At 44.6% G+C, this 65,417-nt stretch overlaps 1 protein-coding gene across 1 annotated transcript; it reads right to left on the reverse strand.

Annotated features, from left to right (window-relative positions):
• Positions 1-706: 706 nt before the first annotated feature.
• Positions 707-35,862, reverse strand: FBXO32 (F-box protein 32). The gene is made up of 9 exons (XM_079144249.1): positions 34,612-35,862; positions 28,592-28,704; positions 27,767-27,816; positions 26,555-26,647; positions 13,834-13,927; positions 12,839-13,023; positions 6,011-6,193; positions 4,883-5,026; positions 707-4,494 (listed from the first exon to the last, which is right to left on the reverse strand). The coding sequence occupies exons 1-9, from the start codon at positions 34,725-34,727 to the stop codon at positions 4,405-4,407; spliced, it is 1,068 nt and encodes a 355-aa protein (XP_079000375.1). The 5' UTR covers positions 34,728-35,862; the 3' UTR covers positions 707-4,404.
• Between the last annotated feature and the right edge of the window lie 29,555 nt (positions 35,863-65,417).

The raw sequence follows: 65,417 nt of genomic DNA on the forward strand, positions 1-65,417 counted from the left end.
TGTGGCTCAGCCTTACGTTTTTATAAGGGTTATCTTTATAATAAAAATGTAAGTACCCAAGGGAAAAATAAATTTGTCAAAACATGCCACACACTTTATAGCAAGTAGGGTGTACTCACTAGAATTCTGTACTCATATGGGAGTTAGAAGTCTGCATAAGTATTAAGTGGCTCCTTAACTTTTCCAATAAGAATCAGAAACTTAAAAAGTTTGGAAGACTTAATGTCCAGTTGCCCATCACGCAGCGGTCTCCAGGACCTTCCACAGTGAGGGTCTTGAGAAGAATGACGTTAAGTGTCATGTGTCTCCAGTCATACCACAAGTGATTGGGACAGGAGGCGGGATATTGATCAGGCCCCCGGTTTCCATTCAGCTGAGGCACAGCCCCTAAATATCCTGGACATACTTTCTCATCTTGAAAGCTTTCAGATTCCCCCCGCTGACAACCCTTTCAGGTCTGAAGTCTAGGGCCAGAATTTCCTTCATCTGGGAACCACAAAGATTTTACCCTCTGTTAGAAAACACTGAGTTTTAAAGGAATTATGACTTTGTTTGTTGAAGTTGGTAAGGACCCCCAGTTTATCAAAAAGCAATGTCTTTGCATTTGCCTAGAGGTTCAGGGTGTTTCTGAGGTCTGTTTAAGCACTAATAGGATTTCAGGCCAGCATCCAGTCAGAAGAGATGGTTCACAGACTCAGATAGTTGGAAAGAGATTAAAAAAAAAACCAAAAACCCAACAACAACAGATGTCAACATAGAAAATTATGATAGAGTTTAGTTTAAAAAATGCACACATAAAATTACAGTTAAAAAATTCACACATAAAATATAGAGTGTTTGCAAATCAAGACGTTATTGCCTGGCAGAAAAAATATAAACTCAGGTGCATATTTTATAATAAACATTGTGTTGAATGCTAAGAACGATACACCGTTGAACATCTCTTGCAAGGATTTATCTCCTTGTAAATCACACCACTTGCTTAGACAAATGAAATTCCAAGCTCTTTCTCTTCTCCCATATAAAACCAAAAGAAACAAGGAGGCTGTGTTAACAGCAAGTTTTCTAAGTCCAGAAAGATGAGAACTGGCAATAACATAATATACACCCATTATCTTACTTCACAGTTGCAAGTAGAACCCATTCTTACATTGAGATTTTTGCAGTTTAAACCCGGCCACCTAAAATTATCTCCTCCAAGCCACCCCAATATGAAATTGGTCATGACTAACCAAGGATCATCTTGGGGATGTTTTTACCTTATAACTTTTGTTTTTTTGCTAACTGCCCTCCCATTCAACCGATTCATCTGACCAAAGTAACAGTGTTGCATAATGATGTAATCTAGTTTAAAATGTCAGTAGACATATTTATCTGGATCTTGCCATAAAATGAGCACTCCTCAACTTCACTTTTTCTCCTTTCCACAAACGTTGGCCCCTTTCTCTTGGGAGGCTTTAGATTTACTGCCTGTGAACCTTTGATTTGGACCAAATCATAGTATCCCTATGGATGTGCTCAGAACCTTTCCTTTATTGGAAGTCTGAATTGCTTCAAAACAAACATCAATTTGTAGTTCTGCTTTATAGTGTGTATGTGTGTGGGGGGGGGGGCGGGGACAGGTAGGCACAGTAAAGAGGGTATAGCAGTTTATCTCTTTCAGAAATTTCCATCTCCGTGCCCCTTCTTGCTGTTACACCAGCAGTTCTGAGACAGGGATTCTTTGTGTTTATTTTTTGGGTCAGTTTGTCCTGGGTGGGTTTGTCAACAGGGAGCCTATTAGTGTCTTGGGAGCAAGAATTTTCTTCTAAACTCACTATACTTACATGCAGTGCTCTGGCCATGCCTAATAGAAACCATGTGGTCTAACACAGTCTGCCTGCTCTCCTCCTTCCACTGTCCCCACAAAAACCACAGCATCAAAGATACACCATTTCTATCCCTTCCCCCTCCCTCTCTACCTGCCAATTCTTTCCTTATTCTCCACTTCCAATGAAAGAGATCCATAAATGTTGGTTTCTTTTTTTTTTCATCCTTAAAAAAGGACATCCAACTGTCACACACCATGTCCAGTAACACCAAAGTGCATGGGCAGAGTCCACAGGCACCATCTTGGTAAATAATATACAAAACAATGACTCTACCTGTTGGGGTGGCGGTCATTATGCACAAATGTCGATTGTTGCCTGGGGTCTGATGTACAATGAGCCTGGTTTACTAGTTTTGTGCTAATAATCCAAAGCAGCCAATGTTCCTAGGATTGCAAACCTGAAAGTGGCAAGAACTTTCCCTTTCTTTGGTCAACATGATGGAGCAGAGGTCATGATTGGTGGGAAGATGGAAGACCATGAACCCCTAAACCTGAAGCTGACAAAGTTTCCAGAACTTTCCATAGCAATGGCATACTCGGATCCACCTTTAAGGAAGGTAAGATATTTCAGCGAACCTGAATATTATGGAAGAAGTAGTGTTTTATTTAATAGTCTGGGCCCTCCATTCTCCATGTAAAACTGATATGGGAGAGAAAAACAAACCAGAAAACCCTCTTAGTTATTACAATGGTTTGTGGCCCTCTAAAGCTCAACCTGATACAGCATAATCTTTTTCATTCATGTTTGATTTTTCTCATTAGGGAAAATTTAAATTCAATTCATTCATTTTTTTCTTTTGGGGGGAGATGATAATTAAAGAAATATTGAGAAAGCCTGGTGCAAGTATAAGCATTATGAAGTGGGGAGCGTTGGATAGTTGCCTACAGAGTGCTGATATGTGGTTTGAGTGTTGTTGAAGGACAGGCACGGAGAGGTGTTGAATCACTGCTGTCCCTTGCCTTGTTTCTGTACTTGCTTAGCCACCTCTTTCTCTTCCAAGGGTCACCCCAAGGGACAACCCTCAAAGGTACACTGTTCCCCAATGTGAATGTGAGTCAAATTCCTATTTCTGTTTCAGTTATTTGCCAAGGGCATGCAGGGTGGCAACTTTGGGGGTGGGGAGGAAGCAAATACAACTGCAAATATAAGTACATTGTTGTAGAAAAGCAACTTTCTATAAAAAGTAAAAAAAAAAAAAAAAAAAAAAAAATTCCCCACCCTCTTCCAGGAATATCTATCTGACAATTAACTCATGAGGTCCTGAGATTTCCTTTCTTCCACAGTGACCTGCTGATACCTGCCTTGCAAAATCCCATGGGATCTTGGTTTTAACTCTCTTCATTTTAACTCTTCAGCCCTGAAGTCAGTTTAAGATGAACTCATCTCCCTATTTGGCTGGAACTCCAGGCTTTATTTTTAATGACACTTGCACAAAGCCCTAGTTTAGGTTGTCTCAAGGTTGACGTTGGACTTAAGAAAGCTCAATTTATCACCGTGACGATGGGAAGAGCAACTGGCAAAATGCTTCATTGACTGATAGGTAAAACCTGTCTCTCAAGCCCCAGTACTCGTATGTCAGTTCACAGACATACACTTATCCAGGAAGGTACCCAAGGAAGCCCAGACAAGCCCAGAAGTTAAGCCAGAAGAAGGAAGTCTTCATAGCTACAGTGCCTGAATCTCTCTTTTCTGGGGTATGGTTTCTACTGGGACTGTTCTTGATTGGCCTTCTCTTTCCCCAGTGAACTACAGTATGGAAGGAAAAAAGGCACATGTACTTTGAGATTGTTCTTGGAAGGAGGGGACTCCAAAGAGGGCCCAGTTTGCCTAAAAAGGAAGTGTGAAACAAGAAGAGGCTTGCTTCCAACATCCTTTCCATTTTAAATCACTTTTTATAGTGATGAAAAAACTTACAAGAAACACAGACACTGCCTACTGGATAATGCACGTTGTCAGAGATCACGCTTTATGCTTTTAGAGGTAGACCATTGTGTGGTGTCTCGTAGGGTAAGGCCTATGCCCACCAGGTTTCAGGGGTGGCGCTTCTTTGCCTTTTCAAAACAAACTCAATTAAAACCAAAGCCCAAGGATTTCTTATATGTAGTTTTTCTTCTTTCTTCCTCTTTTCATTTCTTTTTTCTTTTTTTGTTAAACAGATTTTCACATTGTAAAAGAGCATTCTATCTTGCATTTGAGTCTTGCCTTTTTCTTCTTAGGGAACTATCAAGGAGTTTCCATGAATATCAAGAGAATTCCATTTTCATGGCCGACATAGAATGCTTGCCTTTAGAGTCTTGCTGGCAAATTGTTAGAAAAAAGTTTATTTACAGTACTGCTTTTCCAGACCAGTTCCATGTGAAGTTCACATTCTTAAATTCTCATCAGCAACTGCAGCTCTCCCCTCCAAGGTCCTCTCAAGGACTAATCTGAGAAGTCTCAGGCCAACGTTTAAAATGTACACTATTTACAAATGGAGTGTCCAAACTGTGTCCCCAGCCATCCAGTCAGCATGGGCCCTCTGAAGTGCTGGGATTCAGAACTTGAACAAGTTGATAAAGTCCTGGGGTGAAAGTGGAATGGAGCAGCTCTCTGGGTTGTTAGCCGTGCACGGATGGTCAGTGCCCTGCGAGGAAACATGGTGGTTAGTTTCGAGTTCCCAGAGGCATCTCCTTGAGTTTTGGCACCATGAGGCATTGCCCAACCTCCAAACAACAATTCTCTCTCAAGAATGCCACAGCACTGCAGAGAAACAGAGCTGTGTGCTGACCCGTGTATTCCCCTGTGCACACAGAGATGGAAGAATTTGGAGCTGTGTGGTTACAGAGAAAAATAAACATAAGGAGGTGAAGGAAATGAGGGTCTAGGAAAGTTTCTTCTCCTTCCCCAGGTGCTGGATCAGTTTTTCCCTCCCTTGGATCTGGGGCTTGAGATAGGAAATGACCTCGAGCTGCTGGTGCTATTGGCTCTCAGGGACTAGGCTAGGGGAGTAGCAGGGTCTCTGAAACACATACCTTCCAGGATAGAATGTGACAGTGTTTGCAAAGCTGCAGGGTGTCCCCATACTGCTCTTTCCTGGGGTAACATCGAACAAGCTTAAAATACATCTTCTTCCAATCCAGCTGCCCTTTGTCTGACAAAATTAATCGCTTGCGGATCTAAAAGGCAAACGAATAAAAGTAATTGCAGGAGAATTGGTCAAGAGGATGGTTTGTGGTTTTCTGGTTCTGAAAAGTTCTGATCCCACCCTCTTTTTCTTTTTCATCTTTCTCCTATAATAGCCGGAAGGGAAGAATTGCCAAGATAGAAAGAAGTGTCTTCAAAGCTTCCCTCAATTTCACAGTAGCTTTTAACCTATCTTTGAAAGATATCGGTGGTTGGTAACAACTTACTAGTGACCTCTACTCAATTGCATGTGGTCCATTCATTCTTAAAGTTAGGTCACTTTCATAAGTCACTTCAACCTGTTCTCTGCTCTAGGCTTGAGTGATTATTTCCGGGGATGTACAGTAACTCTTGGCTGCATGGCTCTTTTAGATTTAAATATTAGTGGCTTCATGAGCAGAACTTGTTGAACTCACAATTCTATATAAAGAAATTAGAAAAACCAACTCGACACAGCATGATGAGAGGGAAGAGGCACACAGTTGGCATCTGAAGGCCCAAGTTCAAGTTGAGTTGCCTCAACCAGAGAGCTTGCTAATATGGCTGTGCCATGTAGCCATTTGTGACCTCAGTCTCTTCATCTGTTTAAAGGGGGCATGGTGCTATCTATTCTTTACTGGATTGTGAGGATAAATGGAAATATCTGTAAAAGCACTTGATCTGTAAGGTATAAGTGTATTGTTTTTAGAAGGAAAGGATGTAAGCCCATTTATGGAGTTTTTAAACAAGTTATAAAATGTAATTTCGTTAAGAATGTGTGCGTGTGTGTTTCCCATTAAAACTACCTGGGGAAAAAAAAAAAAAAGAAAAGTACTTCACCCCCTCATTTAGAGACTCCTTAGATTGAAGTTTTACAGTCAAACCAGACAGCCTGAGAAGTGGGGCATCCATGCTTTTTGCTAGAGAAGGACGCCAAGGAAGATGAAGGTCGGGCAGAGGAAGGCCATCTGTGAGGCAGCCCGGTGAGTGCCACTGACCTGCCTCTCGGAGAAGTGGTACTGGCAGAGCTTCTTCCACAGCAGCCGGTCCTCGCTAAGCACGTGCAGGTCGGGGGCTGCCTGGCCCAGGCTGACGAGGTCACGCCCGTCGCTCAGCCTCTGCATGATGTTCAGTTGTAAGCATAAAGGCAGGTCGGTGAAGGTGAGGCCTTTGAAGGCAGGCTGCAGAGAGGATGACAACAAGCTTGGGGTCAGAGAGCAGCCATTCTCCAGGTGACACCCTCCAAGGATGCGAGAATCCCTTCATCTGCCACCCTGAAGCTGGTTTATTGGTCAGAGGTCAAAAAGTAATTCTCCCCATCCTATGTGCAGAACAGGACCCACGGCCAAGACTCACAAAGAGAAGCCTGGAGTGGCTGGGGCTGATGGAACCAGAGGAATTCTCCTGAGTTTCACAGAGCTCTCTAGTTTTACCCTAAGAGAATCTCTAAATAGCACAGGTTGAATTCTAGGGCTTCATTCAATTCAGGTTCAGTCATAAGGTGTGCTACCTTCCTGCGCGCCTCACGGGCATGGAGGGGGAGCCCCAACCTGCTAGCTGGCCTCCTGGCTCCCTGCCCCCCCCCCCCCCGCCCCATGACCTTGGCACCTCCACACAGCTTACTCACTGGCACCCAACACACCTTGCCCACCTGCATGCAGTGCCCTCCCCCTCCTCGGCCCTCTCCTGTCCTTCAGGTGCAATTCAAACCCATTTCCTTTGAATGCCTTTCTTGCATTTGTGATTCCCTCTGGCCTTATTTACTGTGACTCCCCAGAGCGTCTAGGAGCTCTTTCAGACCTTTCTTGCAACACCTCTTATTTGTTATGTGACACAACTCTTCTTCTTCTTTTTTGGTACCAGGGATTGAACCCAGCAGCACTCAACCACCGAGCCACATACCCAGCCCGTTTTATTTTTTATTTTGAGATAGGGTCTCACCCAGTTGCTTAGGGCCTCCTTAGTTGCTGAGGCTGGCTGACATAATTCTTCTAAAAGAAATGCTAAGTGGAACATTCTGCTAGAACTTAAGCTCCAAAAAGGCAGGAATTTTTATCTAGTTTCATTATTGTGTCTCTAGGGTCCAGAAGAGTGCTTGGTGCTTAGTAGGCACTCAGTGTCAGTGGGATGAATGAAACCCAAAGAGCTAAACAGGCAAAAAAGAACACTACAAGGAGCCTGCGCTGGTCTGTGTGTATGTGTGTGTGTGCGTGTGTGTATGTATGCGTATGAATGCATCTGTGTGTGTGTGCTTATTTGTATGTGTATGTGCTCACATGCATGTGCATATGTGTATGCATGTGCGTCCATTTGTGTATGTGTGTTCATATGTGTATATGCATGTGTTTGTATATGTGTGTGTGCACACACACTTTGGAAATGGCTGGTGTAGAACCCATTGGCCTAGGCTCCACCATCTTTTGAGGCAGTTCTATTCAAACCTGGGGTTCCATTGAACATGTTGAAAACTGCTGTTCTGTGGATAATACACTGGCAATGAATCAGGAGCCCTTTACTGTTTGAAATTTTGAGGAGCTCAGGATACCGCACACAGACCCATAGCTTGAAGGCAGGGACTAATTTTGTACTCCTTGCAGACTGACCCTGCACAAACAAACCTTCTTGGTGCTTACTGTGAACTGGTCCTGGAGCTGCTGCAATGAGCTCTACAGGCTGGTGAGACTCATAAGCAAACTATTCTGGAGCAATACGTTAGATGCCATGGCAGAGGAAGCACAGAGTTCCAAGGAATAATCTGGCATGGCAGGTCCTTAGTAGTGCCCTGATATTTCAGATGCTGCCATTCAGAAAAGAAGGTGACAACCCCCGGGATTAGTCACTCATCTTTGCCTACTACTTCTGGGTGAGCTCTCAAGTTTGGACTACTTGTTTTTAGTTCAATGTACTGTCACCTCTGAGAAGTCACAGCAGACAAAACAAACAAAAGAAAGGGTGGAAACTTTTTCCCTAGCACAGGGAAAATACCCTTGGGAATGGGTATTATTTTTCTTCCTCATGTTTTTAGGGCGTGAACTTCTGTAGGAAGCACATCAAAGCCCAAATATATAGAGGATCCTGAGGGTCACACAGTCTCAGTGATTGCCTCCCATGTCCCCTGCGAGGCAGGACAGGCATGTAGTGGGAAGGTGGACAGTGGCAAGGAACCTTAGAAGGGGACTATCAAGAAGAACAGATGTAACATGGGGGAACATTGGATGGACAAGCTGCAAATCTGGATCCAGGTACCCTTGGAATGTCTGGCCCCTTCTTGGGGTCCAAAGTGGTCAGGTTTTGAAGACTCTGAAGATCCCTCCAGCTCTAATAATCTCAGACTTGGAGGGACTTCAGCCTCCTGTTTCATCAGAAGTGTCTATGACTTGGCAACTTTTATTGCTCAGTTCCACCCCAGGCTGCTGGGCTGAACTTTCAATTATTTGCAACATTCAGGACTTCACGGGACTGCAGAAGGCCCTGGACCTATTTATCATTTATCATCTGCTGCTGATCATATGAGCTAATAAAACTGCCATGAGATTTTCTTTTTGTTTCCAGCACTTCAAAGCCTCTACTTTTTTGGTTAAAACTCCCAGGCCAATTATTACATTAACTCCTATTAAAGGCAAGTCTACTTGGGCAGAGTTCACTCTGTCAAATTTTCAAACCTGAACTTTTTCAAATTCCTTGTGCAGACCCCATGCCAAGTCCTTGCTCCTGATAAATGGTTAACTGCTTGTATGCCGCCTTCTTCTCGAATAGAAACATAGAAAAATAACATCACACTCACTCCTCCTAATAAACATTGGCTAAAATCCATTTCTCTCTACCCTGCCCCCATGTTTCAAAACACTGCCTGGCCCACAGCAAGGTCATTATATTTGATTTCTCCCCCTATAAATCAGTTCTCTTAATTTTTCCTTCTTTTATTATATGAATTATACTTGCCAATAAAAAAATTAGTTCAAAATAATTAGATATGAGGATTTTGAAGGAAAACAAGGTTATGTGTTGGGAAGATACTGATAGAACTTTGGCAAATAGAAAGCATTTACCAAAGTCACCTTTGTATTTTCATGCAATAACATGCCTTTTTTTGGGCCAAACTGTTAAAAATTGTGTTTTTAAATACAGTCCAGACTGAAGTAATTAAGTCCTCTCTCCGCCCCCTCTTCCGCAGAGTCGGGCATTTATGTGTAAAGCTTTTCAAAGTTCTGTGGGTTCCAGCAGGGCTCTCAAAATAATAAAGCTCGGAGCCCAGGAGGGTTGAGACACAGGACATGATAGAAGAGGGAGTACAGTCCTCAAAGACAGGCCTGGATTCAATTCCTGGGCCAGGTCCTACCACTGCTGAGGCTGTGGCCAAATTACACCCAGCTCTCCATCTTCTGGGACCTGAATCCTCAGATTCAACCAACCACTGATAGAAAATATTTTAAAAATATTGCATTTGCGCTGAACATGTACAACCATTTTTTTTCTTGGTTATTAGTCCCTAAATATAGTATAACAACTATTTACAAAGCAGTTAAATTTGTATAAGGCATTATAAGTGATCTAGAGATGATCTAAAGTGGACAGGAGGCTGTGCATAGGTTATATGCAAACACTATGCCATTTAATCTCAGGGACTTGAGCATCCATGGATTTTGGTATGCTCAGGGAGTTCTGAAATCAATCCCTGGGGATTGATTGAGGATGACTGTATTCGAAACTAATTTTTCTCATTGATAAAATGAGGCAATACATATCTTACAGTGCTGCTGGGTGGAGCAAATGGGATAATGCAAAGAAGGACTTAGCACAGTGACCAGTAAATTTTGGCCATTAGTTCTATTTGCAATTCATTAGATGAGCTAGTTAGTACATGTGAAGGACTTAAGAGTGTGTGCACAGAGCAAGCCCTTGATGATACTAACAACACTCAAGACATTTAAAATACTTCCTACCCATCAGGCACTGTCGAAACTGCTTTGTATGGATTAATTTATGAACTCTCACACTGGGGCCTATTCCTGTTTTCCAGAGGAGGAAAGTGAGGCATGGAGAGATTGAATAACTTTCCCCCAAACCTGCAGTTAGCAAGTTATTTTCATCCTCCATGATTCAGGGCATTATTTTCTAATATGCTCCTTTGAACCCTGAATAAGCACTTCCGCCGGCCATGGAGGAGGCTCCCCTTCAAACATTCGTTCATTCCTTCATTCAACTCAAACTGCTTGCAGCCTCCTCTGTGCCAGGTGTGGAGGAAGATGGGCAAGGCCCTTCCTCTGCAGAATTTGTATACCAGTGGACAGAGACAGAAAAGTGCCTAGGCATGAGAGGATTTCAGATCATGGGAACTGCTGTGGTTTCAGTAGTTTGAGTGGTCAGAGAAGGTTGCAAGCCAGGACCAAGGTCAGAGTGGGCAGAGAATAGCTGGGCTTGTTTGGACACCTCAAGCAGAATGGAGTGAGATGAGTTTCTGCACAGGATTTCATTGGATTAAAAAGTTTTTTTTTCTTAGTCAAAAAAGTTGGATCACTGGATAAATAGTTGGAAGAAAGTTGGATGGGAAAAAAGTTTGGAAACCATGGATATTAAACTCACTTTGCCATTTTAAGAATAAACAGCCCAGGGTTCTGACCTCAGCTCTAGTTCTAGTTGCTATGTGATGCTGAGAAAGTCACTAGGCTTCTCTGGTCCCCATCCCAGCTCTAGTCCATGAAGGGTAATAGTAACTATAATGGTTACCTATTAAGAGTGTTTGGGAACTAACTAAGGAGGGCTCTGAGGGCATAAGCCCATGGAAGTACAGGTATGGGAATAGAGGTGACCAACATATAGGGGCTCTTAAAGTGTGGGCAGAGGGATCAGGGTGAACTCTGGGCAAGTGTGACCATCTAATGGCTGTTCCAACATTACTGGAGGGAGGATGTCTTTGGGACAAATGGGACTTGCTCATTTATGTCACTGGCTGGGTAATCCTTTCCTGACTTAAGATAGGAAATATTAAGTCCAAGCTGGGTGTGGTGGCACATGCCTGTAATCCCAGTGGTTTGGGAGGTTGAGGTAGGAGGGTCTCAAGTTTAAAACCAACCTTAACAACTCAGTGAGGCCTGAGCAACTTAGCTGGACTCTGTCTCAAAATTTGAAAAAAAAAAAAAAAAAAAAAAAAGGGCTGGGGATGTGGCTCAGTGGTTAAGCATCTCTGGGTTCAATCCAGGCCACGGAGAATGCTAGAAATCAAGTAGAAGAGGTAAATGGATTTTCTCTGAAAGAGAAGATGAAATTTCATTTCAACTTCACCCTGTCAAACTATGCCTACATTTGAGGGAGGGGCCTGGGGTAAATTATTGGAATGCATCAGGTTACTGATCTCACACTCTCTTAAAACAATCCAATAACTGAAATGGTTTCTGCGAGACAACCCACCTTTGTGCTCTGCTCTTTGCAAGCATGCATATGCTGCGTGAGCATGTGTGGGTGCGTGTGACTGTGGGTGTTGCAGCCCACATGACTTTAAGGGAGTCAAAGGGAGTCACACAACTTGAGGCTTCTAATCATCCCCTTGAGTTTAAGAAACCAAGGCACCGGGAAGTTATTAACAGTGAAGGACATGAAGGTTGAAAACCTCACCTGGTAAAATATTTCTTTAAAGGGGGTCAGGGCTAGGGGTGTGGCTCCATGGAAGAGTACTTGCCTAGTGTGAGCAAGACCCTGGATTTGATCCCCAGGACAATAAAATAGAATAAGGTCAAGGAGCTGGTGTGGTGGAACACAACTGTAATCCCAGTGGCTCAGGAGGCTGAAGTTGGAGGAATGTGAGTTCATAGCCAGCCTCAGCAACTCAGCAAGGTGCTAAGCAACCTGGCGAGAGCCTGCCTCAAAATAAAATACAAAACAGGGCTGGGGATGTGGCTCAGTGGTCCAGTGCCCTTGAGTTCAGTCCCCAGTATCCCCTAAAAAAAATGAGGTCATACTACTTCTCCTGATAATGTACAGCCCCAAGTTTATCAGTGTGGGTCCCGGAAACCACTTAAACAGCAGTGAGATAAGTCAGTGGTCAGATAAGTCAGTGTCAGATAAGTAGGCAAAGTGCCATGTGAGTACCATTTTCTTTTTCTATCAGAAAAGTTATGATAGTGGAACACTGTTTTTTAAGTGTGTCTGTCCATTAGTGAGCCCTGAGAGATTACTCCAGCATCTTTTGTACATTGTTGGTGTGCCTCAGCCTTTCTGCTTACTATTAAGGGGCAAGAGCTGAGGGTGAGTTATGTTTTGAAAGTTAAAAGGATGTTGGTAGCCATGCTTTGTTGGTGACACATGGATTTTCCCCCCTTTGAGTGAGAACTGCCCATTTTTGTACATGTATGTTCACAGTCTTTAATCAAAGTCTTCCTTTGTCATAACGACCCATAATTAGAAATAGGATTTTAAAAGGCTGGTACCAGTTCTCCAAGCCACGGCCTTCACAGCACTACTATATTGCAGGCAGCATCCCATAGTTGCAAATATTTCATTCTTGGTGAGAAGTAGGCAGAGAGCTCTCTGTACCCTACTGAAGACTTCAGCGGGACAGCTAGCATCTGCCTTAAAGCCAAGATCCCATGATGTTTCAAGATCTTGAGGTGGTTCATCAAATACTTTGATCCTGTACTGCCAAGTTCTTCTTCCTACCCTCCCTTTAGCAGGAAGCCTTCTGCCCCCAGTCTGCCCTCAGCATCAGGCTAAAGCATGAAATCAGAAGAGATCAGATTCTTCCATCACCAGGGTAGATTTAAAAGTCCTGGTGAGACTGCCTGGCATCCTGGTGGAGGAACCAATGGCCTGGAGGAGGCCTTCCTGCTTACCCTGGTAATCTGGATGTTGTTCAGCTGCTGCTGCCAGTGCAGAATCGTCTCCATGCGATACACCCACATGTTAATGTTGCCAACCAGCACAGACTTGCCGACTCTCTGGACCAGTGTACACAAGGACGTGTAGAGGGTCTGCAGCAGTTCCCTTATGAGTCGAATGTTTTGCTGGTCTTCAAGGACTTGAGAAGAAAAAAATAATCAAAGTTATGATAGTGGAACACTGTTGTTCAAAGTGGCATTTTCTTCTCAATCTGCTCCTGTTACCCGACACTGCCTCTGGGGACAGTTTTCTTTCTCACCGGTGTTGATTCTACACTTGGCCAAGCTTCTGCACTCGAGGCTAAGGGGCAGAGTTTCCATGACCTAGGTCCCTCTTTGTTCTCTTCTCCCTGATTTTCTCTAAAGCCCCTTTCTCTCTCCATTGTTCCATAGCACCAATTACTCACCTGATCAGAAAGCTACTTCTTTTGCTCAGTAGGGGCAGCTTTTAGAACGTCAGTGGAAGAACGCAGTTCTGGGGGTGAGGGGGTAGGGTTCTGATCCTGTCTGGGGCAGATCTCTGCATGACTGTGGACAAACCCCTTCTCATATGCCTCAGTTTCCCTGTGTGTACAATGACCTAGTTAAGCCAGAGGTCTAAGGTTCCCTCTAGCTCAAATAACCTAAGAATCTATCCAACCTTGTACAGAGCTCAATTTCCTTGTCATTTGGAGGCCCAGTAGCCAAGGGTGGGACGTGTGTTCCCATAGAGAAGACTGTGACGCAAAGCAGAGTGAATGGATCATCCCAGAGACACAGGACACTGATGGCCTCATTCTTTGCTGTGGATGTGAATTGTGCCCTTTTCTGAATTGGAACCTGGCACCCCTGAAATGCAGCTGGAGTTATTCATTTCCATCCACTCATATTTAAATCTAATGACATGTCTACTCTATCAGAAATCAATCTGTCCATCCCCTTGCCTATGAAAAGGATGAGAGAGGGCTCACCTTTCAGTACCACCTTTTCCAAAATGTTCATGAAGTTCTTTTGGGCGATACCACTCAGGGATGTGAGCTGTGACTTTGCTATCAGTTCCAACAGCTGTGGATAAAAATAGGAGTTGCCAGGCTTAGAATACGGAGATATTTTTCTCCTCTAATCTTCACTTTTGAGTCACATGACACGTAGACACAGACTGACAGAGAGAGAGATAAATGGCAGGCAGGGCCACCAGGGGATGGAGCAGATGTTTGAAGTGAGAGACATTCAAATGGTGTAATTCAAGACCCATGAATCAGGCTGAATACTTAATTGCTTTTTTTCTTTTAAATATAAAGACTTTTGGCTTCAGCCAGGGCTAATCCACTCTACTTTCCCTACTCTAGTGGGTAGAGCTGACAGTACTCTCTGAAGGGAACCCAACCTCCCATGACCTGTGAATCACCCCTCCCCCCATGGGAACTGCTCTGCTCCCACTTGAATTTCTCCCCCTACTGTCTTTGAGGCACCTGGAAGCTCACGTTCAGCACCATATGCACGTTCCAAGGACACGGCGATTAGTTTCCAGATATTTCCCACTTATGCGGTATTCAATAAATGTACCTGTTCATTAGAATCTGGCTGCACTCGACTCTATAGAAAGAGGCCAATCAGAGGAAGAGTGAGAGCAATTCAAGGATGTGTAGTCTGAATAGCTGTTTTGACCTGGAAGCAGTGATGTCACTGTGGCTGAGAACTAGGATCCTCGTAACTCTTGGCCTTGATCAAGTCTTGATTTGACTGATCATTTGCTCTGTGATTATGGGCAAGTCACTAGCTTTCTTGGTGCCCCAAGATCTCTACTAATAGTACTCTGAGGTTGTTGTGACCTTTAAATGAGAGAATGCACATAAAGCCCTTAGTGTAGTGGTGTCTGGCACATATTGGGTGCTAAATAAAAGTTGGTTGGCTTGTTGAAGGACTACGTCCCATTCCTACCCCACGATCCCCAAACAAAACAGATAAGAACTGAAGTTGCTATGTCCTTAGACCAGTTTTTCTTTCCTTGTATGGCAAAATTCTGTACTCATGTGTCATGATTTTAAAAACCCAAAGATTCTACTGTCGAAAAATGGACGCTTAGACTACAGGGGTCTTACAGATGGTCTAGTTCCACCCACTGGACAGAAGAACAAAGTGAGTCTTAAGCAAACGACTCCACGGCTAGCAAGAGGATATTCCTCATGCTTTCCAAGAGGCATCGGACCAAAGGGTGAAAGGGCTGGCACAAAGTGAAAACAATTTCAGAACACACCAGGCTCCCAGGAAAAACAAACTAGATCGAGACTTAGTAAACTAGATTTAGAAAACCAAGACTCTTTCTTTCTTGGAATCCCTGCTGCTAGGAACTTTCTGTAAGAGTTGCCCCTGGCCAGGCCCCCACCCAACTCCATTTCAAGTCCCTCAGCACTGACTATGGTGTTGTGTTGGGTGCTGGCATCAAGGCTGAGGCAAGAAGCAAAGGGAAATTTTAAAAACCTGAGTTGCAGAGGAGAACTGGAGCCTTGGATCAAGCCCCAGGCAGTTTAGAGCGCCTCTGCTTCCAACCCACTTGTTTAAACATTTGTCTCCACCGAGCCCTGTAGGCACCTGTCAAACCACGGAAAGACAATTTCCTGAACAAAATTTTACTTTAAGTTGAAAAATTAAAAAAAAAAAAAAAAAAGAAAGAAAGAAAAACCCGAAATACTTTTCCTGCCTGGCTGTGTATCCTTCACACACATAGGAACTCGTTTGCGGGATGGATACTAGTGACCTCAGGCTGGAAGTTGGGAGCTGCCAGTGTTGCTAAGAAAGGCAAGAAATCAAATCACAGGGAGAGGCCATGGCCACGGGCACTGACCACACCGAATGCTCTCTGCCTATCTGATTTAGTTCTGCCACCAACCAGCATGTGACAGTCAAGAGTTGAGGGAGAGTGGCACCAAGGGGCTGGCCAAACCTTTCCTTTATCTCCCTGACCCACAGCAAGATCCAGAAGGCCAAGGCGATGCTTTATTAATACCCTGGGCCTCACATGATCAGCACAAAGCGAGATGAAAGAAAACAAAAGCCCGGAGTCTGCTCTGGAGGCAGCCAGCTACACTGTGACTCATCACTGGGTGGGAGGTGGGCCGAGGGGGCAGGAGGGAAGGCAGCGCTCTGCCTGAAATCCGGCCAAAACCCAGATTCCATGTGATTACCATCTCATGAGGGTGTCAGTTTTAATCTTGTCTAAAAGTGCACCCATCACAAGGACAAGAAGACTTTGCAGGCTCTGACTGTGCATTTAACGGGAAACAAAAAGCCCTTTGGACTGGCTGAGATTATCTTTGACTAGCGGGGAGGAATATAGCAGCAAGACTTTGTCAACTGACAGCAGAATGACATGTCAACTACTCTGCGTTTCATCCCATCTCCAGGGAAAGTCTCTTTTTTCCCTGCCAGGTAGCTGTGGAACCCTAGAATAGGAGACCAGGATTCTTCAGCTTGGTGACCTTTACAACTGTCATTCATTTAGCAAGTGTTTCTGAGCGTCCACTCTGCCCTAGTGTTGTGGTAGGTCATGCCGATCAGGGTATGACGGTAAAGACACATGATCCCTGGACTCAGGGAGCTCAATGGCCAGTCACTTAATCTCTCATTGCCCCAGGTTCTTTATTTCTAAAATGGCAATAAAAAGACTACCTCCTTCACAGGACTATTATGAGAACTGGGTGAGATAAATATGTAAAAATCCATTGTAAATGTCAAAAATAAGGCATTATTATTATTATTATTATTATTATCTTTATTATTATAAGGCAATTTTCTTCTTCAAAATCTCAGTCTGCTAGTGAAGTTTGAAGTTGTTATCTGGGGTTGGCAAACTTTGGTAAAGGGCCAGTTTAATAAACCTTTAGGGTTTGTGGGTCATGTGGTCTCCTCTGTAACACTCAGATCTATGCTTATAGTGCGAAAGAAGTGTTGGACAGTATGTAAATGAATGTGCATGGGAGTGTTCTAATAAATTGTTGTATACAAAACAAGAGGGCCAGATGCCTGGGTCATAGTTTGCCAACTTCTGGTATAGAGCATAGCATTTAAGAGTCGGGGTTCTAGGGTCAAACTGCTTGCCTCAGTTTTCCCATCTGTAAAATATGCATAATATTAGCATCTACTTCAGGTTACTGTGAAGATTAAACACGTTCATAAAGCACTCCCAACTGTGCTTCATATACAACACAGATTATTATCATTGGCTTTTATCACAATACCGAAAATATTGCTAGATAAAATTATTGCCATGCAGAAAATAGTGAATTAATAGGACAAAGAATAGCCCCCTTAAAGACCCTGTATGTTAGTTGTGTTGTCAACTAAATGCTTTCAAATTTAAATGTTCCTTTCTGTCATTTTTAACTCACCTAAAGACATACCAGCAAAAGCAAACGCGGGGCCAAATTTTACTCTAAAAATAATAGCAACATTATGTATTGTTATGTCCTGGGAACATAGAACTTGAACATTTATATCAGTATTATTCTGTGACTGATGATCAGCTTTTCATGTTAAGAGAGAAATAATCTGCAGAGTGTTTGTTAACAGCACACTTAGGTCGAGGCAATTGCTTTGGGTCAAACATTAGTTTACTTTCTACACAGGCCCAGAACTAGCAGCAGTGTTGTTTGGGAGTAGTAGCAAAGCGGACAGAATTTGTTAATTTGATTTCTGTGTTAGGAGAGCTGTGTGCCCAGGGCAGTAGGCTTGTATCTAGCAATTTGTTTACCAAGATGACTGAGCCAACTGAATTCTTTGTCCTTGGTTGCAAGAGAAAAAGAGAGCAGAGGAAAATGGCTTGTTTGGAAGTGGCTGTTTGTTTTCTGCTGGGCAAATTTTAGCCCAGGTGCCAGTAATTTGTGGCTGTATTTAAGGAGAGGTGGGAGGGGGAGAGGGCAGAGGGAGGAGGGCTCTGGGCTCCTCCTGAATTCCAGGGTGTCATTGTGGTGTGGCCACTGTGGGGACCTGGCCTGCTCTGTAGGGACTGGTTGAGCAGTAACAGGAATGGGGCTGTGCTACTAGAGGAAGGGTTGGTGGTCACCGCTTGCCCAAACCACATCCTGCTCTTCAGCTTCAGCTCTTGCTAGTTTGAAGACGATGAGTTGGAAAAAAAATCTAGTTGCAAGCAGTGCTGAAGAGCAAATCTCAGAGTGCACACCAACCATAATTGAAGTGACATGTGGAAGATGCACGGGCAGGAGAGAGTTCCCTCCTACTTTGCTCACATAAAAGCAAGCTCCTTTTCTTCCCTTCAGTGCATCCTAACATAGTATTCATATTTTTAAAAATATATCAGTGCATATATTTAAAGTCCCTGCTTAAAGTCCTCAAATAGGGCTGGGGTTGTAGGTCAGTGGTAGAGTGCTTACCTAGTATGTGTGAGGAACTGGGTTTGATTCTTAGCACCACAGAAAAACAAATAAAATAAAGGTATTGTGTCCATCTATAACTGAAAAAAACAAAACTCCTCAAATGGTTTCCCTTCACACTTAGAAACACCCCAAGTGCCTTACCATACTGGCAAAATTCTCCCTCTCCCAGCCTCTGCCTCTGCTGCACCTTCACATGCTGGGCTCCATCCCATCCCTCAGGTCTCAGTTCAAGTGTCCCCTGTCTGGAGGTCAGAGAGACTGCCCCTGCAATCCTATATAAAAACCTCTCCATTTTTACCTTCCTGGGCATCACTGTCCCCCATGTGCTGAGTGCCAATGATCTGTACTCACCTACTAATTATCTAATCAGATCTGTCCCAAGACTGTAGGGGTGTCCTGTTTACACTCCACCTGATCTACCTTCACCTGCCAGGGGCTCAACAAATATTGTTTTTTTACACATTGTCCTTAATTCAGAAAGTGTTATAGCTGAAAGGGACCTGGGAAACAATTTACCCAAATTCCTTCCTGTTTTGGATGAGGTGGTTCACCACGGTTAAATGACACGAGTAGGGTCTGGTGTAGATTGTCTCACTGTTGGTTGTTGTTCATGCAGGGTCTGGGGTCAGACTGACGTTTCAGGAACCATACTGGGGTCTAAGAGTAAATTACTTATGGTGCAAATGTTTCTCCAACACTTACTGGAAGGGCTAGGAGCCCGAGATTTAGAGGGACACTAAACAACTGGGCCTTCAGAAGTAAAAAAATAGCAGCTTCCCTTGCCTGTTAGTTTAAAAGGTCAAAACCACATGGAAGTTAACCATGAGGCTGTTGCCCAAGCATACTCTGTCTCATGGGACATTGTTAAGAACGTAAGTTATGCACCAACTCCTCCGTCTTCATGCTCTGAAGCTCAACTGGAAAGTCTGCCATTGTTATCAAGGTCAGGAAAGAGTCCCAGCCTCACTCAAGAAGCCCCAGCCATGTCTCGTGCTCAGTACCCAAGCTGGGGGCCACCAGAAGGTGATGTCGTTTGCAATAAACTCTTGGTTATATTAGGCAGTGCCTCTGCCTGCACTCAGTGCTGTGTACTTCCAAGGCCCTTATTTACTCAATGGATAACACAGAGTACGAGCCTGGAAAGTTTTGTCCTGACTTTGAGCTTGAACACTGACAGGTTGGAAGAGGAAAAATTTCAGCAGCATTAATAATCTTCAGGCATGTCAAGATTGGGTAAATATTATTTGCAAGTGAAACAGCTCTCTATGAGGGAGTTAAAATAGTGAGGGCCGAGTTTACATGAATTAATTGTATCCTCAGCTGAGAGGAACTTGCCTCTCCATCTTTCATCTATCCCAGTTAATTTTGATGTTTCATTGGTGCCCTGTTCTGAGCAGCAAGGATTATTTCAGTGATCTTGCAACTGATCTCCCTACCTCTTCCCCATGATTTTTTGAGGCAAAAGGTCACATTGTCCTCGGCCCTCACTCATAATCACTCTCCTTCACTTCCATTCTTTCCCATCTCCAGGTTTCTGCTCATTGGTCCCTACAAAGTCTTCCAACTGCCTCTCCATCTGCCAAATCCTGGCCATCCTTCAAAGAAGCAGACGCTCAGGTTCTACCTCCCCCAAGAAGCCACCTCCAATGCTCCTCGACAGTACCAAACTCAACTCGTTGATTAAATGTTGTGCCTTGTTACCCAAAGTAGGTGGAAGCACCTGACAAGCAGGGGTCATATCCCTTATGATTCTCAAGTGGCTAAGGCACTGGGAGTGTGTGGCCTCAAAACAGAAGTACCTGTTCCCGGATTCAAAAGCACTTTGCCACATGTGGGCACCTGGCAGGAGGATAATGTGAATTCTTTGCTCCTGGACACTGGAGATCTCCTTTAGTGGAATCAAGAGACCTTCAGACCCTAGGTAATCCGATCACAGTGTCAAGTACCCTCAGGAACATACCTCCTTGGATGGGCAAAAGTCTGCTCAACTGACACTTAAAAACGCAGCTTACCTGTCCGATTTGGCTTATTCCTTTGTATAATAAGCACCAACTCAGCTTAGAGACCTAAGTCAATTTCAACATAAAATATGTCTCTGAGCCTGTGGTGCTATATATTTAGATTTTGAGTCCTCAAGAAAAGCATTATACAAAATGGCATGCTTTTGATCCGGTGATCTCCAAAAGAAAATCAGATAGAAAAATATAAAGACATCATAACTCATTATCATTTCTGGGAATCCCTTTCACATGAAGTCACAGCCCTTCTCTACTGACTTTGTTGCTGTGCAGCAACTGGTCACCTTCCCTTTATTCCAGATACCATCAGTTTTGGGGCCCTGGTGGCAAGGGCCACCCTCCATCACAGGAAGGCCACCAAGTGTGTGGAGCACCAAATTAATCCCCAAGGTCATTGGAGCAGAGGAACCCGTGTGCAGGGCCAGGCTGCTCATGCTCTTCATGACCCGCAGGGGCTTGGCAACAGCATGCCCTTAATTTAAGGCATTGGGTTTAAATTTGAGTCATCAGGCCATATTCAACCTTTTGTTTGCCAAACCGCCAGTCAACTTAAACTAAAACATGTTTTTGGAAAATGCATTTCAGGGGTGGTAGGAATGTAGAAATTTTCTGGAAATATTCAAATAGACTTAGGGTGGTAACGTGGAAAAAAAAAAAAGAATGTGCATTGGTTTAGATTGTGATGTTCTTTGCTACAGAGGGACAGAGAGAAAGATGAGGGTGGGTTGCAAATTTTATTTGTCCTTCCTGATCCAGTAACACATATGGGTTAGTTTACTCCAGTTGGGGAAATTGGTACTCAAGTTTAGCCCTTCTGGGGCTGATAATGACAGCTACAGTTACCATATAGTTGGCCTCATTCTCATCCCATAGAGAGAGCTGGGAGCATGATCAAGGTCATCCTGGCATGACCTCTCCTGTGAGACAGTGTGTGCAAATATTTTAGCTATTATAGTAAGAGGGTAGGCTCCATTCTGCATTTCTCCATCTAAGCAATGTGGTGGAGGGGAGCGAGACCAGGAGTCAGGACAAAATTCAGGCCCTGTTTTGCCTCTGCATCCTTTTCTGTTTAGGTGACCTTGTGCGAATCCCTCAGTTCCACGCCTCTGCTACCTCATCTCTAAAGTGGGTAACAACAGTTGTCTACTGTGCAGCCTGACCATTTCCGTCAACAAAGTTGAAGTACAGGGATGTGATTAGCAAATCGCAAAGACTTACAATTTGATAATTGATAGCATCTGGAAATATGAGAAGCCATTCAAAATCAAGACTTTCTGAAACACTGCTTTTTCAAGGTGCTCTGTTCCTTGTTTATTTCCCACCCTGTGGCTCCCTCCTGCTTACCATAATGTTGCACAAAATAGCTTCACCTTCAAAACCTCTTCGCAAATCTGTGCAATCTCCTGCCTAGTCAGATTTAAATGACTAGTCATCCTTAGAGCTTGTGGCCTTCTTATCACACATGCACTGTGACCTCTTTATCTCATTTAGTGTCAGTCTCAGCTCTGAGAGAAGTGCTGTGATCATCATTCCCATCACGTCCAGGATCATGCTCAACCAGCATGTGGCCACACCCTTAACTGATCCTGAATTGTAAAGTACACTGCTACTTTTGTTCAGATTGAATGTTCTGCTCACTGGTCTCTGAACAGATCTGAGTCCTGCCTGCCTTCTCAGCCTATCGCTACTCAAGACCAGTTCGAATCCCACCTTCTCCCTGAAGACTTTCTCAGATATCCTGCCCACTTTCTGGAAGTTCATGGGCCATCTGGCTGTGCTACATCTTGGTACTTTCAAACTCTCTTATGTTGATGGCTCAGGTAGCTTCCTTCAGTGCATATTCCTCAAATAACCAATTAGATGGTATAGCAGTGATCAATAACTTTTTCGGTAAAGACCAGATCATGAATGTTTTCGACTTGCAGGCCATAATAACTCTGTTGCTCAACTCTGAACCCAACTCTGCATTACAACTCTGCAATACAGAAAGAGTATTCACAATATGAAATGAATGACATAGCTGTGTTCCAATAAAATATGAACACTGAAATTTGAATCGCATATAATTTTTGTTATGAAATGTTATAATTTTAATCTTTAAGATATTCAAAAAATATACAAATCATTCTTAGCCTGTGGTCCATGCAAACATAGCTAGTAGGTGGTATCAGCCTAAGGGCCAACAGTTTGCTGATTCTTGCAGTAGACCTTAATGCAGGGTTGTATCTATTTTACCTTTCTATTTCCCTCCACTAGCTAGTGGCAGGGCCAAGTGACAAAAGCACAAATTTTGGAGTAATGTAAGTCTGAGTTCAAGTTCCAGCTGTACTCAGCAATCACAGTTACTCAGTTGTTAGCACCCTGCCCTTTGATAGCCATACTTTTTATTGGTACCGTTTGGTTTTTATCTTAAGTCTATCTTATCCCAATAATGCAGTTTTCTCAAGTGACTCACTGGGGAACAGGGGTAGGGTTGGCGTTTTCTGTCATTGATCCTCACTAGAGAGAACATAGGGATTTAAAAAAAAATGTACACCCATTCTAAGCACCTTTGATTTCTCACTGCAAATAGGCAAATGCCCTCCACACCCAAAATGTATCTGGTCTGCAATTTGAGACTTCCTTGTCCCATCAGCCCAGCTGTGGAACACCTGTAAAAACTTAAATTGAGTAATATACAACTTAAGTTATCTTTGAAATCATTATGTTCACAGAACTGAAAACTTGGGACTTATTGGATTGATTGCCCAGGAAAGATTACACATGCTTAAATCCTATCTCTTTCCTGAAAAAAAAATCATGATGCATTTAGAAACTTAACATTTTCATATCCATTCCCTTTATTTTCCTACTGCATTTTTCATTCTCACAAAAATGCTTCAATATAGATATGATTACTCTAGATTAGAGAGGTAAAGTGATTTGCAGAAGGTATCCCAACTAATAAGCTTTGAACTTCAAGGTGGGATGTTGGAGGGGCTATTCCTGCCCATTAGTGCATTCATTCCTAATGGACCACAGTATACACCTCAAAGTCACATCCAGAATTTAATTCTTCAGGGTACGTTGCTTAAAAATTCACTATGCAAAATATAACATTTGGCCTCCAAAGTCATTTCTGAGCTGGTTTGCAAAATTGAAAACTTACTGGGATCACATGACATATTGTAAAGGCGTCAATATCTGAGAACTGTATTCAACTAATTAAGTCTGAAGCTCTAGAGGCGGGTCTCTGAAGTGCATCAAGCCTCGTAGGCAACTCTAATGTTCAGTCAGGGCTCAAATTCATTCTCTGACCTCTCTGTACCCTGTTTAGTTAGCACCTACTTTCTCTTGGTTACCAACTTTCAACCCCATGACTATCTCAGCCACCAGAAGCCTCTGATCTTGAGGTAGGAGGTAAGCTACTTTTGTAAATGGTCTTCCACAATAGGTAAGTTGCTGCTTCTAAATATTTTCAATCATCTTTAAAAGACATAGCTCAAATTGTATTTGAAAATTGTAGGAGAGGGAGCAGGGACAAGGTGCATAGTTTGAAGCTAATTAAAATGACAAGTAGATGCCATATAAAATATTTAAAATTTATAATAAAATTTTTTCAGATCCCCAAAATTCCATGAAATTTTCATGCTGATAAAAATGTTAACATTTGGAGGTAGCGGTGTTGGCCATCTCTTTTATTACCTCTGCGTGTCTCTTTTTTGGAAGAGGACAGCCAGCATGAACATGAAACAAAACAAAACTGTATGTGTGGTCCTGGGGATTGAACCTGGGGCCTTGAACATGGCAGGCAAGCACTCCACACTGAGCTACAGTCCCAGCCTTTTTAAAAAATTTTTGAGGCAGGGTCTCACTAAGTTGCTGGGCTGGCCTTGAACTTGAGATCCTCTTGCTTCAGTTTCTCAAGAAGCTGGGATTATAAGCATGTATCACTAACCCTGGCTGAATACAGGAAAGTTTAAAGACATGCTTTGGCTTTAAGAACTTTAAACTTTTTCTCCCCCAAGTGGCCCTGAAAATTGGTTTAGCTCTTTAATGGAACCAAACAATCACTGTGGCATGAAACCACCACTAGGTCCAAGTAGTAAGACAGGGATAATATGCTGGCAAGCAACTCTGCAGAGTTGGTTTAAGGATAAGAAGAATATATGAGAAGTATATTGAGTTCCGAAGAAGAAAAACCTCAAAACATAGTGCCTATCATTAAAATGTTTCAAGTTCTCTATAAAAATAACATATTATTTCTCAAATTACAGAGGTCTCTAACAGTGAAGGGGAAAAAAAGATTGTTCTTTCCAAAACAGAAATATTTTTCCACTATTTCTGAACCTATTAACTTCGAAAGCATTCAGTAATTTCTGTCTTTAAGATTTAAAGGCATGTGCTCATGATGTATCTTACAACTAGACTATCAGACACAAGTTCTGAGTGCTGTTTTAATCAAGTGCTAGGTTACCTGATTACTAATTTTTAAAATGAGAAATGCATTTTTTATCAACTAAATTGAAAAGGCATTCTGTGGGGAATCAATAATAATTAATATTATATATTAGGAGCTGACTTTGGTGGATTCTGGTCTGCAGGGTATGTCCATGTGTTCCCACAGCGACTCTATAAGTTTGATGCCAGTCCCTCTTACAGTGGAGAAGAACGAGTCTTCGTGAGACTGAAACAACTGGAAATCAGAGGAGCTGGGACCTGACTTCCGGACATTTTACTTTACATCTCTGGCTTACATGGAACTTATCAGAGCACTTAAGAGTATGAACCCTAAAACTACTCAGGTTTCAAATCCTGATTTTGTCCCTTCTGTAGCTTTGTGACCTTGGACAAGTCATTTACTTTACCAACCTGCCATTTGTTGAAATGGAGATTGCAGAAGCACATGTGCTTCACAGGGTTTCTGCAAGGATAAAAAGTAAGAGTGCCACACACACAGTTGCCTGAAATTATATTTCCACCATTATGGTCCTTGTTCCTTTGCTTTATTTTATTTTTATGAAACAAAATATAGGCAGGAAGGAAAACCATCTAAAAAGGGACTGTTTTAATGATCAGTTTGTAGCAAGACATCAGATCTAGGTGTCTTCCTCTAACACAGAAGATGGAAACTATTCGTATTCTTAGCCACAGAAGTTTCAAGATCTCCCTGGGCCTGTTTCCAACCAGTCTGGACTAGTTTGCAGGCACTATGAGGACTAGGTGACCTCCTTAAACTGGCAGAGTCATGCTGAATGACACAAACATCTCACCCAAGAAAGGTTCTTATTTTCATGGATTGGAAGCAGGGCTTAGCTGGGAGTGTACTGATCTGCACAGGCCTCAGGGGCTCAGCTCAGCGCTTCTATCCTGCAGGTCAGTTTGCATGGCCAAACTTGTATCTGCCCAGATGACAGGTGAATGATCAGGCCTCAAGAGGCTCGAATGTCATCACCCTGGCTGAGCTTCGGCAATCATCTGACTCTGTGACACAGCATTGAGAAGCCCAACAACCCAGAAAAAGAAAATAAAAACCAAACCAAGCAACACCCACAGGGGGAAATTTCCCTCCTACTTCAGAGCCCAAAACCCAAACAGCTGCTACCTCCCCTGGTGAACTACCAACTAAAGTGGGCAAGGGACCTTCAGGGGGAAGAACAACAAGTCACCCAAAAGGAAAGAATCGATGGCTTGGAAGTCATGGTTAAGCTTATTTTGCTTTACTTCCATTAATATTCACTAATTAATTGTGAAAGCTCACTAATTTTTTTTTTCCAAAATAAGGTTTAAAATGGAAAGCAATAGATGCCAACAGGCAGTTTCAGGCTTTAGGTAGACAGGGGACTGAGGGTTGTTGTCACATGGGCGTGGAGGTGGAAGGCAGTCATGGAAGGTCACCCTGAACCTATCCAGTTTAGTGGCCTCAACTAAGAATTCCTTGGGGTCACTCAAAGTCAGCTGAAGAAGGATAAGAAGGGGGCAATCAGATGCAGAACATTCTAGAACAAGCCAAAGCCAGTCAGGGCTTGGTTCCTACTGTGTTGTCTCCTGCTCATGTTGCTGACTTCAACACATCCCCATTTGTCTACTGGGTGGGCTCAGAAGTGGATGGAGTGAATTTTCAGTTGAGGTGACTGGTTCATGAACAGACTGACTTACTGAGGGACTATGGCAGTCCCTGCATGTCACGGCTAATCTCAGGGACATTCTCATCCAAGACCTTGAAGACCTGGAAGACCTTGAAACCCAAACTGACAATTCAACACGAGAGTCTGGATAAACTTTGGGCTCTTGAAACTTACCCGCACGACGTAGTTGAATCTTCTGGAATCCAGAATGGCAGTTGAGAAGTCCAGTCTGTTGAAAGCTTCCCCCAAAGTGCAGTACCCGTGGCGCTGAATGTGAAACAGACACAGAAGTTATTCCTGCCACACAGAGGTTGTTCTCTGGAACAATCCAGCTGGACCCTATTGAACAAGCTTGACGTCTGTCTTAGGAAATCTGGGCATTAGTATTTCCTGCACTATGTTTCCCCCAGAGCCACCAAGAAGGGTGATGTGTCTGGCAACTGCTTTTGTTGGGTACTAACATGAGAAACTTCCCTTTTCATGACTTACACCATTTGGGTTCTTGCTTTCTGCACATGAGTCTGGGAAAATATTTCTGGAAGCTGGATATATGATGGGGAGATGACAATGGCTGGTGACCATAACTCATCATTCCCCGGAGGACTAGATGCACCTGTGTCAACTGTGGCACCACACTGCTCAAACTAATAGTGCCTTTTAAAAAAGGCTTCGAAAGAAAGCCAAAGAAGTTTTGATCTTTTGCTCATGAATGCACAGGCATTGGGAGTAGAGACCTCTGGCTCACAGTCCAGCTCTGCTCCGAGTATCTGGGTGGTCTCCATTCTATGATTGACCCTCTCTGGACCTCAAATCACTAAGGGAACTAGATGTCCTCCAAGATCCACGACAGTGATAGAAATCCTGTATCCTGCTATTCTGCCTTGTGTCCTGCCTTGTTAACTAAGCAAATGCCTGTGAAGAGAGAACTGGTACAAAATGGTTTGTCAAGTGCCATACAAACATAATGCAATGTCTGATATCATGCTGAGCAGGCTCTGGAAACTTCTACTAGATTTAGGGATTAGCTCTTGAAGGACTAACCCTTAACCATATCTGAAAAGATCTTAGAGTAAAGGGAGGTGCCATCCTCAGGCAAAATCCAGAGCTTCATCATATTACAGTTGAGAGATGGATATATTCATCCTAACAACACACTTTTACGTGCATTATCTCACTGGACGACTGGGGAGTCCACTTAGTGGCTTTTACTTCTCTCTCTCTCTGTAGTCCTACACTCTGATGGTTGGCTAGGCTGCAGGCTACTGGCCCTCACCACACACAATGAGGATGGCAGGAATGGAAGTAATGCCGTTGCCTGATTCTCTCTGCCCCTTCAGGGAGGTGTAAGGCTAGGCATGAGGGTTTAATAAACAGGTGGGTGCTCACCTCTTTTGTACTTCCTTTGTGAACATAGATCCATTTTTCTTGGTGGAAATCTATAGAAACAAAAACCAAAACAAAACTTGTTTAAAATTTGTAATGTGGCCAAGATTATAAACTTTTTTACATATTCCAAAGTTTAAAAAGTTTCAAAAAAAAAAATAAGAACACTCTAGTGACAATCTAAGAGGATATAAATGCTGAGTTTTTGCAGGGTCCAAATATTGGAGTTATAATTTGCTTTTTTCTAAAGCATCTAAAATCTTAATAGTCAGATTTAGTATACGAAGCCCTAAATTAAAAAAAAAATTTGTTTTAAATGTCAAACCTAGAATTTATATATGGTCATGAGAGTACAACAGATAACATGGTGGAAATCATGTGGTTCAAATGGAATAAACTAAATAATCTATAATTTATGTTTATTAATAGAGTTTTATATCCTCTGCTAATAACTAAAACATCTAGAAATATTAATTATATAAGGAAATAGAAAAAAATCTATTTTTCAAAGCTTCAAAACACGGTTCCAAATAAAAATACATGCTGGAATTGATTTAGCTGACCACCATCACTGTGTAATAACTATATCACCAATGTCAAATATAAGTGACACACAGGGAAAAAAACACCCCAAATGGCAAACGATTTACAAAGAAGGCTGTAAAGAACATGTTAATCTTGCTTGCAAAATGCACAGTCAGGTTTCTGGGCTCAAAGTTCTTAGTAACCTCTGTCATAACTGATGTTTGACATGGGAATTTTATCCCCCAAGTACCAATGATAACTGTTCAAACAATTTTCTTCTTAAGTTCAAAACAAATGGCTTACATTGAGTTTTGGTTTTGCTATTCAGTATGTCCTTCTTTCTCTTCTTTGCGGCAACATCATAGTTGAGGCTGTTGAAAAGATTCTCCTTGTTGTATGACTCCTTGTTGCAGTAACTATGGGTGACAAGCCAAGAGGATGAGCTGCGACAGCTATACTTTAACAGGCGTTGTTTCCATAAATAACTGACAGGGTCATAAAACACACCATCACACATGCTTCTCCAACAAGAGAAAACAGCAAAATGTTACTCAAAAGGAGTCCATACGGGCACAGACTTCTCTTTTTTTAGGATTTAATACGGTCACCTCTGTGTGGAAGGCAGGGACAGGGGCTTCGAATTCTTTTGAATTCCCTAACAAGGCCTGCCATTGTCATTTGATCCACAGCACTTCCCTCTCTAAGAGCAGTGCAGGGTACTACAATGTCACTTTAAACAAAAGCGACCAGTGGGGGAGGGGCCATCGCTGGTATCACTGTACTAGGCAGTGCCTGCATTTTGCAAAGGTGTCTCCTCCAAGTTGCTGCCTTTTCTTCTTTGAAAACAGCTTCATTGAAATATAATTCATATACCATGAAATCCACCACATAAAGCGTACCCAAGCTGCTTTTTACTAGCAGGGCCCGTCTTTATTCTTACAGTGCTGAGGATCAAGCCCAAGGTCTTGTCCACGCGAGGCATGCGCTCTTCCACTGAGACACACCCCTATCACATCTTAAGACGTGATTTCATTTACAAAAATCTGACTTATGAATTCTACTTCCAGCAGATGTTTAGTGTACTAGCTGATTAGTTTCCTTGACTAACACTAGGCATCCTTCTGTAAGGTAAAGACCTTGGGTTCCAATTAAAACAAAGTAAAGTCTTCATTTATAAATTCAGAAGGTCTGAAAAGACACAGAAGTGTGCCTGTTCAATTCACAGGTCACCAAAGGATGGGCAGGTTCAACTTGGGGCCAGGTGCACATTTCCTGCAGCAGGCTGGGGTCAGGTAGGGGTGATGAGTTCTATGCCACTGTGCTTATGTGACAACAAAGTGAATCTCTGAATAGTTTCCATAGAAAGGATGAGATACTGAGCTACACTGAAAAGACAGGTTCCCCAACTCCCTCAACCCATGTGAGGCCTGCTAGGTAGGATTTATAATCATCGCTTGTAAAATATCAATTAGGGTTTTTTTTTTTTTTTTTTTTGTGACATCATCAATATGTTAGAGTCCTTTAGCTTTTCAAATTTCTCTGCTGAATTTAAAATGTGCTTTGATTTATATCATTGTTAGACTTGCATCCGTTGGGTCAAACAAGGCACACTACCCTCCTCTATGCCATGCCTTGCGTAAGTGGTAGAAGAGAGGGTTTGAAATAGTTTCCAGTGTCCTTTTGCTGTGACAGTCTCTTAAGTCCCACTTCAATTAGTATAATAAGTATCTTACTAAAATGCTTACACAGCAACGTCGTCAGTAATATAGGACACATAGGTTTTTTGGACCCAAGATGTGGTGGATCATCAATCACTTGTTAATCTTCCTTCTCGAAAGCATACTTAATACCATTTACTGAGTTTCTCAATGTCTTATCCTTCTCCTTTTCATTCAGGGAAACAGGATATTTTTAGGTTTCAGATAGGGTAATGTCCTCTGTCAGAGGCACTTTCTTAAGCAAGCCAAGGGTGAATGTTTTGGGCCAGGCTTTGTGGAACGCATGAGTGTGTGTTTGTCCACCTGCATGACTAGACGGGGCACAAATACTGGCCAGTGGATTATCTGCTCCAAGGTCAGCAGGAAGAAAGGGGCAGAACAAAGACAGAACAGAACTCTGAGTCCCCGAGGATAACTTAAGAAATTTTACTCCAAGCTGGGAAAAGAGAAAAAGATAGAAGGTGGCTGGAGTGGTCTGTGATGTACCAAAGTCAAGCTAAAACATTCTGTGTGCAAAAATACCACATGAAGGCTCATTTTTAAAGAAAGTCTCCTTGTGTGTGTACGCACATACATATCCCCTCCAAACAACAAAAACCTGCATTAGAAATTCCACACATAGGGAACCATAAAATTGAGCTATGGTAGTTTCCATCATACAATTAAGGTTCAGCAGACACCTTTCAGAGCTTGGGCACAGGTTGTGACCATTCCTTAGAAATTGTAAATACTTATATTTCATCTCATTCTTCTCTAATTGAAAACATTCTTCAAGGGAATTCAAGCCTTTGCTATCCTCACAGAAGCACTAAGAGCCTGCTTTAAGCCCGAGTGACTCATTTCAAAAGCCAGTTAAGAGGAATTTTGAATAATTGATGATGCTGTCTCCCCATAGGATGTAGAAAAGTTTTAACCAAAGGGAAACCCTAGACTTCTCCTTTGGTATTAGGTTTTGAATTCTGGAGGTAGGCCTGGAAGGAAGGGCTATGGCGTTTGTTTACATTGACTGCTTATATGTTTTCTTTTAAGTAATAATATATTCAGTTCAAGGCTATTTGGAGAATTCAATTATGTCCATTTCAAGGAAATGCAAAGCCAATGGAAAATTACAACTGAAATTTTTAACACACACAAAACCACCATTTAGGAATCACAGTCTTTTTTTTTTAAGTAAACAAAACCATCCTAAGGAGATTGCTTTCTTTACTGAATTTAATAATAGCCAGGAAGTTGCTATTTTGTAGTCAGTTCTTACTAATCTTGATTTTTATAGACCCAGGCCTAGAAAAAGTCCCTCCCCATACAGTCCCACACCATCATCAAACACATACCAAGATACTTTAAGACAACTTTAGAAAAGGTGGAAAGATTTTGAAATAAGACCATGAATAAGTCCATTTTGGCAGCAGATAAAGGAGGGATTGGAAAAAAAAAATAGAGCCCTATTTCTTATTTAATTTGCAATAAAAACCAAATAGCAAAGCCATGTCCTGCCCCAAAGTAGTTACATAGCCTTGATTAAGGCCAGTGAGATTTTGATGCTAATTTGCTGTAAGACATATCCAGATGGCCAAACTCACAAAAGCTAGTACCAGATTGCTCTGTGCCACAGACAGCCCGTGTATGAAGTCTTAGAATAGTGCCTTGCACATAGTAAGCGCTCATAAAATCTTAACTATTATTTTTATCCAGAGCACCAAAACAAACTTCCTGCTTCCTGGTCCAGCCTAGCTACACAAGTAAAGCAATATTCAAGTGAATTTTCGGCTGCAGTAGTGCAGGCTTGGAAAATATAGCTGAGGTTACTCATCCTGGGGGTGGGGATGGTGGTGGTGGTGGTGAGGAGGGCAGTGTGGGCCCTTCAACCCCACTTCCTTGAAGCATTCTTGGCTCAGTTCAATTCATGCTCAGCTCTTGCCTTGAAATTTGAACCTGCTGCACCAAATTTAACACTTGCTGTTCCTCTTTTACCTTCCACAGTTTTCACCGTTTGAGAAGGGGCTCTGCTTTAAGTTTTTTGTATCCTCTCATGATCTTGGGAGGCACCTGGCTGCAGTGGGATTTGTAACATTCAGCTATTGGAGGAAGACAGGGGCCTGCACCACACAGCAGCCAAGAGTCCAGAACAGGAGTGCTGTGCAGACAATAGTGGTCAACACAGAATAATAACCCCAGGCTGGGAACCATCCAATGAACCCGTCATTTCTTGCTCCTATGGGGCAGCTCACAGACGGGTAAGGGAATTAGAGAGGTATCCCATATCTCTGTAGTCCTGTTTACAGTCCCTCTATCTCTTCTTTGAGGGCTTTCTTTTGTTTTCTCAGAACAGGAGAGAGCATTCAACCTCACCTGTGTAGGCAGGCACTGGGCCCAAACCTGACATCACAGAGAAACCAAGACCGAAAACAGTGGGGATATTTGAGATTACCAACTGAGACCTCAGAAGGCCAACTGCTTTTAAGAAGTTGGCAGACTCCTTCTGCTAAGTAAGGAAGGGATTGTTTACAATTGCTGGAAAAAAAAATATTCTGCAAACAAACAGCCAGCTGCTTTGCTAGGAGACAACCCAAAGATTCCTAACCTCTGACTCATCAGAGGACCACAGGTGGCCACTATATTGATCACTCCTATCAGTAATCATGACTGCTGAATGTGACGGCTCCAGCTCAGAAAGTGTAAAGTGGGAAGAGTTCCCTAAGAGGGACAAAGGAGCCTGGAAGCTACCTGATCCCAGCCTAGACTAAACATCTGTGGGTTTAAAACTGCTCCCGGTCTTCCATACTGTGGAGAGGGGAGGTGTCACTATTTCTAAAGGAGAGCACACCAGTTCATCTCATGGAGCAGTGACTGAATTGCAGACTCCCCATTTTTAAACACTTCCTGCTGAACAAAGTCAGCCACCATCCTATAATTGTATTTGGGTGAGCCACGGCGACACACAGCTGGTTGGACCCCTGCTGCACCTTCCTAGAAAGAATCTCAACTTTTATGCAGAGAGTCCCAGAATATTAGATCATTATTCAAGGAACAAGAAGGGAGAAGGAAGTTTCTATTCTATCCCCTATCCACTTAGTTGAGGGAGAATAATTTAGGCATAGTCCGTGACAGCAGTTGCTTTTAATTTTTCTGTAAGCAAGTTATCTGATTTTCTGTGAATAAGATTTCTTTATCATGCTCTCCAACTCCCCCGGGACTGCCTCAAAGCATCTCTAATACGAAGGTTAATATACTCTTGTCTCTACTGACAGACCTCGGCATTAAATAATTTGCTTCTCTTCATTCATGGACAAAGGGAATTTCATGCATTACAAATCACAAACAAATGGGAGGCTCTGGAGGTCAAGCTGCCAAAACAACCACATTTTCTTGATAGTTTTTACAATTTATTGCCAAGCCTTTATCCAAACAACCACTGGTAAATCTCAGTCAGCGGGAACCTGGCCAGTTACAGAACTCTCCACTGAAGTCAGTTTAAGGGTGCAGGGGCCAGTGCCTTAACCAAAGCCAGTGGGAAAAGACACCCAAGGGTGACTCAGCTGCAGCAGCCCCTCCCCACCCCCACCGGCTTTTATCGCCTTCTTCACTGGTCAGTTGGTTTCTCTTATTGGTCAAGGTCAGCCTCTCCAAGTGGACATGACTCCATTCGGAACCCAGGATCCTTCTGAGAATCTGAGAAGCCAGAATCTTATTCTCAGATGCTCAAACTGTCCCAGTTGGAACTGACTGATTCAGGAACACATAATTTATTAGCTGTATTTGTGTTAACGAAGCTGAGCATGGAGCTCAGAGGACCTCAGATTTTCTACCAGCCTGGCGGAGCTCCGGGGTGACCTCAAGTCCTGATGGTCTTTCTGCAGCTGGCAGGCATCCTTAGAAATGGGAGGGCGCTCACTGTACCAGGACTGATGAAAGGGCCACTAAGAAAACAGGTGCAAGTGCTTCATCCGCCCCTGAAGCAGGGGGTTTGTGGGTTCCATCGTCCGCCTCTGAGCAGCCTCTAGACGTTACCATCACCCGGCAAGTCCGCCCAGATCGCAAGGCTGCTGCCCCGGGGACCATCTGACCGCCCCTCTAGATTACTCATTCTCTCTGCTCCCTCCGCCGTCGCCTGTGCGTGAGAAGAGCGTGCAGGCGCTCACGGCTGGACCCACGTCCAATCGTCACCAGACTTATGACTAACGCAACTGGGCACTTTGAGTCCCGCCACCCCGCCGGTGAAGGGCGCACAGCCCACTCGCCCGCGCCTGCGTGAGCGTAAATGGCTTTGGACCACGGTGTCCAAAGGCAGAAGGTGCCTGAGTTGTGTGCTTAAGTTTGAATATTTGGGGCCACGATCCGCGATTGTCAGGTTCTAGAGGGATCCGGGGTTCTGTAAGGAGACATGTCCACTTGGAGACGCTGAATTCAGCAGTAAGGGAACCCAAATTCCGGGTCTCCAGTGCTTTGGCGACTTCTGCAGAAGTCTGGGTAACTCACCCCCACACCCTCGGACAGGGCCCACCTCCTCATCCTGTCCCAGCCGGGTCTATCCTCATTCATCTGCCCTGCGTCCCCAGGTCAGCCCAGGTCAGGTTTGCCTGGCTGGAAGGTGGGGGGTCCCCTCACCTGCTGAGGTCGTTCACGAAACTGCCACTCTTCTCATCCAGGAAACGCTTCCAGCCGTCGGCTGTCTTCACCCAGCTCTGCCCCGGGGATCGCCAGTCTTGCCCAAGGAATGGCATGGCACCGAGAGCCGACGCCACTCACGGACTGGACGAACTGATAGACTGGATCGGCCTGGCGGCGTTGGAGACCAGCCGCCCTGGCGGATGCTCCGGGTGCGGGGCCCGCGATGCGGGGAAGTGCAGGGCACCGGCGAGGAGGGTTGAGGGTTTTGGGGGTGCGGAGCCGGTACCCTGCGCTCTCAGAGGGCTCTGTCTCTGGGGAGGGTCGCGCTGCGCGTCAGGCTCCGGGAGTGCTGCGCGGCTGTCCGGGCCACAGTATTTATCCTGGGCCGCTGGCCCCGGCTCTTTGTTGCCGGAAGAGCGCCTGCTCTTAGCCCGGCCCCCCCGGCCCCGAGGCCACGTGGCTTTGTTTATGGGCTCGGCTTGTTTTCTGAGGCGCCCGCGGCTCTCGCTCCACTTGCCGTTGCACAACCGCGCGCCCGTGGAAACTTGAGGCCGCCTTGCCAGGCCAGATCTTCCACCACCTCTCAGTCCCCTGGCACCTCCGCGCCCCTCCCCGCCCCCAGGGCGCAGCTGCCGCAGCCCTAGCAAGGCCTGGCGCTCTGGAAGCCGCTCCAGTCCTCCTGTGGCTCCCCGGCTGGCGAAGGGCGGGAGGAGGCGGGCGCGGCGCCTAGGTCACTGCAGGGTAGGTGGGGAGGACGAGCCGTCCCCTCCCGCCCAGAGCATCTAGATCGAGCTCTTCAGGCAGATCAGTTCTCGGGTGCCTGGCTCAGCGCGCCGGGGGCAGAGCAGGGGCAGAAGCCTCTAGTCCTCTCTCATTGCTAGAATCCCCCTCTAAGGCTCCGGGGGTCGGAGAGTCGGGAGGAGGGGACAAACTCCACCCCTCCCCACCCCCAAGCTGTCATTAACAAGTCGGCTGTCAGGCCTGATTCCCCGGATGGCAAAGGAAGGAGGAAGCAGGAGGCCCAGGAGGCACCTGGTGTCCCGGGGATGGGAGTGGAGCGCGGGAATGGAACCCTATCTCACCCGAGAACCCTAACCGAGCAGCGCCGGCCTCCTGGACTTTGGCTCGGCACCGAGCAGCTGGAGAGCAGGGTCGAGGCCTCCTAGCCTGGCTCACTGTCCCAGCCCGGGGCTAGGGCGCAAGGACTGGGCTTCTGTTCCGAGGAACCACTGCCCTCTCTTCCCCTTTCCGCGGCTCGTCATCCTCTCCGCCTCTCAGCCATTGAATCCTCTCGGGGGAATACCAGGTCTCGAGTTTTGTTTTCATTTTGGAGAGAGCAAAGAGAGAGGGGCCCGGGTATGCCCACCCGCGGACTGCGGTGCGTGGCGGTGCCCAGCACAGGTGCGGAATCTCTCCCTTAGTGTAGTTTATTCATCTAACCCTCCTAACCCGGCGAGGGGTCTTTTATCCCGATTTTCAGATGAAGGGATTGAGGGCCCTGGGAGGTGGTTAAACAGGTAACCTGCCCAAGCCACAAAACTAGTTTCCTCTCAACACTTAATACATTCTGAAACTATGGCTGTTTGTTTTTACTTGTTGTTTTCGGTAACAATCTGCCCCTCTTTGCAGAATGTAAACTCCATGAGAGCTGGTCCTCCTACTCTAGCAACAGTCCAGCCCAGCACCCTGCCAGGTGCAGAGTTGATCTTCAATAACCATTTCTTCTGTGTGAATAAATGGGTGGTGGCTTCTGGCCCTTTATCACCTCTAGTTGGATGCACAGGGCAGTAGCATGCTTCAGAATAGCTTCAGACTTAATTCTTAGTCCTGTTTCTGCAGCCATCAGGAGCTTCTCTTCCACTGTCCAGTGCAGTCTTGAAGACAGAGTAAGCAGAGCAACTGACTGAGCCCTGTGGGGCTGGTGCTGGAGGGGGAAGGAGATGTTTTTAATAAAGTCTGTTTCCAAGTAGTCAGGGTTTTCTGATTTAGGTTTCCCACCATAAATAATTTATTAGGGTAGTAATAGTAAAAATAGCTTGTAAAAACACTGCAGAAGGTCCCAAACAACTGGTAAACATGCTAAGAGATGAGACAGTGCTGGGTTTGGTCTTTATCAGGGAGAAGAGATTATTTGCAAGAAAGAATAATTAAAGGATGTGATTATTAAAGACGCATGCTAGTTACTAGTGGGTAAGTTATATTCTTGTAGAAACCAATCACAGAGGACCAGAATGTTGAAGATTCAAATTTGAATTTTGCTAAAGCAACAGCATACTGCTAGTTCTACCTTCGATGAATAATAAACTCCTAGGGCTTTGTTTACTCAACTGTCAAGAACAAATGGTGCTAATAATGCCTGTCCTTCAGGATTGTTTAGGAAGTGTGGTAGATTGGATTAGTAGTACCCATTCTTCCCTCCTTTGTAGTACTGTTATGCTCCACACCCTTGCTGTGGCCTCGTAGTGGGTGATGTGTATATTTCATCTTCTTGACATTGAGCTTGGCCATGGGACTTGCTTTGGCCAGTTGGATGCTAGTGGATGTGATGTGAGCAGAGGATGTGGCTGGTGAACCTGCCCAGCTGGGCTTGATCTCTTGTGTTTGTACCATTTCAGTGAAAAGAGCATACCCTTTGTAGCCACCATTCTTTGAGTTGCTTGAGTGACATCATGTGTCCTGGGATCTAACATATGTAGTAGATATTCCAGTTACCCCACAGATGTATTAGCAAGAAAGAAATGTTTCTTGTTGGGTGCCATAGATATTTTTGAGATCTTTTGTTATACGGCATTATTGTGCCAGTAGCTGACTGCTACAAAGGGTTGAATGGCTGAAAGTTGAAAGTTTTTGTTAAACATGTAAAATACAAGCACGAGTAGGAAGTCACAAAATTTTCCCTTTTCTTTTTGGCTAAGAGCTAATCTCAGGAAGACTCAGTGTTCGTTGAGAATTCTTCAGCTTTCTCCTACTTAAAAAATAGTGGCTATCATATCTTAACTCAGGCTTCTTCTGAAATATGATTCACTGCCTTGGATTTCCTCTACTATCAAAAATCTAACTTAGTACTTTTTAAACACAGGGTGTCAACTAGAAAGTCTTCTAATGCTGAACCACTCAACATAAAGAATGTGCTGGGCTGTGTCAGGGTCAAACTCAGTTACTTTCACATCAGACGTTGGCTTGACTTTGCCAAGACTCTGTGATTAAAAGCTGTATTGCAGCTGAGCATTTGAGAATCACTAAAGTCAAAGTATCAGTGGTATAGCTTCAGGCTGAAGAGAGAGGTGGATGGATACTCAGAGGATTTCACAAGGAACAGAGTGGCATGGTCTGATGATGTGAACAAAGCACACAATGTGAGCCCCATGACTGTGTATGCCCTTGCATAGACACTTAGCTAGTCCTGCACAGTTGCCTGAAAAAGTTGCCCAGATTGCATGATGGGTATTTGATTTTTCACTTGTGCTTATCCTCTGTGGGACTGATGGTGGGGTCAGATCCTAGCAGTTTAGTTACCTCCATTCCTAACGGGGCATATGGTACATGGCAGGCAATCAATTATTCACCAAATATTTTTGCCAGACCTGGAGGGCTGTAATTCCCAAGACTTCACTTATTTATGTCTTACTATTTCTGAGGCATAGCAGGGTGGTGAAGAAAAAGAATGGCACCCCCAACTCCCAACCCTATACATTCTCTAACGCTGGTGACTTAACAGTTGGTGAGGCATATAGAGAAGGTGGTCAAGAGGTGGCATTGTAGAAATTTTAATGTGCTTTTGCCCTGGTGGCAGATGCTGGCCATGCTGATGACCCTGTGCTAAGTACTTTGTGAACACAAACTTTTAACACTCATCACCAATCTGTGAGTTAGTAGTTGTTGTCTCCATTTTATAGATGAGGAAACAGCCCCAGAAAAGTTGAGTCACAGCCTGACTGAGATCACTGAGCAAATATGTAGTGGAACTCAAACAAGCTCTCAGATCTGTTTTTAACTTTGACTGGAGCAAGATTGCCTGGGTTCAAGTCACGGTTCCCCACTTACAAACCCGTACAATCTTTGGCAAGTTATTTAAGCTCTCTGGGCTATACTTTCTTCGATTTGTAAAATAAGAATAACTAACAACCTCAGAGGATGTTGTCAGGCTGTATTGTGGCAATGTGTATGAAGTGTTTGTAACAGGGTCAGCACTGATAGTAGTTATTGCTATTATCTTTGTGCAAGTTCTTTACCTCCATCTTTTATTTGGTTAAGTCCGCAACCATCTTCCCATCAAATAGTAGGTTTTGAAGGCATGGAGCATGGCTCACTTGGCTAACTTCCTGAGGCAGAAAGCATCTATTGGAGTAAAAGTATAGTGAAAAGATAGCTAGTCCATTATTAGTTACTTTTTAATCACACTTGGAAGTGACCTTACTCTGAAGAAAAAGTAGAAGACTGCATGTAGCCTGTCCATTTCCTCCTGGTACTGTTCAGAGACACTGTCTCCAGAAAATACTGTTAAACACTTGATAAATATAAAGTGCTTTGTTACTTTTAAACCAAACTGACATTCGCTTATGGTTTTGGTTGAGGAACTAACTACTTCTCACTGAAATGCAAGGGTATTCTTTTTTCCATATTTTCTTTTTCTGAAAGGAATTTTTTTTGTATGAAAAATACTTATCAGCAATAGTTATAAGTTAAAAATAACTTTTGCTTATTGGGTGGGGCAGAGGCAAGAATAAACCAAATCTGCTCGAGTTAGAATTTTATAGAAGAGGAGCTAGAGGAACTCAGGATATTAAATCCAAACTGTCCGTGTTGTTACAGGAATGTTTAATGTCACAACAATTTGCATATGACCTTACACCCCATCTGCTCAGGGCGGGGCATCCTTGAAACAGTGTGAAATACGTCTGTGAGGTGTGTTGGAGCAGGAACTGCCAGCTGTGAGTTATTTTTGGGTCTCTGGCTACCACAAGTCCTGCCAACTAAACTGAAGTCGGTCAGACACATGTCACTGAAAATATGCTCATTACTTTAATGAGAATCATTTGGCATTCCTCAAGTGTGGGCCTGGTTCTGCTTTGGAGAAAGGGTCAAGGGCATTTGCTATAATCCTCCTTCTTTCACTCTCAGTTTGAGTGGAAATTCTTTTTTCTTTAGTAAATAGCAAAAAGGGTTTGGAGACAAGACTGCTGACTTTTGTGTAGCATAAGGAAATGAATAATACTGTGACATTCACACCAATTGAAGGCCAAACCTCTAGTAGCTTTAAAAAGAGAACATAGGTTTTAAAATAAGATGTTAAATGTGTTATGGATGCATAGCTTTCAATACAAAACTAGTGCCTGAAATTGGTTCAAACCAGAATATATATAATCCTTCAAGTGATATCTTGAATGGTTGAGTAGTGAGTTTTAGTTCTGAGATTTTACATATGCAAATATAGACTGGGCTGAAATTCATCTAGGTATTGTGTTCGTTGGCTTACTTAATATCAGTAATGTTCACATAACTTTTTAAGGTATAACCAGTGTCCCCGGGGAAATGCAAATTTTAAAGTAAAATTCAAATTCTTTGATTGACACATTTTCAGTGATAGGATTTTATTTGGACTTACATCAAATAAGTTTGATCCAAGAGGACAGGAGAAATGATACTGTGTATTTGAGTCCCTTAAGAAGTTACTTTACAATAGCTGGGCGTGGTGGCGCACACCTGTGATCCCAGTGGCTCAGGAGGCTGAAGCAGGAGGATCTCAAGTTCAAAGCCGGCTTCAGCAAAAGCAAGGTGATAAGCAACTCAGTGAGACCTTGTCTGTAGATAAAATACAAAATAGGGCTGGGGATGAGGCTCAGTGGTTGAGTGTCCCTGAGTTCAATCCCTGGTACCCCCAACCTCCCCCCAAAAGAAGTTACTTTACGAAGGCACCAGAGTCTTAGAGAAATCACAGATTTGAAGACTCAGGTGCTCCCAAGTCCCTGCCTGACCATCAGATTAAGTGCAGATCTGCTGTGTGTTATTTTTTGACAAATTGTTGTTACCACTGCATGTTTTGACTGGTTGCCCCGGTGATCACTAGACGCCCTTTGTGAGTCAGGTAAGGCGTGTTTTCTGCGTGAGTCAGCTCCCGATTTGTTGGATCCTGGAGAGGTCACTTAGCCTGTTGGGTGTTTATCTTCATATTTGTAAACACATATGTTATAGAGCTGATTGTATCTTTCGTATCATTGATGGAAGGATGATCATTAACAACAATCACAATTTTTCCCTGGGAAATAGAACATGGTTCTCTCCTGTCCTTTTCCCTGGGTGTTTTGTGTTTTTCTGCCTGTTGTACCTGTCATTTTACCTGTCGAATGCCAAAGCCTGCAGATGTGTTCGGCTCCTTGCTGTAAACCCAGCACCTGGCACATAGGAGGCTTGGTATGTGGGACTGAATCTACCGCAGTTGTGGGCTCTGAACTGTATACCACTTTATTGCTTCTCTCAGATGATTCAATAAAAATCAAAATAAAATGAGCCCATAATTTCTTTTAAACAACAGTACATTCATTTCAGGAAGAAGAAAATCATTTGAAAAGAAGCACAGGATGTTCAACTTCTTTTCCATCCTGATTACAGCCTGAGAAATTCAGTCCCTTAAGGGACATAATATTTTCAACCAGGCTTTACTATTGATAGTAATTGAAGAAATAATTTAGTCTTTTAAACATCTGCTTTGCTAAAAATGGTCTTCCTAAAATTCTTTGCTAAATGTCTCCAAATTGTGTATTTATTGAAGAGATGGTACATAACCTACGTTTTCCCCCCTCCTCTGTCAACTAAGCAAGAGGAGTGCTAATCTTTTGTTCTCTTTTTGGCAGTTTTACAGGTAGTAAAATTTATTCTAGAATATTTTTCACACATTGTCTCAATAGAGATGGGGCACGCCCTTGCTGTGTTCCTGGTGATCTTCTACAGTAGCCTTTAACACAGAACAGACCTGCAGGGAGTGGTTTGGCCATGTATAAATACGTACTCCTAAAACCATGTGACAGTGTGAGGCACAGGGACAGGCATTATGAGACACCCATTGGGACAAAGCACCTAACCCAGCTAGGAATAGTTAGGGGAGGCTTCCTGCAGTTGCTCTTGAGCTAGGTCCTTCAGCTCAGTAGGAACCATCAGGCGACTGGAGGAACAGAGGAGTGGGTGGGTGGGCATTCCAGGTGGAGGAACCACAGGGACGTGGTGTGTAGAATAGGAGCAGCATGGACCTTGGTGAAGGGAACGAGGACAGCTGGCGACTGGGAGACAGGCAAGGCGGAGATTGCAGAGGTCTCTGTGGACTTCCAGAAAAAGCTTGAGCTTTATCTCAAGAGAGCTGTGAGTGGGTGGTGGTAGATAGCATGGTAGGTAGATAACTCTCAGAGGCTGGATGGGTGCATAGAATGTTCTCGATAGAAGGCAGGAGACAAGTTAGGAGATTGTCACTGTTTTCAGGCAGCAGCTGATGAGCACCAGAGGCAGGACAGCCATGGATAGCTGGACTGGCCATGAGACTTGCGTGGGAGACAAACCCTGCAAGGATCAGGGATGACTGGATGCAAGGGGTGAGGAGAGGAAGGGCCAAGGAGGACTTGCAAGTTTCTGGTGTAGGTGAAAAAGAAATGAATGGTTGAATCTAGGGCTGAGGACTCAAGTCCTTGTTGTTCTGAGTGAGACCTCATTCTCATGGAGTTCGGGGCCAGGAACAGAACAAATTCAGTGCTTCCCGTGCCTCATGAACATTGCTTGTGTTGCTGGAAGGACTTCTTCCTAACTGCCCTGCCTGCCCCAAGGAGAGGGCAGGAACTCGTAGGACCGACACTCAGATCTTTTCTTCTTGCCCTCAGCTATCTGATCCACAGCCCTCTGAGACTCTGCCCTGTATGTGTTCCATTTTTAAATGCCTTGAAAGTGCCATCAATATATAATTTTGCACAACTTCTCACTGTAGTTTATAACAAGCTTTCTTTTAAAAAAGTAAGCGGAGCTGTGTGCGGTGGCACACACCTATAATCCCAGCAGCTCGGGAGGCTCAGGCAGGAGGATCTCAAGTTCAAAGCCAGCCTCAGCAACTTAGTGAGCCCCTGAGCAACTTAGTGAGACTCTGTCTCAAAATAAAAAATAAAAAGGGTTGGGGATGTGATTCAGTGGTTAATTGCCCCTGGGTTCAATCCCTGGTACAAACAACAAAACAAAACAAAACAAAACAAAAAACACCAAAGAATAAAATTGCCCAAAATCAACAAGTAAATGAACATACAATGTAAATGTGTCTTCCATTATTTTTTATTCTCTGATTAGGACTCATTTTATGTAACCCCCTGATTTAGGGAGATGACTCACTAAACCTTGGTGAGAGGCAGTTCTCATTTGCAAATACAGAACCTAAAGGGACCAGATGTTCCTGCTCTCTACTGTGGTCCAGTTGGGGCAGGCAGGTGACCTAGGTTTGACCCATGACCCACTTTCCTGGGGGAGGGATGGAGGGAGGTTGGTGATTCCTGCTATGGTAGCTTTGCTGTTGTCCCTGTTGCCTTGTTCTCTGGGTCTCTCTCAGTTCCCACCTGTTTTTCAAGCCTGTTTCTTTAGCCTCTTCTTGATGCTATGGATCCTAAGAGTCTTATAATAAAATATTGGGGCTTGAGAATGTCAGGGTTGACTTCTGTTGCTTGTAAGCCATAATCCTGACACTGCAGAATTTCCAAAGCGGGTTACATATAAGCCCTCTCTCCTTCACCCATCCCTCCCCTCCCTAAGCCCCCCAGTCTCATGCATTTGTATGTGTACTGGGGCCAAGGGTTGAAGTCAACCAGAAGATGATTTGTAAGCAGTAGGACTTACCAAAAGAAGTCATCTGCTGAGAAAACTGGACTCAAGCCCAGAGGAGGGATTTTGCCTTGCACAAAAATGGCACATTTAGACATATCAAGACAGAGAAGAATGTTGAACTGTCCCTGTGTCAAAGTCAAAGACAAGGAGTTGAAAAGCCCAGAGCTGTAGAATTTGCTAATAAACTCACGGGCAGCAAAACTGAGCCCAGAGAAAATTAGTCTGGTGATATTTTAAAAATTTACCTAAGGCATGTGTTTTGTCATAAACAATTTCTAAAATTGGTGCTTCAGGTGTGAAATACAGCATTCAGTTGGAAGGAAGGGAATGACATTTATCGAGCGCCTTTTGTGTGGCTGAGTTTTTTCTACGTTGGTTTCTTTAACTTGCCCCAAACCCCTACAAGGTAGGCACAATAGCCTTCTTTTAGTCCCTAGGAAACTACAAAGTAGATGACCCGCTCAGAAACAGTTTGCAAGTGGCAGAGCTGGGATTTGAGTTCAGAACTTTTCACTCCAAAGCTCATGTTCTTCCGATGACATCGTCTGTCCCCTGAAGCTCTCAGAAGGGCAGGAGATGAGAAGGATGAAGGACAGAGAGAGAGACTTTAGGACCTTGGGAAGAAGCTCTCCTTCTGTGTAAACGAGAATTGGGCCTAGAGATGCAACTATGTTTGAATAGCTGCCATTGTGCAGTCTGGAGGGGCCTCTGTTGTCTTGCTTTCCCACATGACATTGCCTCTGAATCACCAGGAAACTCCCCCAGAGAAGTACAGCCCTTGGTTCTTGCTGTCAAAGTTAAGTGGGTTTACCATGTAACTCATCACTCAGAAGCTTTCTAGAACTGTGCAATGACCTTTTAAAGCTCCTAAAAGAACTGGAAAAAATTCCAAAAGTTGGGGGTCCTGTACTAGAAGATGTGCTAGATATAGTGTGGGTTCCCATGTATCCAGAGTACCTGGTCTCAGAACCAGGGGGAGATAGAGCAGCTCCATCTCATTTCTAGACCCTTACACCCAAAGACCTACTTATATCTGGGGGTTCCCATCCTCCCAACCTTGGGTTAGTGCACTTGGGGGTCCTGGTTTCTACCAGGGAATGCAGAGATGGTTCCTTTAGAGTGGAAGCTCACACTGTGCTTTAGTTATATTAAGCTCCTCATGCCACTGTACCAGCAGAAGTGTTACTGGGTTGACAGGGGGGACGGATCATAATCATATAGGAAAGTTAGGTACTGCTACCCAATGATAAACGAAAACCATCCAGAGTCTGGGGACTCCCTGGGTCACTTCTCAACCTCCCATATACAATCATAGTGGTTAATGAAAAATTGTAACATTCCAGTAAGGGGGGGATCACTAGGCCTCAGATCCTGTGGAAATAAAGATCTCCCTCTTCCAGTGTTTCTTTTTTGCAGTACCAGGAATTGAACTCAGGGCCTCACCTCTACCACTGAGCTACACCCCCAAGTCAATTTTATTTTCAGACAAGGTCTCACTAAGTTTCTCTGGCTGGACTGAAACTTATGATCCTCCTGCCTCAGCCTCCTGAGTAGATGGGAGCTGAGTTCATTTTATTGAAGCAGTTTTCCTTCCCCCAAGGGATATATTGTAGTGTGTTTTTTCTTTTTAAGTGCAAGTCCCGATGGATATTTAAATCAATCTGCTCTACAAATGTCTGATTTACATACAGACTTCCAAAGAGGAAGTCATGCCAGGAGCAATATAAAATAAGGAGATTACTTTAAAAGTCTACTTTACCTAAGAAACTTAGGCAAATGTGCTTTCCTCCTAGCACACTTGTGGCAAAAAGATCTTTGTCATAAATGAGAAGACTGACCTCTACAGATGCTGGAGAATTCAGCTTACTCCACTTTTTTCTAATGGTTATCATCCAATTATAATCCTTTTGGATATGCAGTAACCAAGCATTCATTTATTCCTACTCCAAGCTTTTATTGATGCCAGACAAAGTCCCTGTCATTGAGTGGGAGATGAGTGTGATGTGGCCCTTGTCCACCAGTCACAAGCTGGGCGCTGTGTGAGGGCCTACATGTGACTCCCAGCTGTCAGTGCTGAGCTGTGTGACCATGTACAAGTTCAAAAAGTCTCTGCTTTTGAGTGTTCTCATATGTAAAAATGATATTAGCTGTCATTGACTACTTCTGAAGGCTTGCTGTGTGCCAAACACACAAGGCCCCCAATGACCAGATGACCTTTTGCAGCCATGCAATTGTGGGTCTAGAAATCTATTTCCCAGAGTTGCTGTGAGAATTAACTGAGATGTTTAATGAAGCAGTAGGCATGTAGTAGATGCTTCATAAAGGCTAGAGATTAGGATCACCTCCTGGGGAGACAGACCCGTTGCAATAAAATGTAGTGCCTGGTGTGCAAATAGAGGAGCGGTGTGGAGGAAGAGCTTTGTGTCTGGGAGAAGGTGTTGAACCCCATGTGGCTGGGGCAGAGGCTGTGTGGAAGAAGACGCAGGATGAGCTGGCAGACAAGTTGGGGCCTATTGTGAAGACTCTCCTTGGCCATGGGAAGACTTTGCTGAGGGCAGGGGCAGAGAGCCCTGGGGCCGAGGCTCGCCTCTGCCATAGCATTCTGCCCTAGAACATCAGAGGCATGTTGGAGCCTGCGTGTGCCCATCCCTGCAGGTGCTTCAACAGTCTGAAGGCTGATGTTGCATTAGGAGCTCCTAAGCAAGGGGAAACCAGTGGATCGAGAGTGCTGTTCAAAGCACAAAGTCTGCAGGTACTAATGGAGCACTACCTTGTTGAAATGGTATCCTTGCACACCTGTAATCCCAGTGGCTCAGGAGGTTGAGGTGGAGGCCAAAGTTGAAGGCCATCCTGGGCAACTTAGGGAAACCCCTTCTCAAAACCAACCAACCAACCGAACAAAACAACAAAAACAACAACAAAAAAATCTGTCCTTCTTCCTTGAGTGGTGTCAAAAATATAATGTAGGACACCATGAACCACTGACTGTTAGCTTCTGGGGTTGATGGACATCAGGGGACCAATGTCAAGAGCTACTTTATTTTTCTTATCTTTCTTCCAGAACTGAAGGGAAGGGATATAGGCCAAGGAGAGACTTAGGAAACACAGAATCACATTTACTGAGTACATAGAATGTATGACTGTCATTGCCAGCTGCAGGTGCTACAGATTCACGGATGAACAAAATGAGCTCACAGCCTCATCAAGGACACCACTGTGTCCATGGCAGAGTGTTGGCTGTGTGTCAGGCAAGGTGTTGGGCTCCACAGACGTCTGCTAAGGACCTCGAGAAGTAATATAGTGATGCTCATTCCTAGTTGTGAGGACCAAGGTTCCCAGAAGTTGGGTATTTGTCCAAGCTGTCATAGCTGGAGATCAATCAGGATCTCTACAGGAAACAGATGGCACACTCAGAGAGGGTACTTGAGAACAGTTCCTCACAGGATGGCTCACAAAGTATTGGGCAGGTAAGGGACACACATAGGCTGTGGAGCACCCAGGGATAGCAGTGGGCAGGGGCATTACCACCCTTAGGGCTAAAGGGGCAAGAGGAGGGAGCAGTTGCAGGGACCCAGAGGGGGGGTCTATGAAGCAGGGCAGGCCTCAGAGAGGATGTGGCCTTTGTAGGAGGCACCAAGTCCCAGTGACTCAGGAGAAAGGAGCTGAGGGGAGCAGATATCCTGCCCTCCCTCTCCTTGTGCCCTTCAATCTCTTGCTGGCGATTCCAGCAATAAAACCCAACCAGAAGCCAGAAGTCGAGTGAGCCCATTGGCAGCCCATGTGGGTCAGGTCCTGGGGCACAGATGGAGGCAGGGAGGGCGAAGTGTTGGGTCTGGACAGGCAGATGCAGAGCAGCCAGCCCAGCCAGAAAGGAAGACAGAGATGGAACCCTGGGCTTCTCCTGATTCACGCTCCTTGCCTTCTCTACTCTGCTGCCTTAAAGCAGCAGCTCTTTATTTTTTCCATTTTTTAAAATTAGAGCATCGTAGTTAGACATAGTAGTTGGGGGTTCATCCCAACAAAATCATACACGCATGGAATTCTGTTTCAGTTCACATTCCTCACCATTCCTTCCCCACTTCCCTCCACCATTCTTCTTCCTCTGCTCTGCTTGCCTTCCTTTCACTCATCTATTTATTTTTGATTGGTTCTTTCTACTTATACATAAAGGTGAAATTCCTTGTGGTATGTTTATATATGCACAGAGCATGATTCTTAAAAATCCATCCAGATTTTCTCCCCTTTTCCATTCCTCCTCTCTCCCTCTCCATCTCCTTCTACTCTACTGATCTTCCCTCTATCGTCAAGATATCTGATCCTCCCCTCCTTCTTTATTTTACTCCAGCTTGCACATGAGAGAGAAGATATTCGATCCTTGATTTTCTGAGTCTGACTTATTTCACTTGACATGATGTTCCCCATTTCCATCCATTTACCAGCAAATGCCATAATTTCGCTTTTCTTTATGGCTGAGTAGAACTCCACTGTGTATATGTACCACTGTTCCTTAATCCATTCGTCTATTAGGCATCTGGGTTGGTTCCATGATTTGGCTACTGCGAATTTTGAAGGAGCAGCTCTTCAACATAACATGTGTCACCTTCACCAGTCCCTGGAGGAAAACATGAAAGTCTGCCGGGTTAAACAGCAGGTGTGGTGGAGTCGACCTGTGCTGTTTTGGGTTACCCTGACATCCATCTGCCCCTTGGTTTTGGCAACAGCACCTCCATTTCCCTTGGTGTACCACCCGCTTCCTAGTACTCTGCACATGTGTCCCACCTGCAGGAGACAGGGTGGGTTTGGGTCACAGTCTCACAGTTCTCCAGAGAGCTGGCTGGAAGGTTTGGCAAAACTGACCCAGACTCTTACAGATGTCACAATTTCCTGTGGCAAGTACAGAGGGCACTGGAGGTCTTGAGGCTGGAGGCTGATTGCTAGACTGCTTCTTCAGACCTCTGCATTTCTTCACGGAAGACACATTTGGATTTTGGGGGATGGGATTCTGCCTGTCCAGGGTGAGGCAGTCCTGTTGAAACTTTGGTGGAGTCACTTCATACGGTTGCAAAAAAGTGCCTCTGTCAAGCTACATCATCTGGACCTAGGTATGGGAACAATTTCTTACTGGGCTGGTAGTGCCATCTTGCTATATATATATCATATATATATATATATATATATATATAGTTATAGTGATATGGTTTCAGACTTCACGTACTGCCATCAAATTTCAGTTACGGAATGAATGGTGGTGGTGACCAGTGTGTGGGTTTTTCTAGTCATTTTTCTAGAAAGCTTATGAGGGGGCTGAGCATAAGCCTGACCTATCATCTTCTCAGATATAGGGAGGTTTTCAGGACATGTGACCCAAATCAGGTCAATCATAGCCAACTGCAGGCCTCTGCTGGTGAGACTAGGAATTCCCATTCAGCCCAAGTTGCGGCACACAGCCCTGCAACTTTTGTCAGCCATCTTGCCTCCTGGAGGGGAGGACCTGATAGAATGTGGAGCTAATCCAGGGGACAGCACAACTGAAGATGTAGCTCAGGGTGAATGACTCATCCCAGTTTGTCTGGGGCCATCCCTCTTTTAGAAGGTGAAGTCCCACACATTCTAGGAACTCTACAGTCCTGGGCTGATGGGGACACCTAATAACCCCATCTAGAAAGGGAGAGTGTGTCCTGATGACATCATTTGCACCCCCAGATCCAGCCCTGCCTATGAAATTTTCACTGGTTTATGTCCTTTGCAACTAAATGGGTCCCAAGTAACCCAGAAATGGGCAGTTCAGGAAATAGGAGCATCTCTGTGGCTTTGATCAAGTCAACAAATCTTCCAACCAGTTCTTGATTTTCTGATCTTTAAGATGAGCAGCTGAATAATTTTAAAATGTTCTCTTCCAGCCCCATAAAGTCTATGCATCTGTATTGGCCCAGTCTTGCAAACTCCCCTTCTCTCCTTTTGTCATTAAAAAAAGAAAGTGTGGGGGAGACCCAAAAGAAAAAAATTAAAAAACAAGCCTGCTGTGCACAGTGTTCTAAGATGCAAGCCATGAGCTCCAGCTGATCTTATCACCCCTGAGCCCACTTTTACCTAGATGAAAGCGAGGACTATTAAAATATCTGCTTGTAATTTTTATGTGAGAAGAGGGCTGGAACACTGGGCATTAAGTGGTATTTATTGTGCTCGTGATATTCAGCAGCTGGAGAGTCTTCGAGGTGTAGATGGTTGCTCCAGGACAGCAAAGGCTTCCAGGATTGAGCTGCCACGGGGCAAAACTGGAGGCAGGGTGTTTTCTAAGTCCTAGTGCTTCAGAGCAGAAAGGGACCCAGTCTGGAAGTCAGGATTCCTGGATCCTAGAATAATACTGTTTACTTAGTGATATTGAGTTGATGCTCTGTAACATCCATTTTCTCCTGTGGGGTATTCCCTTTAGTGGCAGCAATCTTCCTCAGGTATTTCACCATTTCTTATTCTGTTTAATCTTAAATATTTTTAGAGAGGTTTTGCTGGTTCTTTTAAAACAGGCTTGGTGATCAAGAATTGTATATTAATTGTCAAGCACATATCTCATTCAGCTTTTTGGTAACAACCCTCCTTTTCATGAGGGCTAAAAGTCCTCCTTTTCTAGGCGGTTCTGGGTTGTTCATCAGGTACTCTTGCCTGGTCCACAGGGTAGGGGTTGCCAGGTAACCAGGGCAGCTAATCCCCCAGAGTGCAGTGATTGGTCCATAGGTGGGCATGTGACCTGAGCAGGGCCAATCAGAGTCTTCTTAGGAATGGATTGAAAGAGACAAGAGAGGGAGGTCTCTTTCTCTTGGGGCTGTTAGGCCCAAGAACCTGTGGTTGAGTTGACTTGAGTGGGTCTTCCTTAGAACTGTGGGGGAAAACTGTTCAGCATTAGGAGAGAAAGCAGGATGGGCAGAAAGGTGATGAGGAATGGGACGAGAGTGAGAGCCTTCTTTTGAAATTTAATCCATATACCGTAAAACCCATCCCTTTCAAGTGTAAAATTCAGTGGGTTTTAGTATGATCCCAGGTTTGTACAACCCTCATTACTCTCTTAATTCCAGAACATTTTCATCATACCAAAAGGAAACCATAAAGTAACTATTCTTCCCTATCCCCGCACCTTATTGTGAATTAACTTCTGCATATCAGAGAAAACATTCAGCCTTTGGTTTTTTGGGTTTGGTTTATTTCACTTAGCATGATATTCTCTAACTCCATTCATTTACCAGCAAATGCCAGAATTTCATTCTTCTTTAAAGCTAATATTCCTTCATATATATACCACATTTTCTTTATCCATTCATCTGTTGAAGGGCATCTAGGTTGGTTCCATAGCTTGGCTATTATGATGAACTGCTGTAAACATTGATGTGGCTGTGCCACTGTAGTATGTTGATTTTAAGTCCTCTGGGTATAAACTGATAAGTGGGATAACTGTCAAATAGAGATATTACCTCATGTACATGTATAACTGCATGACCAATGTGATCCTGCAAATCAGAAAAATGAGAGATTACACTCTGTTTATGTATGATCTCTCAAAATGTATGAATGCATTCTATTGTCATGAACAACTCATTAGAACAAATAAAATTAAAAAATTTAAAAAAGGAAACCATAACCGTTAGCAGTCACTCCCCATTCTTGACTCTCTCAGTCCTTGGACCTCGCTAATCTGTCTATTTCTGTGAATTTGATTATTCTGAACATTTCAGAGAAATGAAATTATACACTATGTGGCCTCACATACCCGTCTTCTTTCCTTTGGCACCACGTTTTCAAGGTTCGGCCATATTGCATCCTGTACCAGTACTTCCTTCCTTTTTTATGGACAAATAACATTTCATCTTGAGAATATATCACATTTTGTCTCACCATCCAGTTGGTGGCTATTTATCTAGTTTTAAACTATGATGAATGGTGTGGCTATGAATTTTTCATAGACTCTTAGATAACTGTAATAATTTCTGTGGAGATTTGCTAGTGTCCGTCTTTCCTATCTGTGAGTCTATGAGTGCAGGAGAGCCTAGGTAGTGTCTAGCACCTGAGAGTTGTTTAATGATTAGCTATTTGATGAGTAAATAACTAAAAGATGTGGGAGTATGATCTGGTTCTGTAGACATGGAAGCTGAGAGATGGAGCAATTAAGTAACTTGCTTAAGTCATATAACTAGTCCATCCCTCAGATTCCCAATTGTAAACAAGAAACATCTCTGAATAACAGGAAGAAAGAATTTGTTGAATGGTTACTTGGGAGCTCACAGAATCACCAGGAAGACCTGGCTTAGGAAATGAGCTGAACAAGGGAGGACAGATGGCAGCTTGATCCAGCCAAAATTGTGCCTAAGAAGCAACCTAGGGAGGACAGTGCTGACACTCGCCCGATGAGAGGACGTTACAAAGTGTTCTGCACTGGCCGTCACTGTCCCTGGGCACCAGTTATTGCTGCTGTACTGCTTTTTCCACTGGCCCTGCCTGTTGGCATCCTCAGCATCTGGTTCAGTCTGCCTGTCCATCTATTTGGCTGTGACTTAGCTGCAAGGGAAGCTGGTAAAGTATCTGGCAATTTTGGGCTCATCTCACCCTAGGACTCACCGTGGGCAATTCTCTACAGCACAAAGAAAAAATTTTTTTCTTACTCTAGTAATAGGTGGGAAATAAGGTCCTTCAAATTGAATACATTATAGTTGTTTGATAGCTACTGATAAAATGTCCAGTTCTCTGAGCCATTTGATGAAGTAAAAGCCTTGTTTGGCTGGGGGTGGTAATCCCAGTGGCTCTGGAGGCTGAGGTAGGAGGATTGCAAGTTCAAAGCCAGCTTCAGCAATTTAGTGAGGTCCTAAGCAACTTAGTGAAACCCTGTTTCTAAATAAAATATAATAAAGGGTTGAGGATGTGGCTCAGTGGTAAAGTTCCCCAGGGTTGAATCCCCAGTACCGGAGTTATGTTACTTTCCATCTACTCCCTACTCCCCCAAAATCAGGTGTCAAAGCTATGACAGGTCATCATCTACACAAGAGGCCTATTCATTCCTTATCTAGCCCCCACTTTTTGTTTTTAAAGCAAAGCCTGCCAGAATACAGTGCCCTTTCAAAGGTAAGCAGGATGGATTGCCTTAAAACACAACAAAGAAATCAAAGCAAAAATCCTGGGACTCCAGCCTCAGAAGTTGCCAGGCATGTGGAATGAAGTTTCTTGGCTGCTTCAGACCTGGAGAGCTGTGGCCTGAGGGCCCTTTCCGGCTCTGGCCCTCTGCTGCAAAGGGAGTGGGGAGAGCCTTCTCAGGCATGGACTCCCGTGTCATCTCCAGGGAAGCCTCCTCCAGCCATCCATCTGATGCTCATGGAAACAGAGATGTGGCACCACATGAGCGTTCCCTCCTGAACTAAGCAGACTTTGATTAAATCTGTGTAAAAATGCACCCTCTCCTTGGCCGTTGGGCACATAGATAATTAAACCACATAATTATCCATAACCACTAAGGAGATACCAATCTACCTGTATTTAAGCCAAGAGACTTCAGGTTTGCCAGACCATAAGGGAAGGACATTCCAGAGAACAAGGCCATCTCTCTTTATTATTGTGGGTATTGGAGCTGGAGAAACCTTAGAGAGAATCCAATTCTAACCCTCCCACTTTGCAGAGGAAGAAATCGGGCGTAGAGAGGTAAGGTGCTTGGGGTACTGTAGCTCAGGACCTTGGCAAAGCTTCACTTCTTCATTTCTGAAATGGAGGTGTTAAAAGTAGGAAATATTCCCTGTGAGTCACATGCTTGTGATGACATCAAATAAGAAAATAAATGTGGAAATCCTATTGTGTAAACAGTAGGTAAATTTAGCAGAATTTGAGCCAGTGCTTAACCCTTCTGTGTCTGAGTTTGAAGAGCTGTGCAGTGGAGATGCGGCTAGCAGACCCCGTCATTGGGTTAAGTGAGGATTAGCTAAGTTAAAACACACCAATTGCTCAGGACGGGTCTCGGAACACTGTGTGCACCGGGAATGTTCACTGCTCTGTTGGTTTATTGAATCTCACACCCAGAGGAGCCTTCAATTAGGCCCTGCTGCTGAAGTGGTAGATTGAAAAGTTTAATTAAGTGATTAATCGCCTCCCTTCCAAATTTTCTTATTGGAAATCTGTCCCCAAATAAGAGCTCACTGTGCTATTTTTAATGGGCCGGGAACAGGAGGGAAGGCCACGTGGGCGGTTCGGCCATGTTGTTACTGTTCTGAACACGCAGCCCTGAGACACCGCCCCTCTGGTGTGAACTTGCTTGAAATCCTAGCTCTGGGGCTGGGGCTGGGTGTCCATAGGCCGGCCCCTTCCTTTCTTTGGGGACTCACTCAGCTGTGAAAAGGGGGTGAATAGGCTCCTTCCAGCCAGTTCAAGATGTCTCTGGGGAAGTCGGAGACAGTAGACCTCCTTTCGTGGATTTCCTAAAACAGCGTGCACACTGGCCCTCAACTTCTAGTGGCTCCACTTTAAGATGGTGTGAAATCCTACCTGTGCGAACGCCCTGACTTCAGCTTCAGCACAGTATTCAATACGTTACACGAGGCATCAGCCCTCCTGTAAAACAGGCTTCGTGTTAGATGATTTTGCCCAACTGGAGGCTAATGTGAGTGTTCTGAGCTCATTCCAGGTAGGATGTTCAGTCGGTTAGGTATCATTATCAGCTTAGAATATTTCAACTTATGACATGTTTATCATGATGTAACCCCTCTTGAGTTGAAGAGAACAAGTCAAGCCTGTGGACTTCGAAGTCAGAATCCTGGGCTCAAGGACAGATTTATGTGATCTTGGGCAAGATATTTAATCATCCTGGGCCTTGGTTTTGTCATCTGTAAGGTGGGTTGATGTGAGGATTCAATTAGATAATGGACATAGGCTACTTAGTACTGTGTCTGGAACTCCATAATCTCCTCATTGTGACTGGCTGTCATGATAACAGCCACAGGAAGGCTTTTGCTTCTAAAGCAAGTCCCCCCAATATCAGCCCCTCTCTTCCACATTCTTTGTCTTTTCCTTTGAAGTCAAGTACAAAGTTTTGGATCACTGCCATTTCGGGTGGGCTGAGTGCTGGTTAATCAAGAGCCGGCTCCCCTCTCCCTTTGCTGTTCGTGTCTGTTTATGGACAGAGTTTGCAAGGAGCCTGCTGGACGTCAGATGGCACTTGTCTCAAGCCACGTTCATTCTGAGGGAAGGAAACAGATGCGGTTTCCCCGGCAGTGGTCCCCACTCTCAAACTATTAAGGCAAGCAGCTCTGATCCAGGTCAGACAAAACCCGACCAGGAGTAGAAAAAGAAAAATAGAGCTGATACCATGTTTTGTCTGAACGCATCAGGGAATATATTTTTCTTGGAGATAAATAACAAAGAGGCATCCTCCCCATCTGCACAAAAGTAATAAATAGCAATAAAATCTCCTGCGAACAGCCACTTCTTAATAATCTGGATATAGAAAATGTGGGTTCAAAGTCACGGCTACAGTGATATGAAATGCATCACATAAAACACAAAGAACGTGGAGAACTTAGTTATGGATTTATGATATGTTTATGAGGCTCAACATGTGCTTTTTAAGAGCCTGCTTCCCATAGCTTTGCAAAGAGAAGGCAGCTCTAGAGATTGTTTCTACTTGGCCTTCTGGAGATTGGTGGGGAGAGGGGCTGGGAGGATGCTGAGGGGCTGTTCGGTGATAGAAGAGGAAGTAAGCAGGTGAACTTGCTGGAGAATCTCGGCCCCTTTGCATAGGAAGTTCACTCAGTGGTCCAGGTGTCCTGTTGTGATTATCTGGACCAGTGCTCCTTCTGGAACAGAGGTCTTAGAGGGGTTTACCTCAGGCCAACTCTTGGGTTCCACACCATGGAGTCCTTGGCATGTTGGTAATGGAACCATTTATTTTCATGGCTCTCAGTTGTCCTTCTGCAGCCTCGGGTCCTCCTCACCTCAAACCCTGCTGTTTGGTGACTTCTGCCCTTGCTGAATCCAATTCCCCAGTGGCCTTCTTTCAGTGGGTTCTCTGCCCTCACCATCCTTGCTTTCTTCAGCCTGTCACTCCTCTGTCAGCCAATTATAGTTACTAATAATGCCATGCACTGAGCACTTCTGTGTGCTCATTGCTAGGTACTTATAAAAATTATCTAAAATCCTTGCAAAAGCCCAGAGAGATGGATATTTGTAGCTCATTTTTTTTTCATAGGGGAAGATTAAAGCTCAGTTTTGTTATTTGATATTTTAGTTCATCTGTGCTACTATAACAAAATACCATAGACTGGCTGATTTATAAAGCATGGAAATTTATTTCTCACTGTTCTGGGGTCAGGGAAGTCTAAGATCCAGAGGCCGAAAGCCTTGGTGTCTTGTGAGGGCTTCCAAGATGGCACCTTGTTGCCCAGCACTCACATCATGGAAGGGGTGAAGGAATCAACGTATTCCCTCACGCCACACTAATCCCATTCATGAGGGTGGAGCTCTCTTGGCCTAATCACCTTCAGAAGGCCCCACCTTTTGATCTATCCCATTGGGGATTAAGTTTCAACATGAATTTTGGAGGAGATACAAAAATCCACACCATAGCACTGGATTTGTTCAGAGTTGCATGACTAATTAGCAGTAGAGCCAGAATTTAATCCCAGACCCTCTCCCTCTCTAAGAGTGGGAATCTTTCTAAAATCCCAGTGGTCTTCAAATCTGGGTGACCAGTGGACTTTTCTCAGAATAGTCATATAGAAGGTAAATAAAGGTGGAGTTGTGGGATGGGCACTCCGATCACATGCTTACAGTGAGTCATCCATTTTCAGTTAACTGCTAGGTAACTTTTATTTATTCATTAATTCAGTTGGATGGAGTTGTTTTTGAGCCCATTTCTTCTTGTTGTAAGCAAACCCTGTTGCAACTAACTTACCCTCTCTGGTTTGGCAAAATGGGGATAATGAAGCCTCCTTGGTAGGTGTACAGGAGGACATGGAGAGTACCTGGAGGCACTGTGCAAATGGCAGGTATGACTGTGATTTCACACTCGATTTTAGTGGCTATGCCAAGACCAGGAGGATTAGCTTCTCATGACCTAAGTGGGTCAGAATCCAGATGGGTCTTACGGGCTCTGCAGCCCTGCACAGCAGAGAAGACCATTCATCCAGGAAACCATAAAGGGTGCTAGATACGTGTCAAACTAGGGAAAGATGTGTGTATCTGCTCTGCAGAGCCAGGCACTCTGGCAGCAGGAGTTCTGAAATGGACACCTCCATTAGCCAAGTGGCTTTCTGGTGCTTGGTAAAATTATTCTGATATTACCCTGGACAGCTTGCTAGAAAAATTGTTATTTCTTAAATTTCTTTCTTTCTTTTTTTTTTTTTTTGATACTGGAATTGAATTCAGAGGTGCCTAACCACTGAGCCACATCTCTAGCCCTTTTTATTTTTTATTTTGGGAGAAGGTCTTGCTAAGTTGCTGAGGCTGGCTTTGAACTTGTGGTCCTCCTATCTCATTCTCACCCCCTTGGCCTTAAATTTCTTTCTAAGTTGCTGAATTCCCTGAAGGTGGTATTCCTGCCTCAGGCTGTATATCTGCTTGGAACAGAGCCAAGAGCTGCACTAGAGAGAGGGACCTGGACCAGGAAGAGGTGTAAGGGAAGGGGCGGGAAGAGGGTGGGTGGGAGGAAATACCTTCATGCTCTCCCAGCTGTGCTCAGAGATAGCAAGCTGTTCCTTTTTTCCTGGATCCTCTTCCTTCTGTTGCCACAAATTTCCATATGGATGTCCTACAACAACCATGGAGGTCTGCCGTTCTCTCAAGAGTATTTGTTAGCACTCCAAGCAGATGCATAAGGAAAGGAGGAGGCAAGGGGCTGGGGAAGGAGTGGGGGTGCTCTGGTTACAGGAGACATTTCCCATGCAGAATAAACAGGCTTGGAGAAATTGTGTATGCCTGGGCCAAATGAGGCCAGGGGTGTTTGGATATCTATTAGGGCACATAAAATCTGGAAGAGAGATGGACATGGTGGCACACCTATAATCCCAGCTCTCCAGAGGCTGAGGCAGGAGGATCCCAAGTTCAAGGACGGCCTGGGCAACATAGTGAAACCTGTCTCAAAACACACACACACACACACACACACTCTCTCTGGGTGTGTGACTCACGGAAAAGGGAAGATAGTGGATTCTTCTAGACCCTTACCTTCATTTAGAATCAGAGTGTTGTAGATCGGGGATTTAGGAGACACTCCAGGGCTCTGGGAAGCTGTGACCTGCCCCAACAGGTCTTTCTTGAGTATGTTAGTGCAGGCATTTGGCTGCAGGTGGAATTAATTTCAGAAGAAACGGAAGAGTAGAGGGGACTCTGGCCCTGGGGAACCTGGGCTGTGGGCAGGGTCTATCCCCATTTGACACCCTGGCTCACCTCTACACGTCAACCCAGGAGGCTTTCTCCGTGGTGACAGAGATGGCTATTGGTGCTCCCCAGTTGTCCCTGTCCTCAGAGCTGCTGTTCCTCGGTGGGGGTAGGGGTAGAGAGGAGAGGCTCAAAATTCCTGAGTACCAGGAGGGACATGACTGACCCCGCTTGGGTCACATGCCTATATCCTGAAGCAGTTACTCCATCCAGGACAGTTCTGACTGGCACCGTCTCTGAGATCATACGTAGCCTTGTTGAGATGTCATTCTGCCCATCTTCTGAGCACGTCCTTCTGCTCATCTTCTGGAGTGACAGAGTTTGTGCCGTGGTTGCCTGTGGCAGGTAGAATAATGCCCACCCCCTCCCTAACCTCAAAGATGTTCACATCCTGATTCCCAGAATCTATGGATGTGCTATATTCCATGGCAAGGGGGGAATTAATTAAGGTTAGAGATTGAATTAAGGATGCTTAGAGGTTATTCTAGATTATGCAGGTGAACTTGATGTAATCACAAGGGTCTTTAAATAGGGAAGCAGAAGGCAAAAGAATTTGAACCTGAGAGCTGACATTGGGAGGAACACGCACCTGGCCATGGCTGGCTTTGAGGCTGGAAGGGGCTATGACTTAAGGAACACAGCCAAACTCTGGAAGGTGGAAAAGGGAAGACAGTGGATTTTCCCAGAGCCTTACCTTGATTTTTGTGCAGTGAGACCATTCTAGACTTCCGAACTCTGCAACTGTAAGACGATAAACTTGTGCTCTTTTAGCTACTAAGTTTGTGGTAATTCATTACACAGCAACAGGAAAATAACACGCTTCCTAAAATGAAAAGGACGTAATTCAGGCTTCCTTGTACCTAGGTGAGACCGTGACCAGGTCTGGGCATAGGTGGAACAGGTGGGCGGCAGCTCCTGGGATCTCAGGACCCTCCCACGCCCCCTTCATCTCTCTTCCATCCAGCTGTCAAGACCCAGATGCCACTTGGACCATCAGGGTCAGACCACACCCTACAGAAGGTGGAGGCTTGGGTTGGAAGTTGCAGAGTGTTATGGTTTAGATATGAGGTGTTCCCCAAAAGCTCATGTGTGAGACAAGAAAGTTTAGAGGTGAAATGATTAAGTTATGAGACCCTTCACCTAATCAGTGCATTAACCCACTTGAATGGATTAATTGGGTGGTAAGTGAAGGCAGGTAGGGTGTGGCTGCAGGAGGGGGGTCACGCCTTCGGGGCATGCACTTTGTACCTGATGAGCAGAGTTCTCTTTCTGCTTCCTTGTTGCTGTGTCCTGAGCAGTTTTCTCCTCCACTCACTTCCTCCATGATGTTCTGTCTCACTTGGGCACAGAGCAAAGCAGCCGGCCATCCGCAGACTGAGACCTCTGAGACTGTGAGCCCCCAATCAACTTTTCCTTCTCTACGTTGTTCTTGTTAGGTATTTTGCTCCCAGCGATGAAAAAGCTGACTACAACACAGAGCCACAGATCAGCCTTGGAATTCCTAGGTACACTTTGAGCAAGAAATAAGCTTCTATCTTATTTAAGCCACAGTTATTTTGGGTGTGTTCAAAACTCACACCTGGAGCTGATCCTAACGATTGTAGAAACAAAGGACTTTAACACTGATGTCCAAGGAGGCCCAACAGACAGGTGTCTACATCTGTGAGATCTCGCAGCCCTCATCTCCTCTCTGTCCCCTCTCTTGCCTTACCGCTGGTGCCTGTTCTTAGGCAGTGACTCTCACCATCCTGAATCAGCTTGACCTTCTGGTTCTCTGGGCTCTGCCTGGCCTTGGTGGGTGGCCCTGACCCAGTTCTGGCCCCATGGATTTCACCCCCACCCTGGCCGTCCTCCCCCAACATCTCTCCCAGAGAAAGCTAGGAATGCAAACTGTAACTAGCAAGGAAGACCTGGTTTAAGGTCTCTGTGTGTGATTTCAGAGGAATTTATAATAGTTAACATTTATTGAATACCACGGGGAAGAAAATTAAGTGTGTTCTGTTTTAATTTCATTTAATTTTAAGAACAGTTAGTGGTAGGGTAGGTACTAGAGTTGTCTCCCTTTCCAGGTAACTGAAGCTGTGTTAGCAGAGAAGTTATCTAAGGTCACTGAGCTGCTAAGTGGCAGAGCCAATGTATAAGCCAGGCAGTCTGACTCTGGAGCCCATGCTGTGATATGTTAGGTGTGCTAACTCCCAAGCCCAGATCTTCTTATCGTAGTAACACTTATCTTAACAAAAGCAGACAATCAGGTCACCAGGCCAGGCTACCATATGTGGTTGGGTGGACTGTGCACTGCACAACTCAGGAGGCACCATTTGCATTGTCATCTGTGTTAATTGTAAACCCTGGAGTTGTGCAGGGTGCAATCTACACAACTCTGCGTGGCCACTCTGAGGTCTTGGAGTCTGTATAATCAGATTGCACAGGCCACATGGAAATGTCAGGGGCTCAGGGGAGAGCTATTAAAAACCGTGATTGGGAGTTGGCGTTGAAAATTAGGAATCAGGGAAAGAAGCCAAGGTAATGGGAGACAGGGACACAGAGGACTCTTGCAGGGGCCATCTGACAAAGTCTGTGGGGGTGGTTTCTTCCCTGCTCAGACCTGCTCTAGATGACACTTTCAAAGTGGGGAGGGATTAGTTTTGACTTTCTTATCACAAATATAATATGTGCTTACTGAAGTTCATTTAGAAAATATAGAAAAGTTTAAATAAGAAAACAGTCATTTCCCATGACTCAGAGAAAACTGTTGCTAATACTTTTTCATTTTCTCTGGGCTTTCTCTCACTCTCTTTCATCTGACTATACATACCTAGACATGTAAATTCTGAGGTGTCTTCAATCTGTCTCCATACCTACATCACATCCAGGTATGTATGGAGATAGATGTCTCCCTCTCTCTGTGTATCTGTTGATCAGTGAAAATACATTCCTCTCTGTATACATCTATAAATCAGCCACCTGCGCACCATCCATCTGGAGATCTATGTATCTGTCAGTTGATCATCCAGCTCTCGCTTCTTGAGATCAATGCACGGTAAGCCCAGGCTTGAGCATGCTGACGTCATTAGTACTGTTAGCACAGTTTCCTCCCAGTTGTCTAGAAATGTTTCTAGTGTTACGCTGCCCTTGCTTATCTGGGAGCATCTGAGGGGCTCCACCTGGCTGCCAACACAGGTTCCCTGCGACTTCCTAAGAGCCAGCAGGCTATAGGATGGAGAGGCTCTTACTAGGATCTCAGGGGAGGAGTGTTAGCGGTCCTTGGGGTGGAGAACGTATCACTGCTGGAGGGTCATATGTCCTGCCCAGAGTCGTGAGCCTGCTGGTACGTGGAGTCTGGGGGACGTTCCTTCTGCACAGAGGCCTGGGAGGGGCCTAGTCCTGCCTCCCCTCCTCCTTGACACGATCCTGTCCCACCTGACAACACAGACGCATTTTCTCGAGGAAGAAATGGAGCCCTGGGGAGCCACTGGACCGACTGGAGGTCACACAGGGCATCCGCGGGGTTCTGGGAGTGGAATCGGGGCTCTGACTTCTTTCCAGGAATCCAGCATGTCTGAACATGTGTGCTGTGGAAGGCCAATCCTGCCACATGTTCTGGAATAGTCCTTTGTGGTCAGGGCAGTGTGGGAAGGCGGCTCGTGGTAATCCTCTTTGAGAGATTCCCAGCTCCTCGCGTCCTATGGGGTCGGAGAAGGCCTGCAGGAAAGAAGCCAGCGGACTTGGTCGGGTCCATCTTTTCTTGAGTTTACATGGATAAGGAGTCTTTCCGTTCATGGCCTCGCCATGGCTTGAGGCACGTATTTGGGGAAAACGAGACTGTGATACACCACACTGCCTGTCCCCCTAAGTCAGAAAGGATACCTGCAGACATAAGAAAAGCCAGTCACTGTCCTAGGCCAGGAACTTGCTCGGGATGGGGCTGCCAAGAAAGGCATTGTCACAGCATGCCACTGCTCTTTGCTGGGGCCAAGTGTAGAGACTGGACATAGGATTTCCCTTGATGCCCCAATAGCTCTAGCTGATGCTGTTGTCCCCAAGTATAGTTAAACTTAAAAATTCCAAGCACCTTACATTAAATAAATTCCACGAGGGCAAGTTCTCGCGTGTCTTATTCATCTCTGTATCCTCAGTTCCTAGAACAGTGCCTGGTACAGATTAGGCACTGGATAGAGACTTGCTGAATAAATGAAATTCAATTTCTGATTACTTTTGGGGATTACAGAGTTCCAAAATCACTTTCCTCTAAGTGACATAAAATCTTTTCCTTCTGGACTGACAACTCACAATTCAGATTTAACAAATATTATTTAAAGGCTTAAGGTATGTGAGCCCCGTGGTAGATATATTCCCCTGGAAATAATCTCCTATTTAATCCTGTCATTGGCCCTGTAAAGTCTTGTGATCTTGGCCATCTAGGTGAGGAGGCTGAACCTTGGAAGAGTTCAGTGACTTAACCAAGGTGGTGATCTTAAGAGGCAAGACTGAGATTTATGTCTCCAGGGCCAGAATCAGGTGTAGCTTGTTAATAGAGCTGATCTGGGGTGATAGCTATGTGAGAGCCATCTTGAGATGAATCAAGAGGCTGCCCCAGATGAAGTCTCCTCCAGGTTACAGAGAAAGTGTTTCCTCCTCCTGAAACTCATCTGCAGCAAGGACTGAGTTTAATGGTTGTCCTTGGCACTGAATGGAGACCCCAAGCCACCTGTCGTGTCTTTGTGGAAAGCAGTTCTGTTTAAGGCACAGAAGAGAATCAGGAGACATGAATAGTCCCAGCTGACAGAGCAGCCGAGGTGCTAAGCCTCCGGGGTCCTGGTTACGGCAGCGTGGTGTCACAACACAACGGTGACTTCAGACTGCCCTGGCCACTCACCAGGTTAATTTTTCTTTTTTTCCATTGAACCCTTTGAATGCCCAGGCATTAATCTAATTAGCACAACAGTAATTTTTTTTTTTCAGTTTAAGAATTTAAAAAAGGCAGCTGTTATGATGCCCGGTTGTCCCCTGGAACGAGGGTCCCTTCCTTTGAGCTAGCTGCTGATTGCACTTTGAGAGAGTGTGTCTGGCTGGATAGGAAGATTATGTCTCAATAGATTCCTAAGATGTTGGAGCTAGGAGGAGGCCAGAGATCACCTGTTCCCTTATCTTACAGTGGAGGAAAGCGAGGCTCTGAGGTCACCCAGGTCACACACCATGGACTGGAAAACCAGGCTTCCAGACCGAATCTCTGGATTTGTGGTGCAGTTTTCTTCAACTTCTGACACGTCCATCCTGAATGCAGTCTCTGCTCCATCACTTGTACTGTGTGACTTTAAGCAAAAGTTTAACTTGACCCCTGTAGAAGCAGCTCCTCAGTGAGGTGCAGGCAATGCTAGTTATCACCTCATGGAGTCACAGTAGGGGATAATGAGATTTTGCTTGGGAATTGCTTTCCCCACTGCCAGGTGCATGTAATTGCTCAGTACATTAGTTTTGAAAATTCTTCACAGTTTTGTCATCATCCCTTGACAGTCCAGAACGGCATGCTCTCCCTTGTTGGCTTTGTGGGAAGGGAAAAGCACCACCGTGTGTTTGGAAGGGACTGTGTGTGTCCCCACGCACCTTGGACAGTCAGGGAGAGCACCTGTGTGAGGTTCCCTCTGGAACTTTCCCTGCATGCTGGTTTTCATGTTTGCTCCACGCTGTTCTGAGACCCTAGGCTTTTCTGGAATCTGAGAAAAGTAATCTGTCAAACCCACTCACTTCAAGGTGACAGTGATATTGTTTCATTCCTTTTGGGGTGCCTGGGTGATTGCTATGGTTTGGATGTGAGGTGTCCCCCAGAAAGTCGTATGTGAGACAATGTGAGACAATGTAAGAAGGTTTAGGGGTGGAATAATTGGGTCCTGAGAGTCTTCATGCAATTGGCAAATTGGTCCCCTAATGGGTGATAACTATAGGCAGGTGGGGTGTGGCTGGAGGAGGTGGGTTGTTGGGGGCATGCCTTCGGGGTATATATTTTGCATCCGGCAAATGGAGTCTCTCTCTTCTTTCTGATCATCATGTGAGCTGCTTCCCTCTGCCACACTCTCCTGCCATGATGTTCTGCCTCACCTGGAGCCCCGAGGAATAGAGCCGGCTGTCTATGGACTGAGACCTCTGAAACAGTGAGTTCCTAAATAAACTTTTCTTCCTCTGATTGTTCTTGGCAGGTCCTTTCAGTCACAGCAGAGAAAGCTGACTAAAACAGTGATGGTACTCAGTGCAAAAGAAGGTTGGAATCTCAGGTGACAATGCCAGGCAGAGGGGAGAAGGAGCTTGGGCCTAGGCCCTGGGTCTTCCTGGAGCCCCTTTCAACCACTGGCGGAGATCACCTACTCAGTCCACAGCCAGGGCTCCCCCACCCTGCACCATCCTGTGTGTGATCTGCCCTCCCATGGAGGACTTCCTGCCCAGACCTGTGGTTTCTTGGCAGCAGGAAGTGGAAGTAGCCTAAGTGCGTGGGAGGCGGGCTGCGCTCCTGCAGGGAGCGGGAGCACCCCAAGCACTTAGATTCTGCCTGGGCTTAGAGTTAAAAATCAAGAGAGTCCACAGGTGGGATTAAAACCCTGTGCACCATTTTTTTCTTTCTCTCTCTATTTTTTTTTTTTGGTGGTGCTGGGGATTGAACTGAGGGCCGTGTGCATGTGAGGCAAACACTCTACCAACAGAGCTATATCCCCAGCCCTCCCTATGCACTTTCTTAAAGTAGAATGATTAAAAAAACCAAAGCATAATTAGCATGAATGATGCATTTGAATAGCACAAATAGGTTTCAATTTTAGGTGAATATGCTCATTTAATTCAACATCTGGGTAAACATGCTTTCTTTTCATAGAAGGCCCAACTGTGACTGGCCTGATCCTTATGCCAGATAGTTACATGGCATGTTTGGTTCGGGAGGTTTCCTGGGGGCTCCCGAACATGTTCTTGGGGTACCCTCATGATTTTGTTTGCTCTCAAAGTGCTGCAATGTATTGCAGGTTTTATCTCCTCCGAGAAGGGCTGCTCAGGGATCACATTAAGTTCTAATTAAATGAACTCTCAGAAACAGGTAAGTCAAAGCATCTGGCTGGGCGGCCCCTCCTCCGAGAAGCTCAAATAGAGCACTAATTTCCAGAATATATAAAGAACTCAAAAAACTCTACACCAAGAATACAAATAACCCAATCAACAAATGGGCTAAGGAAATGAACAGACACTTCACAGAAGATCTACAAGCAATCAACAGATATATGAAAAAATGTTCAACATCTCTAGTAATAAGAGAAATGCAAATCAAAATTATCCTAAGATTCCATCTCACCCCAACTAGAATGGTGATTATCAAGAATCCAAGCAACAATAGGTGTTGGCGAGGATGTGGGGAAAAAGGTACACTCATACATTGCTGGTGGGGCTGCAAATTAGTGCAGCCACTCTGGAAAGCAGCGTGGAGATTCCTCAGAAAACTTGGAATGGAACCACCATTTGACCCAGCTATCCCACTCCTTGGCCTATACCCAAAGGACTTAAAATCAGCATACTACAGTGATGCAGCC

The sequence above is a fragment of the Sciurus vulgaris genome, assembly GCF_902686455.1.
Source record: "Sciurus vulgaris genome assembly, chromosome: 1".
In the NCBI taxonomy this organism is placed as follows: Eukaryota; Metazoa; Chordata; class Mammalia; order Rodentia; family Sciuridae; genus Sciurus; species Sciurus vulgaris.

Coding starts and splice junctions, on each gene's coding strand:
- FBXO32 (XM_079144249.1), bottom strand. CDS start 34,727: ATGCCATTCCTTGGGCAAGACTGGCGATCCCCGGGGCAGAGCTGGGTG. Junction 27,817..28,591: donor TAGCAAAACCAAAACTCAAT/GTAAGCCATTTG, acceptor TTGTTTCTATAG/ATTTCCACCAAGAAAAATGG. Junction 13,024..13,833: donor GGAAAAGGTGGTACTGAAAG/GTGAGCCCTCTC, acceptor TTTCTTCTCAAG/TCCTTGAAGACCAGCAAAAC.